Source organism: Pseudorca crassidens, chromosome 20 (genome assembly GCF_039906515.1).
Source record: "Pseudorca crassidens isolate mPseCra1 chromosome 20, mPseCra1.hap1, whole genome shotgun sequence".
Classification (NCBI taxonomy): Eukaryota; Metazoa; Chordata; class Mammalia; order Artiodactyla; family Delphinidae; genus Pseudorca; species Pseudorca crassidens.
In genome coordinates this window covers 33,522,517-33,593,458 of record NC_090315.1, presented here as the reverse complement: position 1 = coordinate 33,593,458, position 70,942 = coordinate 33,522,517, and the positions used below count along the sequence as shown (strand labels likewise).

Sequence of the window (70,942 nt, the reverse complement as noted above, 5' to 3'; positions counted from 1 at the left end):
TGGGCGCGGGGCTGCAGTCAGCCTGCAGGAGGGCCAGTCCCATCTGTGCCACGTACAGCCATGGGACATAACCTCTCTGTGGCTCCGTCTGCTCTGCTCTAAAGGGAAAATAATAGTGTCTGGCTCTCGGGATTAAAGAACTGAATACATGCCAAGAAGGTCAGAATATACTGGGCACTCAGTGAGCAATCGATCACATCACCCATTCATTTATTTATCTATTGATTTATTTGTTATCATCAGCCTAGGAGACACTGTTCTCCTTCCAGACACGCAAGCAAGGACGGTGTGTTTCGCTCTGTGCTCTGGGCCGTCCCCATCGACCCTGTGAGCGTGGGACCAGTACCCCCGAGAGGGTTATCCTGCCTTCACGCAAAGAGAGCCGTCGACACTACAGATAGAAAGCCGTGAGGAGCACAGTCGGTGTCCTCCTCACAGACACAGAAGGGTCCTGCCACTTCTGCTGTCACCTGCATCAGGATTTCCTTACCAGTTTCTTTTCAGTGATTTTCTGAAATACGTTATACCAAAAGAAACCTCTCGAACGCTACTGAAGGAGAGAGTCAGAAGGTAGCCACAAAATCATAAATACATTCCTACTGTGTCACCTTGGTCGCCCCCAGGATTGAGCTGGACATGGTAGAGACGGGCCGAGGACACAGCTCTGGGCCAAAGGGGAGCTTGCTCACTGACTCCCTCTTTCAGCTGCGAAGCGACAAAAACACAGAAGCAGGGCACCACTCCCCAGCCCTGTGTGCCTGCCTCAGTAGCCTCCCTGTACTGTAGGGACTTTGGACTTTGGGAAGCGGGCTCCTGACTGCTGTCTCCCTTCCCGGTTGGTGTGACAACTCAAAGAGCAAAAGTGACTAACAAGGCTTGGCATGGACTCCATGGTGAGTAACTGTCAGGACTACTCAAAGGGAACTCTATCCACTTGTCTCGCTTTGTTATTTACCGCCAGGTCTGCCTATCACCTACAATGATGCCGCCCCTGGGGAAGCATCCCATGATGAGGGAACCTCCACCCTGGCGTGGGGGTGGACCGGCTACAGTGAGGAGCGCCCCTGGAAAGTTCAGGCAAAGAAGCCCCCGGACAAATGAGCCAGGATCCCTCCAGGAAAGGAAAACACAAGTGACGCCTCGCGGCTGAAGGCAATGTTCACCGCGCTGCGGTTACAGGAGGCGGTACCGGAAAAACGCTTCCGAAGGACCGTGGTGGGGACCGGGGCTGGCAACGCCCGGGGACACATGGGGTCGGCGAAACGGTGGTGAGGGTCACATCCGCCTGCGCTCTCTGACACCGCTCCCCGGCTCCAGCCAAGCCAGGGACACGAGCGGGAGGCGGGGGCTGTTCTCAGGCTGCAGGAAACGGCGACCCGGAGGCCGGAGGCCGGCGGCGCGGGGCCTGGGGCCTGGGGCCTGGGGCGGGGAAGACCGGAGGACGCGGGAGCCGGATTCCTGCACAAGCCGCCAACACGGTGGCTGCTCCCGTCGGGCACATTGGGAAGGGGCGGCCAGGGGGCTGGGACACCGCTTACCGCACGGCACCCGGTTCCTCCGCTCCAGCCGGCACCGACGTGGAATCGTGCGCTCGGCCCCGCCTGTTGCTCACAGCCCGGCCCAGGGCGCTGCGGGCGGCACGGCCGGCGCGGGCGGCGCGGGCGGCGCGGGCGCGGAGCCGCGGGGCGGGTGCAAGGCGGGGGCGGGGCCTCTGCGCCCGGGCCGCCTCCTCGGCCTATAACTGAGCCCCCGGGCTCCTCGCTCCCACACGGCCCCCACCGGACCCGTGAAGCGGCTTCGCCCCTTGCTTTGGACCTCGGGCCTCACTCCTCCTCCAGATGGACCCCAAGTGCTCCTGCCCCACTGGTAAGGGAGCCCTGCCTTTGAGCCTTAGGATGCCCCCTTCCCAGGCACAGGACGAGAAGGGAGGGCTTTGAGTTTGAGCTCAGGAGGACTCCTGTCACGGGTCCAGGGCTTTCTTGGTAGCCAGGCTCCTGAGGGCACGTCAGTCTCCCTTTGCCTCTCCGTTGACACTGAGGGCACGGAGGCTCCAGGCTGTCCTTCTTGAGGTCACCCGGCAGGTCAGGGGATTGCTAGACCGGGACCCAGCGTTTGGAGGCGGTCTCGGACCTGCCACGATTTGATGGGAGGAGGGGACGCTGCCTCTTTAGGGTTCAGGCCATGGGCCCCGGCCCCCGGCCCCCGGCCCCAGTCGGCCTGGGCTGCGTCTGGAGCCCGGGACCTTCCCTGTGGAGTCCCATCCGGAGGGGACTTACTCTCCTTGGACCAGAAGAGAGGAGCTGGGGCTTCTCTATCCGCCCGAGTGGACACGAGCTCCCAGGGCTGGGTCCTGACAGAGGAGGAGGGCTCAGGGAGGCATTGCTGACCGTCTGCTGTGGCTCCTGCATCCCCGTCCCTGCTCACTGCTGGCCTCCTTTCCCTTCCCGGCAGGCGGCTCCTGCGGCTGCGCTGGATCCTGCACCTGCACCTGCAAAGCCTGCAGATGCGCCTCCTGCAAGAAGAGTGAGTGTGCGGGGCCTTCTCTGGGAATGCGGGGTCTGGGCTGAGTGCGAGGAGGGGGCCCAGAGCTCAGCAGGCAGGCAGGAGCAGGACAGTGACCAGACTTCCCGGCACCCCCCTCACCAGGAAGGGATTCACAGTCAGAGCTGGAATCACCTTCGGCATGACCGAGACCCAGGCGCGCACTAGAGAACAGGGAGACTGAGGCCCAGACGGGCCACCGACAAACAACCTCAGACCTGTCACTAGAACTAGTCCTCCTGCCTCCTGAGTCCCGCTTCCGAATCCTCTCAGGGACTGAAGCACTTTAGGGACAGGAACCAGTGGCCGTGCGTGGCTTCTCGGACCTGGTGCAGCCCCTCCCTGTCGAAGCAGCCCAGAGCTTCCCTATCCCGAGCGGGAGCTGCTCTGTGCGGGCTTTGCCTCCACTTTGATCCTGAGGACTTGGCTCACATCACTGGTGGTGCTGGGGGCTGGCTTTCTCCTGTCCCCAGAGGCCCTGCTCACTGTCTCTCCAAGGCGCTGTGCCCTGTCCTGGGCACAGATGGGCCGGGCAACCTGAACCTAGTGTCTGAGAGCAATTACCTCAGGACAGAGGACACCATCGTAAACTCAGGGTCTGGGCCCGAGGGCGGCTGGGGCCAGGCCTGCTGCTGGGAAGGGTGGTTCCGGACAACGCGTGGTCCGACCGCACGCTGCCCTTGCCTCCCCAGGCTGCTGCTCCTGCTGCCCCGTGGGCTGCGCCAAGTGTGCCCAGGGCTGCGCCAAGTGTGCCCAGGGCTGCGTCTGCAAAGGGGCCTCGGACAAGTGCAGCTGCTGTGCCTGATGTCGCGGAGAGCCTGCCCCGGGTGTCCACAGAGCAACCAGGACAAACCTGCATTTTACCGTTTTTCATACGACCGGACCTGACGCTACATTCCTTTTTCTATGAAATCTGTGACTTGTAATAAAAGCTCTTGACTTTATTCTGGCTCTGTCTTCCTTGGTGTGTCTTGGACAAAGAGACTCCGTGCCCATCAGGGCTGGCGTGGGGAACTGGACTGGACGTGCAGAGACCTCGGCTCTGGACCAAAGAGTACCCCCCCACACACACCCCACACCCCCAAAACACACACACTGAGCGTCTTAGCCGCTTAGGTTAATTTGAGCTTCCGTTTCTCAGCTCCAAAGGATACCCTCGCCAGATGACATAGGGCATTGGACACACAGAGGACACACTCCCTCTATTCCCCTTAGGAGGACGGATTGCAGAGAAAGTTGCCCATTTCTCATTTTCCTTCTCTGGGGGCCCCTGCCAAACTCAGCGCTCGGTGATGAGAGCCTAGAAAAGTACCCAGAGGGGATGGAATCCCACACCCCTCTCGTGTGACTTCTGCACGGGGCTTGCGTCTAAAACACCCTGGAAAGACCTCTTTGTATTTTCTGCCACAGTTTTCACCCTGGTCAGGAAAACGGATCGCGAAGAAAACACGTCAAAGGACACGATATGTGACACCCAGTTTTCCCTTCAACACGTAAAACCACCTTCACACGTGGAGGAGCAATTCTGGAAACTGGACGCTCTCATATGCTGCACGTACGTTGAAAGTGTGCCCGAGTCCTGGGAACACTTCACAGATGCCCCACTGTGTGGACCACACACGCCTGGAGCAGCTCTGCCCCCTGCCTCCCCACAGGGAACCTCAGTCTTGGCTTGCCCAGGGCTACGGACAGGACACTCGCCACCCGTGACAGCTCCCTGCAGGGGCTTGGCTCTGAATCTTCGCAAGTACCTCCCTAGGTCAGGCTGACATCTTCCCTTCCCTCAAAAACCAGCCCGTGGCTCCCTGACACCCCGAAAGAAAGTGATTTGGATTTGGTGGGAATTTCCCGGCTGTTTCCCTGAGACCTGGTTTCAGAAGAAGGACTTCACGTGTTCCTCTGCAGAGTGATGGTGGTGCTGCAGTGCGTGGCGGGGGGGGGGGGGGGGGGGGGTGGCCTGGTGGGGTTTATTAGCAACAAGTGTGTGCTGAGGGAACGGGTAGTCTATTTCAGGTGTTGGGCCCCCTGGCGGTCTGGGGAGGGAACTCCTATTTGATGGGCACTCCGAGAGAAAGAGGAGACACGTGGCTCAGAAGTCAGGACCAAGATGGGCCACAGGTGCCCCGAGTGCACAGGGCATTTCGGGAGCCGGCCCGTGCTGCGTGCGTGGGCGTCGGCGTCAGGCACTCAGGTTCACAGCCACCGTGCCACTTCCTGACCTGGCAAGTCACTGATAAACTCTCTGAGATTTCATTTCCTCCTTTCGATACAAAAGATTAATGTCAATGAGGGGGAATAAGCGAGATAGTGGCCTGGCTCCCAGCTCGGGCTTCCCCCACGGTGTCCCGTACGATCGCTCTCTCCACACTGACATCTGTGCACAGAGAATCCTTGAGCTCCCGACAAGCTCCTGGAGAAAGGCTCCCTGGTTTGCAAGTAAGCTCATGGTGAGGGCAGAGATGGATAGGAACCTTGCTTATCCAGTGCCAGAGGGCGTGGGGATGTCCTCCAACAAGCCCCGTGGAACGAGTCACCGCCACAGCGTTTGGACAGACTCGGTGAACCTGCACGGTCTGGAGTGATGGTGCCAGTTCCAGAGAGGTTAAGCAACCTACCCAAGGGCACACAGCCTATACTCAGAGGACTAAACCTACACTGCAGCTGTCTCACCTCCCGGCCACACGGTGCCGGTTATGACATCACTGGAGGCTGAGTCCGGCCTCTCCTTTTTCAGGGCTGCAGGGTCTTCGGAGACAGTCCAGCTGTGCTCCTGGCTGCAGAGGTGGGAGGCCGAAGCCCAGAGAGGTCACAGAGCTGTGCGGAGGGTTCTGGCTGCCGGCTCAGGGCTCTCCCACTGCTGCCTCTGTGCCAGGTGTTCAGTGTTCTCACCCTTCGTGGGATGACATGGTGTCCGGTTGGGCGCGGGGCTGCAGTCAGCCTGCAGGAGGGCCAGTCCCATCTGTGCCACGTACAGCCATGGGACATAACCTCTCTGTGGCTCCGTCTGCTCTGCTCTAAAGGGAAAATAATAGTGTCTGGCTCTCGGGATTAAAGAACTGAATACATGCCAAGAAGGTCAGAATATACTGGGCACTCAGTGAGCAATCGATCACATCACCCATTCATTTATTTATCTATTGATTTATTTGTTATCATCAGCCTAGGAGACACTGTTCTCCTTCCAGACACGCAAGCAAGGACGGTGTGTTTCGCTCTGTGCTCTGGGCCGTCCCCATCGACCCTGTGAGCGTGGGACCAGTACCCCCGAGAGGGTTATCCTGCCTTCACGCAAAGAGCCGTCGACACTACAGATAGAAAGCCGTGAGGAGCACAGTCGGTGTCCTCCTCACAGACACAGAAGGGTCCTGCCACTTCTGCTGTCACCTGCATCAGGATTTCCTTACCAGTTTCTTTTCAGTGATTTTCTGAAATACGTTATACCAAAAGAAACCTCTCGAACGCTACTGAAGGAGAGAGTCAGAAGGTAGCCACAAAATCATAAATACATTCCTACTGTGTCACCTTGGTCGCCCCCAGGATTGAGCTGGACATGGTAGAGACGGGCCGAGGACACAGCTCTGGGCCAAAGGGGAGCTTGCTCACTGACTCCCTCTTTCAGCTGCGAAGCGACAAAAACACAGAAGCAGGGCACCACTCCCCAGCCCTGTGTGCCTGCCTCAGTAGCCTCCCTGTACTGTAGGGACTTTGGACTTTGGGAAGCGGGCTCCTGACTGCTGTCTCCCTTCCCGGTTGGTGTGACAACTCAAAGAGCAAAAGTGACTAACAAGGCTTGGCATGGACTCCATGGTGAGTAACTGTCAGGACTACTCAAAGGGAACTCTATCCACTTGTCTCGCTTTGTTATTTACCGCCAGGTCTGCCTATCACCTACAATGATGCCGCCCCTGGGGAAGCATCCCATGATGAGGGAACCTCCACCCTGGCGTGGGGGTGGACCGGCTACAGTGAGGAGCGCCCCTGGAAAGTTCAGGCAAAGAAGCCCCCGGACAAATGAGCCAGGATCCCTCCAGGAAAGGAAAACACAAGTGACGCCTCGCGGCTGAAGGCAATGTTCACCGCGCTGCGGTTACAGGAGGCGGTACCGGAAAAACGCTTCCGAAGGACCGTGGTGGGGACCGGGGCTGGCAACGCCCGGGGACACATGGGGTCGGCGAAACGGTGGTGAGGGTCACATCCGCCTGCGCTCTCTGACACCGCTCCCCGGCTCCAGCCAAGCCAGGGACACGAGCGGGAGGCGGGGGCTGTTCTCAGGCTGCAGGAAACGGCGACCCGGAGGCCGGAGGCCGGCGGCGCGGGGCCTGGGGCCTGGGGCCTGGGGCGGGGAAGACCGGAGGACGCGGGAGCCGGATTCCTGCACAAGCCGCCAACACGGTGGCTGCTCCCGTCGGGCACATTGGGAAGGGGCGGCCAGGGGGCTGGGACACCGCTTACCGCACGGCACCCGGTTCCTCCGCTCCAGCCGGCACCGACGTGGAATCGTGCGCTCGGCCCCGCCTGTTGCTCACAGCCCGGCCCAGGGCGCTGCGGGCGGCACGGGCGGCGCGGGCGGCGCGGGCGGCGCGGGCGCGGAGCCGCGGGGCGGGTGCAAGGCGGGGGCGGGGCCTCTGCGCCCGGGCCGCCTCCTCGGCCTATAACTGAGCCCCCGGGCTCCTCGCTCCCACACGGCCCCCACCGGACCCGTGAAGCGGCTTCGCCCCTTGCTTTGGACCTCGGGCCTCACTCCTCCTCCAGATGGACCCCAAGTGCTCCTGCCCCACTGGTAAGGGAGCCCTGCCTTTGAGCCTTAGGATGCCCCCTTCCCAGGCACAGGACGAGAAGGGAGGGCTTTGAGTTTGAGCTCAGGAGGACTCCTGTCACGGGTCCAGGGCTTTCTTGGTAGCCAGGCTCCTGAGGGCACGTCAGTCTCCCTTTGCCTCTCCGTTGACACTGAGGGCACGGAGGCTCCAGGCTGTCCTTCTTGAGGTCACCCGGCAGGTCAGGGGATTGCTAGACCGGGACCCAGCGTTTGGAGGCGGTCTCGGACCTGCCACGATTTGATGGGAGGAGGGGACGCTGCCTCTTTAGGGTTCAGGCCATGGGCCCCGGCCCCCGGCCCCCGGCCCCAGTCGGCCTGGGCTGCGTCTGGAGCCCGGGACCTTCCCTGTGGAGTCCCATCCGGAGGGGACTTACTCTCCTTGGACCAGAAGAGAGGAGCTGGGGCTTCTCTATCCGCCCGAGTGGACACGAGCTCCCAGGGCTGGGTCCTGACAGAGGAGGAGGGCTCAGGGAGGCATTGCTGACCGTCTGCTGTGGCTCCTGCATCCCCGTCCCTGCTCACTGCTGGCCTCCTTTCCCTTCCCGGCAGGCGGCTCCTGCGGCTGCGCTGGATCCTGCACCTGCACCTGCAAAGCCTGCAGATGCGCCTCCTGCAAGAAGAGTGAGTGTGCGGGGCCTTCTCTGGGAATGCGGGGTCTGGGCTGAGTGCGAGGAGGGGGCCCAGAGCTCAGCAGGCAGGCAGGAGCAGGACAGTGACCAGACTTCCCGGCACCCCCCTCACCAGGAAGGGATTCACAGTCAGAGCTGGAATCACCTTCGGCATGACCGAGACCCAGGCGCGCACTAGAGAACAGGGAGACTGAGGCCCAGACGGGCCACCGACAAACAACCTCAGACCTGTCACTAGAACTAGTCCTCCTGCCTCCTGAGTCCCGCTTCCGAATCCTCTCAGGGACTGAAGCACTTTAGGGACAGGAACCAGTGGCCGTGCGTGGCTTCTCGGACCTGGTGCAGCCCCTCCCTGTCGAAGCAGCCCAGAGCTTCCCTATCCCGAGCGGGAGCTGCTCTGTGCGGGCTTTGCCTCCACTTTGATCCTGAGGACTTGGCTCACATCACTGGTGGTGCTGGGGGCTGGCTTTCTCCTGTCCCCAGAGGCCCTGCTCACTGTCTCTCCAAGGCGCTGTGCCCTGTCCTGGGCACAGATGGGCCGGGCAACCTGAACCTAGTGTCTGAGAGCAATTACCTCAGGACAGAGGACACCATCGTAAACTCAGGGTCTGGGCCCGAGGGCGGCTGGGGCCAGGCCTGCTGCTGGGAAGGGTGGTTCCGGACAACGCGTGGTCCGACCGCACGCTGCCCTTGCCTCCCCAGGCTGCTGCTCCTGCTGCCCCGTGGGCTGCGCCAAGTGTGCCCAGGGCTGCGCCAAGTGTGCCCAGGGCTGCGTCTGCAAAGGGGCCTCGGACAAGTGCAGCTGCTGTGCCTGATGTCGCGGAGAGCCTGCCCCGGGTGTCCACAGAGCAACCAGGACAAACCTGCATTTTACCGTTTTTCATACGACCGGACCTGACGCTACATTCCTTTTTCTATGAAATCTGTGACTTGTAATAAAAGCTCTTGACTTTATTCTGGCTCTGTCTTCCTTGGTGTGTCTTGGACAAAGAGACTCCGTGCCCATCAGGGCTGGCGTGGGGAACTGGACTGGACGTGCAGAGACCTCGGCTCTGGACCAAAGAGTACCCCCCCACACACACCCCACACCCCCAAAACACACACACTGAGCGTCTTAGCCGCTTAGGTTAATTTGAGCTTCCGTTTCTCAGCTCCAAAGGATACCCTCGCCAGATGACATAGGGCATTGGACACACAGAGGACACACTCCCTCTATTCCCCTTAGGAGGACGGATTGCAGAGAAAGTTGCCCATTTCTCATTTTCCTTCTCTGGGGGCCCCTGCCAAACTCAGCGCTCGGTGATGAGAGCCTAGAAAAGTACCCAGAGGGGATGGAATCCCACACCCCTCTCGTGTGACTTCTGCACGGGGCTTGCGTCTAAAACACCCTGGAAAGACCTCTTTGTATTTTCTGCCACAGTTTTCACCCTGGTCAGGAAAACGGATCGCGAAGAAAACACGTCAAAGGACACGATATGTGACACCCAGTTTTCCCTTCAACACGTAAAACCACCTTCACACGTGGAGGAGCAATTCTGGAAACTGGACGCTCTCATATGCTGCACGTACGTTGAAAGTGTGCCCGAGTCCTGGGAACACTTCACAGATGCCCCACTGTGTGGACCACACACGCCTGGAGCAGCTCTGCCCCCTGCCTCCCCACAGGGAACCTCAGTCTTGGCTTGCCCAGGGCTACGGACAGGACACTCGCCACCCGTGACAGCTCCCTGCAGGGGCTTGGCTCTGAATCTTCGCAAGTACCTCCCTAGGTCAGGCTGACATCTTCCCTTCCCTCAAAAACCAGCCCGTGGCTCCCTGACACCCCGAAAGAAAGTGATTTGGATTTGGTGGGAATTTCCCGGCTGTTTCCCTGAGACCTGGTTTCAGAAGAAGGACTTCACGTGTTCCTCTGCAGAGTGATGGTGGTGCTGCAGTGCGTGGCGGGGGGGGGGGGGGGGTGGTGGCCTGGTGGGGTTTATTAGCAACAAGTGTGTGCTGAGGGAACGGGTAGTCTATTTCAGGTGTTGGGCCCCCTGGCGGTCTGGGGAGGGAACTCCTATTTGATGGGCACTCCGAGAGAAAGAGGAGACACGTGGCTCAGAAGTCAGGACCAAGATGGGCCACAGGTGCCCCGAGTGCACAGGGCATTTCGGGAGCCGGCCCGTGCTGCGTGCGTGGGCGTCGGCGTCAGGCACTCAGGTTCACAGCCACCGTGCCACTTCCTGACCTGGCAAGTCACTGATAAACTCTCTGAGATTTCATTTCCTCCTTTCGATACAAAAGATTAATGTCAATGAGGGGGAATAAGCGAGATAGTGGCCTGGCTCCCAGCTCGGGCTTCCCCCACGGTGTCCCGTACGATCGCTCTCTCCACACTGACATCTGTGCACAGAGAATCCTTGAGCTCCCGACAAGCTCCTGGAGAAAGGCTCCCTGGTTTGCAAGCAAGCTCATGGTGAGGGCAGAGATGGATAGGAACCTTGCTTATCCAGTGCCAGAGGGCGTGGGGATGTCCTCCAACAAGCCCCGTGGAACGAGTCACCGCCACAGCGTTTGGACAGACTCGGTGAACCTGCACGGTCTGGAGTGATGGTGCCAGTTCCAGAGAGGTTAAGCAACCTACCCAAGGGCACACAGCCTATACTCAGAGGACTAAACCTACACTGCAGCTGTCTCACCTCCCGGCCACACGGTGCCGGTTATGACATCACTGGAGGCTGAGTCCGGCCTCTCCTTTTTCAGGGCTGCAGGGTCTTCGGAGACAGTCCAGCTGTGCTCCTGGCTGCAGAGGTGGGAGGCCGAAGCCCAGAGAGGTCACAGAGCTGTGCGGAGGGTTCTGGCTGCCGGCTCAGGGCTCTCCCACTGCTGCCTCTGTGCCAGGTGTTCAGTGTTCTCACCCTTCGTGGGATGACATGGTGTCCGGTTGGGCGCGGGGCTGCAGTCAGCCTGCAGGAGGGCCAGTCCCATCTGTGCCACGTACAGCCATGGGACATAACCTCTCTGTGGCTCCGTCTGCTCTGCTCTAAAGGGAAAATAATAGTGTCTGGCTCTCGGGATTAAAGAACTGAATACATGCCAAGAAGGTCAGAATATACTGGGCACTCAGTGAGCAATCGATCACATCACCCATTCATTTATTTATCTATTGATTTATTTGTTATCATCAGCCTAGGAGACACTGTTCTCCTTCCAGACACGCAAGCAAGGACGGTGTGTTTCGCTCTGTGCTCTGGGCCGTCCCCATCGACCCTGTGAGCGTGGGACCAGTACCCCCGAGAGGGTTATCCTGCCTTCACGCAAAGAGAGCCGTCGACACTACAGATAGAAAGCCGTGAGGAGCACAGTCGGTGTCCTCCTCACAGACACAGAAGGGTCCTGCCACTTCTGCTGTCACCTGCATCAGGATTTCCTTACCATTTTCTTTTCAGTGATTTTCTGAAATACGTTATACCAAAAGAAACCTCTCGAACGCTACTGAAGGAGAGAGTCAGAAGGTAGCCACAAAATCATAAATACATTCCTACTGTGTCACCTTGGTCGCCCCCAGGATTGAGCTGGACATGGTAGAGACGGGCCGAGGACACAGCTCTGGGCCAAAGGGGAGCTTGCTCACTGACTCCCTCTTTCAGCTGCGAAGCGACAAAAACACAGAAGCAGGGCACCACTCCCCAGCCCTGTGTGCCTGCCTCAGTAGCCTCCCTGTACTGTAGGGACTTTGGACTTTGGGAAGCGGGCTCCTGACTGCTGTCTCCCTTCCCGGTTGGTGTGACAACTCAAAGAGCAAAAGTGACTAACAAGGCTTGGCATGGACTCCATGGTGAGTAACTGTCAGGACTACTCAAAGGGAACTCTATCCACTTGTCTCGCTTTGTTATTTACCGCCAGGTCTGCCTATCACCTACAATGATGCCGCCCCTGGGGAAGCATCCCATGATGAGGGAACCTCCACCCTGGCGTGGGGGTGGACCGGCTACAGTGAGGAGCGCCCCTGGAAAGTTCAGGCAAAGAAGCCCCCGGACAAATGAGCCAGGATCCCTCCAGGAAAGGAAAACACAAGTGACGCCTCGCGGCTGAAGGCAATGTTCACCGCGCTGCGGTTACAGGAGGCGGTACCGGAAAAACGCTTCCGAAGGACCGTGGTGGGGACCGGGGCTGGCAACGCCCGGGGACACATGGGGTCGGCGAAACGGTGGTGAGGGTCACATCCGCCTGCGCTCTCTGACACCGCTCCCCGGCTCCAGCCAAGCCAGGGACACGAGCGGGAGGCGGGGGCTGTTCTCAGGCTGCAGGAAACGGCGACCCGGAGGCCGGAGGCCGGCGGCGCGGGGCCTGGGGCCTGGGGCCTGGGGCGGGGAAGACCGGAGGACGCGGGAGCCGGATTCCTGCACAAGCCGCCAACACGGTGGCTGCTCCCGTCGGGCACATTGGGAAGGGGCGGCCAGGGGGCTGGGACACCGCTTACCGCACGGCACCCGGTTCCTCCGCTCCAGCCGGCACCGACGTGGAATCGTGCGCTCGGCCCCGCCTGTTGCTCACAGCCCGGCCCAGGGCGCTGCGGGCGGCACGGGCGGCGCGGGCGGCGCGGGCGCGGAGCCGCGGGGCGGGTGCAAGGCGGGGGCGGGGCCTCTGCGCCCGGGCCGCCTCCTCGGCCTATAACTGAGCCCCCGGGCTCCTCGCTCCCACACGGCCCCCACCGGACCCGTGAAGCGGCTTCGCCCCTTGCTTTGGACCTCGGGCCTCACTCCTCCTCCAGATGGACCCCAAGTGCTCCTGCCCCACTGGTAAGGGAGCCCTGCCTTTGAGCCTTAGGATGCCCCCTTCCCAGGCACAGGACGAGAAGGGAGGGCTTTGAGTTTGAGCTCAGGAGGACTCCTGTCACGGGTCCAGGGCTTTCTTGGTAGCCAGGCTCCTGAGGGCACGTCAGTCTCCCTTTGCCTCTCCGTTGACACTGAGGGCACGGAGGCTCCAGGCTGTCCTTCTTGAGGTCACCCGGCAGGTCAGGGGATTGCTAGACCGGGACCCAGCGTTTGGAGGCGGTCTCGGACCTGCCACGATTTGATGGGAGGAGGGGACGCTGCCTCTTTAGGGTTCAGGCCATGGGCCCCGGCCCCCGGCCCCCGGCCCCAGTCGGCCTGGGCTGCGTCTGGAGCCCGGGACCTTCCCTGTGGAGTCCCATCCGGAGGGGACTTACTCTCCTTGGACCAGAAGAGAGGAGCTGGGGCTTCTCTATCCGCCCGAGTGGACACGAGCTCCCAGGGCTGGGTCCTGACAGAGGAGGAGGGCTCAGGGAGGCATTGCTGACCGTCTGCTGTGGCTCCTGCATCCCCGTCCCTGCTCACTGCTGGCCTCCTTTCCCTTCCCGGCAGGCGGCTCCTGCGGCTGCGCTGGATCCTGCACCTGCACCTGCAAAGCCTGCAGATGCGCCTCCTGCAAGAAGAGTGAGTGTGCGGGGCCTTCTCTGGGAATGCGGGGTCTGGGCTGAGTGCGAGGAGGGGGCCCAGAGCTCAGCAGGCAGGCAGGAGCAGGACAGTGACCAGACTTCCCGGCACCCCCCTCACCAGGAAGGGATTCACAGTCAGAGCTGGAATCACCTTCGGCATGACCGAGACCCAGGCGCGCACTAGAGAACAGGGAGACTGAGGCCCAGACGGGCCACCGACAAACAACCTCAGACCTGTCACTAGAACTAGTCCTCCTGCCTCCTGAGTCCCGCTTCCGAATCCTCTCAGGGACTGAAGCACTTTAGGGACAGGAACCAGTGGCCGTGCGTGGCTTCTCGGACCTGGTGCAGCCCCTCCCTGTCGAAGCAGCCCAGAGCTTCCCTATCCCGAGCGGGAGCTGCTCTGTGCGGGCTTTGCCTCCACTTTGATCCTGAGGACTTGGATCACATCACTGGTGGTGCTGGGGGCTGGCTTTCTCCTGTCCCCAGAGGCCCTGCTCACTGTCTCTCCAAGGCGCTGTGCCCTGTCCTGGGCACAGATGGGCCGGGCAACCTGAACCTAGTGTCTGAGAGCAATTACCTCAGGACAGAGGACACCATCGTAAACTCAGGGTCTGGGCCCGAGGGCGGCTGGGGCCAGGCCTGCTGCTGGGAAGGGTGGTTCCGGACAACGCGTGGTCCGACCGCACGCTGCCCTTGCCTCCCCAGGCTGCTGCTCCTGCTGCCCCGTGGGCTGCGCCAAGTGTGCCCAGGGCTGCGCCAAGTGTGCCCAGGGCTGCGTCTGCAAAGGGGCCTCGGACAAGTGCAGCTGCTGTGCCTGATGTCGCGGAGAGCCTGCCCCGGGTGTCCACAGAGCAACCAGGACAAACCTGCATTTTACCGTTTTTCATACGACCGGACCTGACGCTACATTCCTTTTTCTATGAAATCTGTGACTTGTAATAAAAGCTCTTGACTTTATTCTGGCTCTGTCTTCCTTGGTGTGTCTTGGACAAAGAGACTCCGTGCCCATCAGGGCTGGCGTGGGGAACTGGACTGGACGTGCAGAGACCTCGGCTCTGGACCAAAGAGTACCCCCCCACACACACCCCACACCCCCAAAACACACACACTGAGCGTCTTAGCCGCTTAGGTTAATTTGAGCTTCCGTTTCTCAGCTCCAAAGGATACCCTCGCCAGATGACATAGGGCATTGGACACACAGAGGACACACTCCCTCTATTCCCCTTAGGAGGACGGATTGCAGAGAAAGTTGCCCATTTCTCATTTTCCTTCTCTGGGGGCCCCTGCCAAACTCAGCGCTCGGTGATGAGAGCCTAGAAAAGTACCCAGAGGGGATGGAATCCCACACCCCTCTCGTGTGACTTCTGCACGGGGCTTGCGTCTAAAACACCCTGGAAAGACCTCTTTGTATTTTCTGCCACAGTTTTCACCCTGGTCAGGAAAACGGATCGCGAAGAAAACACGTCAAAGGACACGATATGTGACACCCAGTTTTCCCTTCAACACGTAAAACCACCTTCACACGTGGAGGAGCAATTCTGGAAACTGGACGCTCTCATATGCTGCACGTACGTTGAAAGTGTGCCCGAGTCCTGGGAACACTTCACAGATGCCCCACTGTGTGGACCACACACGCCTGGAGCAGCTCTGCCCCCTGCCTCCCCACAGGGAACCTCAGTCTTGGCTTGCCCAGGGCTACGGACAGGACACTCGCCACCCGTGACAGCTCCCTGCAGGGGCTTGGCTCTGAATCTTCGCAAGTACCTCCCTAGGTCAGGCTGACATCTTCCCTTCCCTCAAAAACCAGCCCGTGGCTCCCTGACACCCCGAAAGAAAGTGATTTGGATTTGGTGGGAATTTCCCGGCTGTTTCCCTGAGACCTGGTTTCAGAAGAAGGACTTCACGTGTTCCTCTGCAGAGTGATGGTGGTGCTGCAGTGCGTGGCGGGGGGGGGGGGGGGGGCCTGGTGGGGTTTATTAGCAACAAGTGTGTGCTGAGGGAACGGGTAGTCTATTTCAGGTGTTGGGCCCCCTGGCGGTCTGGGGAGGGAACTCCTATTTGATGGGCACTCCGAGAGAAAGAGGAGACACGTGGCTCAGAAGTCAGGACCAAGATGGGCCACAGGTGCCCCGAGTGCACAGGGCATTTCGGGAGCCGGCCCGTGCTGCGTGCGTGGGCGTCGGCGTCAGGCACTCAGGTTCACAGCCACCGTGCCACTTCCTGACCTGGCAAGTCACTGATAAACTCTCTGAGATTTCATTTCCTCCTTTCGATACAAAAGATTAATGTCAATGAGGGGGAATAAGCGAGATAGTGGCCTGGCTCCCAGCTCGGGCTTCCCCCACGGTGTCCCGTACGATCGCTCTCTCCACACTGACATCTGTGCACAGAGAATCCTTGAGCTCCCGACAAGCTCCTGGAGAAAGGCTCCCTGGTTTGCAAGCAAGCTCATGGTGAGGGCAGAGATGGATAGGAACCTTGCTTATCCAGTGCCAGAGGGCGTGGGGATGTCCTCCAACAAGCCCCATGGAACGAGTCACCGCCACAGCATTTGGACAGACTCCATCCTTCTCAATAGCAGGCCTGTCCCCAGCTGACCTCAGGCCGAGACCCTGAGTTTACGATGGTGTCCTGTGTCCTGAGATAATTGCTCTCAGACACTAGGTTTAGGTTGCCCGGCCCATCTGTGCCCAGGATAGGGCACAGAGCCTTGGAGAGACAGTTAGCAGGGCCTCTAGGGACAAGAGAAAGCCAACCCTCAGCACCATGTCGTGAGCCTGCAAGGTCTCGAGCGATTGTGCCAATTCCAGAGGGGTTAAGCAACTCACCCAAGGGCACACAGCCTATACTCAGAGCAGTAAACCTACCCTACAGCTGTTTCACCTCCCGCCCACATGGTGCCGGTTTTGACATCACTGGAGGCTGAATCCAACGGCTCCTTTTTCAAGGCTGCAAAGGTCTTCGGAGAGAGTCCAGCTGTGCTCCTGGCTGCAGAGATGGGAAGCTGAAGCCCAGAGACGTCACAGAGCTGTGCAGAGGTTTGTGACTGCCAGCTCAGGGCTTTCCCACTGCTGCCTCTTGCCAGGTGTTCAGGTTTCTCACCTTTCACGGGATGACATGGTGTCCGTTTGGGTTGGCGGCTGCAGTCAGCCTGCAGGAGGGCCAGTCCCACATGTGTTCATTACTGCCAGCTGATATAACCTCTCTGGTCATTCTCCTCTGCTGCAAAAGTGTAAAATAATAGTGCCTGATTATTTAAAAATTTATCTATGCAACAAATTAGCATGTCAGAATTCAATAGGATTTAAGAATGTAATAGATACAACAATATTAGGTTTAAGCCTGGCACACAGTAAGAAACCAAAGTATTAGCTATTACTTTATTATTATTAGTCATATTTCAGGTGATATTTTCCTACTTACAAACCAATAAGACAGGGGTGCTGTGCACAGCTGTGTGTCCTGTTTCGTCCTCATCAATCGTGTGAGCATGTGCCAATTCGCAGAAAGGATTATCATCTTTCCCAGAAAAGAGGAGTTGGCACTTGAGATATAAAGCCAGGAGCAAGCCTGTCCCTGTCCTTCAAAAAGTTGAAGGAGGATGCCTACCATCTGCTGTCACCTGCACTAGGATTTTACTTAAAATTTTTTCTTTTTAAAATAAATTTATTTATTTTTATTTATTTTTGACTGCAGTGGGTCTTCCTTGCTGCACGCGGGCTTTCTTTAGTTGCGGCGAGCGGGGGCTACTCTTCGGTGTGGTGCACGGGCTTCTCACTGTGGTGGCTTCCCTAGTTGCGGAGCGTGGCCTCTAGGCACTTGGCCTTCCGTACTTGCGGTGTGTGGGCTCAGTTGTGGTGCACGGGCTTAGTTGCTCCACAGCATGTGGGATCTTCCTGGACCAGGGCTCGAACCAATTTCGCCTGCATTGGCAGGCGAATTCTTAACCACTGCGCCACCAGAGAAGCCCAGGATTTCCTATATGTATATAAAGTTCTAAAATTTTCCTTTTCCTCAGCCACAATAGGTCTTTCCCAGGGCCCCAAGGGAAGTGGGTTTGCTGACCTTTCTTCAGTGGTTTGGGGATTTTATTTTTTCATGGAGAAGTGTCTGAGCAGAGCTTGAAGCCTGCACCCTTGAGGCAGGTTTTCTCTCGTCTTACTACCTGTTCCCAGTATTTCTCACAGGTCCCTGATAGAGGTCCATGGAGAAGGGCCTGTAACAAGTGTAAATTCCCTGTGGGTGTGTGGTTTTTAGGATTTCATACTCTCATACTCACCTATGTTTTGTCTTTAGCCCTCGATTCGAATTTTAAGAGTAATTGTACTCACACATATGGTGACTCCATCTTCCATCTGTCTCCAGACGGTAAGCCAGTGTTCACTTCCCATCTCTCCTTCAAAATGCCTGTCTTCCCCGAGATTTCAGGGTAATTGTTTGCCTTGCAACCTCTTTGAATGAGTCAGAGAAAGTCATGATTTTGAGGATAATCCACTTTTTTCTTTCTGTTAAGGTGGGAGTGGCATTCCTTAGAGCTTTCTATATCCCGGGAGCCAGAAGTCACCCCAGGGATTCTGAAAGAGTCAGTTTTCACGTGACACTTCAGGGACTCACTTCAAGGTGGTCACTGCTTGGACCTGATGTGGTCCAGGCTGCAGAAAGGGTTCAGAGGAATTGCTGGAAGAGACGGCCTCAGGGAGGGGCCTGGGAGGATACTGTGTAAATTGAAGAAAGAATTGTAGACCTGTGGGAGGGTCAGTAAGGGCCACACAACAGTGCCACAGTGTCACCATGGCAAGTCCCCCTCCTTCCCACTCCAGGTACATCCTCGGTCTGTGCCCCCTCCATGTCTACAGGCGGCTCCACATGGAGGAGAGGGACACTGCACTTTGGTTCCCTCACATCCACTTACTGGAGTTGTTGACGGCCCAGAGACATGGAGCAGATGCAGTGTCCCCCTCAGCCCCTCCCAGGGCCCAGCCTACTGGACTCTTCGTGTCCAGAGGCCAAGCCAGAGCTGCCCGAGTCACCTTCCTGCCAGTGGTGCCCTCTCTCATCCTTCTCTCGCTAATGAGGATGACTTAATTCCAGCCCACGACAAAGACACTGACTTGGTCTCCAAAAGAACATTTATTTCCAAAATTGAGGCCACAGAAACAGAAATTCCCCCTCCCTGACCTCTGCTACTCCCATCAGATAATTCCCCAGCCTCCACAATAAGATGCCTCTTAGGCCCACAAACACCTTATATAGAATACCCTTGTCTGGGGTCCCACAAGCCCCCAAGGCCAGCTGAACCTCCCGTTCACAGCTCAGCATGTTTTAACTGGGGTGGCTTCTTTGCCGCCTCCTTGGACAGGAGCTCGTTCCAGAAAGCCACTTCCTTGTCTTTCAGCTTCTCGGCTGCCTGGGTGGTGACGCCAATCTGAAGGTACCCTTCTTTCTGGTCATATATTGGCCAAGGGGGAAGCCCCTCCCCGTTGGGATTCCTGGGAACAGAATCACATAGAAATTCCCCAAAGCTACTGTGTGGCCCCAACAACCCTCAGAGATTGTCAGGGACCCCTTGGCTTCATCTCTGCCAAAGGCTCATACGCCTCCAGAGACAGGAGGCTGACCATCTCCTGGGCAGCCTGTCCACTGAGGGAGCTCTCACGTCAGGGGCCACAGGGCGGGGAGTTTACCCAGCACACGTTGAAGCTCCTCCCACCCAGCAGACACGCCCTGCCCCTTCCCAACCCTGCTCCGTCTGTGCCACCAGCTCACCCGTTCCGAGCAAAGTTGGCCCAAAATTTCATCACCATCTTGCTGAGATTGGTCTCCTCTTCTGAGGCACCATCTGTGGGGAGGAGACAAAGCCATTGCTACTCAAAGTGTGGTTCAGGGGCAGCAGCAGCCCTTGAGAACTTGTTAGAAATTCAGAAACGGGGCCCTTACTCCAGACCTACTGAGTAAAACCACATTTTAAGAAGATCTTGGGTAATTCAAGTGCACTTTAAGCTTGACAGTTACTGACCTAGGTCAGGCTCAGTGAAGGGCTGGGTCACAGGGCCACACCCCAGGGTTTCTGCTACAGTAACCCCACCTCCCAGGATACTCTCCTCTGGGTCTTTTTTCAATCTCCTACACCCACACACATTTTCATAGAATCTGAAAAATAACCAAGCTGCAAGGCCCCCAAAGAGTCACCCAACCAGAAAGTGCCCAGAGGCACTGCCATGTACAGCCCTGGGTTGTGTCACACACAAGTTGTCGGTAACTGCTGAGGGTTAAGACATTAAAGACATCTGTGAGAGGTATTCTTTAAAATATAATCCTAAACATATTTAATTTTTAAAGATATGAGTTTTAGATAGATAGATGATTGGATAGACAGACACATATTAGTCCTGATTCAAGGTTAAGAGCAATTCTAACCTTACTCTCACGTACCTTCTGATATGCTCTTGTGAGTGCGAAGTGAGTGGTGGCATTCTAGCCCTGAGCAGGGCCCTGCAGGTGACCCACCTCCTGTCTTACTGATGCCCAGGTCTGGATTCTTAGAGTGACCATGGAGGAGGGCGCAAGGATACACATTCTCCACCATGCACATTAGAGCAAGAGAAAGGTTAGGACCCTTTGTCCTTCAACCCTGTTATGGTGAATTCAGGAAACAAAGACCTGGAGAGAAGGAGGAACTTGCCCAAGGCCACCAAACCAAGACTTGAACCCAGATCCCCTAACTCCAAGTCTGTAGTCACCAAAGGGCCATCACCTTTCAAAAATGGAGCCCCGAAGACTGAGAAGAGCTCATCCCCATGGTCCCCCATCACCGTCTTGGGTTTCATGGCTGATGAGAAGCTTGGGCGATACTGGAACTCATACATGTAAGTGGGGGCTCCGGCATCTGGAAGACATGGATTCGTGCACAGTTCACTTCAGCAGACGCACACCTGGATGGTATCAAGGGCTCCAGAGGTGGGTGGGAGGGGCGCTGTGAGCAATCAGGAAATTGGGGGCATGCCTGGTCCTGAGTGAACAACAATATTAACAGCAGCTGCCCGTTGTGAGAAGCAACTGTGTGCCAGACCCTGTGTGTCCCTGCAGGAAGCCCCTGGTTATCAGCATAACAGAAAAACAGTTTGGGAAAAGTTCTATGACTTGCTTAAGGGTGTACTGGTGGTGGAGGTGGAACTGGATTTGAGCCAGCTATTGAATGAATGAATGTTGAAACTTTGGGGAAATTGATTCAAAATAACTATCATTATAGAGGCATTGGGTCAATACATATAAACCTCTTTGCCTATTGATGCATTCACAGAGCAGAACATCTAGATACATAGTTTATGTACACAGAAATACCACGACATTTCATTGCTAACAGGTTAGTCTTCATTCCCTTGGAGAATACCTGCAGCCTGACAGTGTCTTCTATTATGCCCATTTTTGAGCATTTCTGGTGTTTTTCACACGTATTCCAAGAAGAGTGAAGTAAATCCAAGTTGCTGGCCTGAAAGTGCAGATATTTAAATACAAGCCTATGCAGAAAGGGGAGAGTCTATTCCTTGTGTCTCGGGAAACCACAATTCAGCATTTCCTTTTTCTCTGTCATCTCACAGGTCTTGCTTCCTGCTTGGCCCGGGGAGTGGTGGCGGAAGTAAGAAGCGGCCGAGGAGGGTACAGTTCCTCCCTCCTCCTCTCCCCTGCCCCTATGCTCACCACCCCCCCTCTAAGCCCCAGGAAGATGTCAGTTTTCCTGCTGACGCTTCAGCAGCGTCGCCCATCTTGCTCCTTCAGGGCTAACTCACGGGCCACCCGCCCGGGGAGCTCTGTGCTCTGCATTGATCATTATGCCCAGAGCGAGTGACTCTACCCGGGAAGGGTCAGGTCCCAAGTCAGGCTGGCGGGGAAATATCACACGTTTTCCCTTCCTGGGGACAGAATCACATTTGGAAAATGCAGAAAAAAGGAATAAGAACAAAATGATCACATCTAATCCCACTGCTCAGAGAAACCTCTGTTAATATTTTAGCACTTATCTCACTTATGTATATAAAATAAGGATACTATTGGATGTGTAGTTTTGTAATGACTATAATAATTTCTTCATATCATTAAATGTTTGTCAACTACATAGTGTAACAATATATGCCATCCTGACAGGAGGATGTACAATAATTTATTTAATTGCCTCCCTTCCCCCCTCTCACTGCACTCTTGGTTTAGCAAGAGGCATTGTTTGGAAGAAGCAATCCGTCTGTGGTTCCATAATCCAATTGCTAAACAGCTGCTTCAGGGTCAAGCAGAACTCACTGAAAGGAGGGTGTTTACCCTTGCCTCTGCTACTCAGAAGTGTTAGAACGGAACTGAGAACCCAACCATACAAAGAAAGACCTAGTGTGAATGAGAGAACTTAATTATGGCAGCATGCTGCCCAAAAGATATTCTTTTCATTCCTCTTCTTCTTCTGTTTTTTTTTTTCAGTGTTTTGCCTTAAACCACTGAGATTTATAAAAAAAATTCCTACGGGGGTACTTTTCCGGTGGTCCGGTGGTTAAGACTCCATGCTCCCAGTGCAGGCGGCCCGGGTTCAATCCCTGATCGGGGAACTAGATCCCGCATGCCGCAACTAAAGATCCCGCATGCCGCAACTAAAGATCCCGCATGCCATAACTGAAGATCCTGTGCGCCACAACTAAGACCCGGCTTAGCCAAATAAATAAATATTTTAAAAAAATTCCTGCAATCACAACACACGTCTTCAAAGGAAAGTAGGGCAGAGATTTCAATAATAACAATTAGGAGCAACAACAAAAGCAGGGGGAAGGAGAGAGCTAGTAACAAAAATATGCAAATTAAAACAGTGTGATGTTCTTTTTTTGTGAGGTAAGACTTATATAAAATTGGCAGCATTATTTTTATTCTTTTAATCTGACTATCCCAAGTGAGAGAGCTAAGAAATCCACACTCTCATACACTAGAAAGCAATTTCACAAAATGTATCAAGAACTTTAAAATTCTACTACAGCCCAGCTTAATAATTTCACTTCTAGAAACCAACTCTAAGAAAATTATTTGAGACTTGGTTAAAGATTTATGCACATAAGGCTGAGTATGATGTTTTCTGTAGCATCAAAATGAGCAGCCAGGCTAAATACCCAATAGGACAGGAATACTAAAGTAAATTTTAATCCATCATACCATGAAATAATTGCTATTTTCCATGAATTTATATTGACATTGAGGAAATGCCTACAATATAGTTGTCTATGAACATAAAATTAATTTTAAAATTATGTGTAAGACATGGAAAGGCTAATAGAAAAAAAAATGTCAAAACTTTATAGATGGGGCTTCCCTGGTGGCGCAGTGGTTGAGAGTCCGCCTGCCGATGCAGGGGACACAGGTTTGTGCCCCGGTCCAGGAAGATCCCACATGCCAAGGAGCGGCTGGGCCTGTGGCTGCTAAGCCTGCGCGTCCGGAGCCTGTGCTCCATAAGGGGAGAGGCCACAAGAGTGAGAGGCCCGCATACCGCAAAAAAAAACAAAAAACCAAAACTTTATAGCTGATACTTCTAGGTGAAGGAATTATGAGTAATATATAGTTGCTTCTTTAATATGTTCCCATATTTTCAAAACTTTCTACAATGGTAAGATTAATTTTATACTCAGAAAACTACTTTATCAAAAAGAGATTGAGAGAAATACGACAATGAAAAAATAACATTGATAAACTCTGGGAAGTGCTGGCAATAAGACCCTGAATTCAAAGTCACGGGATGTCAGATAAAAAACTCAAGTCCAGTATGGCTGGGAGCAGCATGGATGCTGAAGGGGATACTACAAATCAAGACACGTAGCAAGAGGCAAGACCAAATTTATGAAAGAACAGATTTGACCCCAGGCAGTCCCTGGCTGGTCATCAGGACCCTAGGGAGGAAGAAATGGTAACTAGAACCTCCAAAGTACTGTATTGAGTGCTCGGGGATAGAGTAAGTCAGCCACAGCTACGTTTTATCATGCTTATAAAGTCTCAAAGTTTAAAACCCTTCTAGCACCGTTAGGCAGGGAGGTCTGGACCCCAGAACCATCTCCTGGCTTGCAGACTAGGTGAGTGAGGTCTCCAAGAAATGAAGGGTACTGTGAGTAACTCAAAAGGTACCCAAAAGGGACACCTCCTCTCCAGGTGAGCTCATCCATCCCTGACCTCACACCCTACACACAGTCTTGGGTCAATGTTGGAAGGTCCTGTGGTGGACACAGCACACACTGGGAGAAACAACAGCCAGCCACAGACATTGACATTCTCTAGACCGCGTGGCCCCACTCTTCCAATAATCACTCCTTTCAGCTTTCTTGGTCCCAGACAACACTCCTGATCCTATGCTTGGCCTCCCTCTACCCCCAGCTCCACTGGTTAACAAACTAGTTTGCAGCTAGCTCTGACCTTGGAAACCTTCCAAGACCTATCTTCCAAGATTTCCCCTCTAGCCCCACAGACCACCGCAATTCAGGTGAGGAGCCCTGTGGCAGATGCTGTCGGTGCCTCCCCATATCCCCTGCTTCCGGGCACGCCAGCCTGATTTCCACCTCCTGCATCCACAGCTCTTTGCCTGAGGTCTTTGGCAGCCAGAGACCACTCTGCCCACGTGTGCAACAGGTCAAAGCACCAGGGAATTAACTGCCCTTGGGAACAGCCTTCAACCAATGACTCGTCAAAGTTGGAGGATAAATACCCCAGCTCTCTTGCCACTCACTAGGGATAACCCTGAGACATGTGTTCTGCTGGTTTCCCAGAGTTCCCCAGGTCCGGGTGTCCACAGTGGATGCTTTCTTGACAGTGCAGGGTGGACTGGCTTCCTCTCCATTCATGTCACTTCTCCACTCTTCTACTGGTGTTTTCTGGGATCACCCCCCAAATAAACTCTTTGCATTTGGATCCTTTTCTCGGAGTCTGCTTCTGGTGGAAACCAAAACAGGACAGTGCCCCACCCCAGGCCAAACGCAATCAGCCTTGGATGTACGACCCTCAGCAATGTCCACATGTGTTTGTGCTGAGGGCTGGGCAGGACAGTCAGTGAAGCTGGAGAGGTCAGTGTCCCTCTCCCGTCCAGTGTTTGGGACTCACCTCTGTGGCGACGGGCCACATTCACAGATGGGACACCGAACATCCCATCTGCAATCAGGTCCAGGAACAGGTCTTTCTTTATGGCAGGGTCGTCCGTCCCTCCTAAATACTTGTCAGCAGCCACCGTGGCCAGTTCCTCAGGGATGCTCTGAAATAGATCCAGTGAAAGTGACCACTGTTAAAGTTAAATATAAAATGGAGACCAGACTTACGCATTATCTGTGCAGACAAAACCATTTAAGCCATGTAAGCAAAACTAACTCTAGCTTATTTCATGCACATAAGCAAAACCTAACTTAGGTTATTTTTTGTAAATCCCTCTGACAATCAAAAAATAAACTAAGTCATCTCCCTAAAATAGTATGAGATAATCACTTTTAACCAATCCCTGGCCACCTGAAAACCTCTATTGTAATAAGCAAACACTGAAAATGTTAACAACTTCCTCATTTTCACTTTATAAGCCATCCTGTAACTTCACACCCCGCCCCCAGCTTCCTACCAGCCTTTGAAGTTGGAAGCCCCCAGGGCGTGAACTATTTTTTATGTACCATAAACTCTTACTAAATACTCTTCATTCATTTGGTGGTTTAAATTTTGCTACTTCTGGATTTTTTTTTTTTTTTTTTTTTTTGCGGTACGCGGGCCTCCCACTGCTGTGGCCTCTCCCGTTGCGGAGCACAGGCTCTGGACGCGCAGGCTCAGCGGCCATGGCTCACGGGCCCAGCCGCTCCATGGCATGTGGGATCTTCCCGGACCGGGGCACGAACCCGTGTCCCCTGCATCGGCAGGCGGACTCTCAACCACTGCGCCACCAGGGAAGCCCCTATTTCTGGATTTTTGACTTCACCACCCCTGGTGAGTGACACAGTTTCTCTTCTTGTGTTAATGGTGAACTTTTTGAGCTCAGTGCAAACTTTCCCCCTCCCCCAACCCTGGGTAGTGATAAGAAAAGCAGAAAAAGTGGGGCAGAACCCCCCCAGCCCCAGTCTTCATTCTGCCATTAGTTGCTCTGCAATTGGGAACAAGCCTCTTCCCCTCTTTAGGGCTCAGCCAGTTCCTGTGATTCCTAGACTCTTACAAGGATGGGGTAGGACTTCCACACGAGTGACGTGGCCGTCTTCTGGTCCAGCTTGCCTTCAGAGAATGAGTAGCCCATGAACTGTTAAAACAAAGGTTAAGCAATTGTGAATCATCAGGTAATGACAGGAAAAACCAAAGTTACCAACAAACCAAACCAATGCAGGCTGAAGGTCACTGTCATATCTTGATGGGCATGGGTCTATTTTTTTTTCTTTTTGAGTCTTTTATTGTTTATTTATTTAACATCTTTATTGGAGTATAATTGCTTTACAATGGTGTGTTAGTTTCTGCTTTATAACAAAGTGAATCAGTTATACATATACATATGTTCCCATATCTCTTCCCTCTTGCATCTCCCTCCCGCCCACCCTCCCTATCCCACCCCTCTAGGTGGTCACAAAGCACCGAGCTGATCTCCCTGTGCTACGTGGCTGCTTCCCACTAGCTATCTACCTTACGTTTGGTAGTGTATATATGTCCATGCCACTCTCTCGCTTTGTCACAGCTTACCCTTCCCCCTCCCCATCTCCTCAAGTCCATTCTCTACGTCTGCGTCTTTATTCCCATCTTGCCCCTAGGTTCTTCATGACCATTTTTCTGTTTGTTTTTTAGATTCCATATATATGTGTTAGCATACGGTATTTGTTATTCTCTTTCTGACTTACTTTACTCTGTAGGGCATGGGTCTTTGATAAGTTGGGCAAAATCAATGAATCAAATGGAATTTTATATCTAGAAATCAAGGAATGCAAAGAAGATAAAGTAATTGATAAGGGAAGCTGTCCCAGTCTTTGTGTGTGTGTATGTGTATATATATGTATATATGTGTGTGTGTGTGTATATATATATATATGTGTGTGTGTGTATATGCGTGCATATATATGTGTGCATATATATATATATATATATATATATATATATATATATATATTTAGGCTAGAGTCTCCACAGTGGTCATCAAGACAGAGAGGGAAGGTTTCAGCCAGCCAAGTGTTGAAGTAGAGGGCTCTGGGGCAGATGACACAGACCTCACAAATACCCCGCCTGTGTTAGATTGCAGAGAAAGCCCCAAATTCTGCCATTATGGTTTTGGTCCTTTGGTATAACCTCTGAAATCATTCTGAAGAACTGCAGAACTCTGCACATAACAACTGCATCAAAACTCTGCACTAAGTGACTTCACCAAACTCTAGCACAGCCACAAGCAGCTTAAGGCCATGTCCCCAGGATGACCCCAGGCCCCCTTAAAAAGCTCTGTGCTGCCAGGAAAATTTACCGTCTGCTCTAGCCAAAACCTGGTGATAGGCAGGTATGTCCCTGAACCCTTTCTTAGTGCAGTTACTTTAGAAACCTTGTAATTATAAATCCTTTTTCTGCCCTTTGGGATGTAAAACCACTGCTCCAACCTGTTTTCTCAAGGACCTGAGAGCCAACTTTTATGAAAAGCAAACATTCAGGGGATAATTCTTGCTCTCTCCCCCAGTCCCTGTGGAAAGATAATGCCTAACTTCAGTGGGAGCCTTGCTTTTACTTACACCACGGCCTCCTGTCATAAATACAGAAGTTTGTTTCTTCTCCAGATAAATGCCAGCTAACAAATCCAGGTGGCCCAGTTTCATGGACAAATCCCCCCTCCCCGCACCCGCAGCCTTAAATAGGCTCCAGCCTTTTGTTTCAGCGATTTGGGTTCAGTTTACAATTGATCTTTTCCCTATAGCAAGAGTGTCCCTGAATCAAACTCATTACCAATTCAACTGGTGTCCGTCTTTGTTTATCTTTGGCAGAAGGGAAAGTACTTCCTAACTTTTAGAAGTCAATTTTAACTCAGGCGGAAGCAGGCTCCTTTGAATGTTTCCAGTTAGATGAATGAGAGTGTGAGGTGTGGGTGGGTGGAATTTATGGGGAAACTATGAAAGCACCAAGCCCAGGGGAGAGGCTGCAGGTCCCAGGCCTCACTCTCCTTAACTCCCAAACTCCTTCCCCTTTCCAGGCCTTGGGTTTCTCATCTGCCCAATGATTATCTCTCCCAGCCCTCCTGGCACTGACATTTCAGGATTCTTGGATGGGAGGACAAGCAGAGAGTGTGTGGGGATGTGGGTCCCCAGGGCCGCACCACCCAGGTGACAGCTGGGCCATCGTGGAGAAGGTTTCCACGGAAACGTCAAGGTGTATGAAGGTCCCAGAGGTGCGTGCGTAGAAGGAGGGATCCTGTGACCAGAGATGGGAGGGGTGATGCGACGGGCAGGGGAGGCGAGTCTAAGAGGCCTGCACTTTCTCACCGTCGGCAGAATCCAGCCACACTCCTGCTTGTTGATTCCCACGACGTAGGGAACGGGGTGGAAGTTCTTTTCAGCCAGAATCTCTTCGGGCATCTTTGGCAGCAGCACTCCGTCAAGCACGGTGGGCAGGAAAGGAAAGCTCTGGGGAAGAGGGCAGCGTCACGTCTGTGCTTCCCCTTCGAGGTCACACCCGCGTCCCCCTCTCCACCTGCCTGAGCTCACAGCCGGCATCGCAGACCTGCGTGCCCATGGGCGGTGGCCACACACTCAGGGTCCTAACAAAGGGGGCTAAGTCTGTGGACCCCAGGGGGCAGAACTCTGACCAGGGCCAGCAGTGGTTAGGTGATGCGGGCAGATCTTCACTCAAGTTGGTATAAACTATATAACGTAATGTGTATTTAATTTGAAGGGTGTGTGTATCTATATGCATCTCTCCATCTATAGTCAGTTCTTGTAAGCATCTTACCTCTCTGGGGTCTCCGTGTAAATCAAGAGCGAAAAATTTCTGTGAAGACAAAGGCAGAGGCTGTGGGTGAAAAGTCTTCCTGAGAGCAAAGCTGATCCGGTGAGCTGTGCGTCAAAGGTATCAAGTCCTCCCTCCTGGTGCCACCCTGGCTGGGCTGAAAGGAAGTGGGCAGGGCACCAGCTCCCCTGGGCATGAGTACAGGGTGCAGGTATGGGACGGGGGAGGGGAGCTCTGGAGAGGACTGCTGCTTGTGCCTGCCCTGCCCTGCACCCATTTCCTCTTCTTGTTCCTCCAGGCGAAAACACCCCAATTTTCCTTTGGGGGACTCCCTCTTCCCCAGTCTCACTCCACGATTCCAGGCATCTATATGTGAACTGAGGTGCACCATCTCCCTGAAGACAGGGATTACTTCAGGGATGGACATGTGCCCATGTCAGTTCAATAGAGTTTACCCAAAACTGTTGCTGGAATTATTGGGAAAGAGGGCTTCTAAGCAGATAGGATGTAAGTCTAGGATACTGCTGTTGTCTAACATCCCCAGGGGACAAATCCGCCTGAGAGTGAAGCCAACACAGAGAGGTAAAAAGCTGAGGGATAGAGACAGAGTCTTGATGATATCATATGTGCATCTGGATCCGGACATGCCTGAAGCCATCAACTCCTGGACTTTTCAGTTAGTTACCTGAAGATTCTGTTACAACATATCCCTTTCTCTTCTCAAGTCACTTCGAGATGAGTTTTCTCCTCCTGCATTAGAAAATCCTGACTCATACAAGCTCACCGAAATTCACCCCACTCCACGCTTCTCTTTGTTGTGAGTTCACCAGGATTGTGCTGATTTTATTGTGACACTGCAGCTAACAGTCCTGACCAGTATGCAGGAAGTCCCAGTAAGGGTCCCTCCGTTATGGGTTGTAGCCCCGCAATCCAGGTGTGTGTGTGTGCACGTGCACACCCACGTGTGTTATTGGGGAGAGAGGATAATCATGGAAACACTTCCACATGATCTCAGAAGATCTCAGAAGGATAACATGGGCTCTTAGGTTCTCTGGATTCTCCCAAAGTCACCGACTCTCCCCTTATAAGCGGATCTCTTGTGCCACACGGAGAATTGCTGAAATAAATTTACCTCTTTCCAGGCATCAGAAAACAGTTGTGTTTTTATCTTTGAGCACATTGGTCACCTTATTTGAGCCTGAGAAACCAGGATCCAAGGCTACATTGGACTTAACCCATGGAAACAGAGCAGAGTCCAGTGCTGGAGGCTGGCCGCTGGGGGTCCAGGAGCATCCTCAGGGGTCCAGGGTCCAGACTCTCCCCTTACAAGCGGATCTTATAAGTGGTGATCTCTGGGTATCTGTTGTGCTGTAGCTTCCTGTGATGACCCACTACCATAGCCATCCACCAATCCTGAAATGTCACCTTCTCTGTGAAGCATCCCTGCTTACTATAATGAATGCATCCCCTCTCTGTATTCCCACCACACTTAATCCACTAAGTATATGGGCGTGTTTCTCCTTGAATAGTTCCTTATGAGCAGGGACTATATCCAGTTACGTCTGCATCACCCACGCTGTTACCTCCCCCCATACACTTAGCAAAGACAGATGGATGGGTGGATGGAATTAGTCAATACTTGGAGTATTGAATTGGGGGGATAAGTGGATAGATGGATGATAGCTAGCAGATTAGGTGATGGATGGATCACTGATTTTAGAGAGATGGATGATGAAATACAGATATATGAATGATTGATAACAGATGAATGAATGTTATAGATGAGTTGATATTAGATTGATGAAAAGATACTGATGAATTGGATTCACTGGTGGATGGACAGATGTATAATAAGATGATGAATGAATGGATGGATGAATAGGTGGATGGATGGTTGGATGGATGAATGGGTAGATATACGATTATGTGAGAATCACTACTGAGGCAGACGTGCAGAAAATCTAGAAAATTGGGCCACCACTGGATGATAATTGAGGTGGTTTCTAAATTAACCAAGACAATTGTGACAACCTTTCTGAAGAGCTTTGTTCTGAATAACCCCATTCCCAAAATTCAGGATGGTAATCACCTCTGAGAATGTGTAATGTTTAATTTCTTAAAAATCTATCAGATTCCACTTACATGACTGAATTTAGGATGGGCAAATTCATAGACAGAAAGTAGATTAGAGGTTTCCAGAGACTGGGGGGAAGGGGAGAAGGCAGAGTAACTGTTTAAAGAGGTAGGGATTTTTTGTTTGGGATGATGAAAAGTTTTGGAAATAGCGGTGATGGTTGCACAATACTATGAGTGTAATTAATGCCATTGAATTGTACACTTAAAATGATTAAAATGGTAAATTGTATGTGACATATATATATTTACAATAAAGAAAATAGTCACATATAAAAAAATCTATCAGAAAAACAAGATTGGAAAAAGTAAGTTTTGATAGATATGAGGAGTTATTACACAGTTGTTCATTATGTTATTTTTTGTCTTTGCTAACATCTGAGTTATTCCATAATAAAAAAGAAAGAAGGAAATTCCCCATTCAGATCCAGTCTGACACTGCTCTTGAGAGGTGAGATACTGTCCCAGGTAGTTTTTCCAGGGCAAGGGGACAGCTGAAATGATGAAGCCTGGGGCCATGTTTATAGGACGGGGAGCTTGTGTGGCTATGAGACAGGATGTACTCACCATCTTCAGCGTTATCTCCAAGAGCTCGTCCTCTGTCTTCTGGCGCAGGCAGTGAACAAGGACAGCTGAGGTGGTGCTTTTGCACCCAGCAAAGACAGCAATTTTCTGCAGAGATCACAGATGACAGCAGAATTCAAGAGCCCTGTCTCTTCCCTCCATCAATAAAGAGGTGTTCTGTTCCAACCTCAATTTCTAAAGTCAACACATGGTAGCGAAGATACTCTAGACCAGTATGTCCTGGATCCCAGACGAGCCAATTATACTCCTCAGCCTCTGCTGCCTTATCTCTGTTCAAGTGGACATAATGATCTCAAAGCTGAACATCTAAAGAGAGGCAGCATGGAGTGGGGCTTGAGAGCATGGAATACAGAATCCCACTAATTTCAAATCTCGGCTCACCCAATTAATAGCCTTTTGGCCTCAGGCTAGACACTTGCAAAGTGCAGCCAGAGGGGAAGATGCAGAAGGAGAGAAATCAGGCTCCATGATGGCGGGACCATGAAGAGTGTACATGGGCTGCCCAGAGCCTGGTCCGGTGTCTGACATACAATCAATGCTCAGTATGTATTTGGTGAAAAATTAAATAAAAAGGCACATGAAGAAGTAGAGCGGGGAGAGAGAGAGAGAGAGAGAGAGAGAGAGAGAGAGAGAGAGAGCGCGCACAAGAATATGAGTCTTGGATTCTTCATTCTGCCAATTTCTGGTCCTGTGTGACAGCAAAATCCAGCACCATTTCTGCCACCTTTGTTTCCTTTAAATAAACTCCCCCTTCTTGACTTAAGCCTGACCAATGGGCTTCTGCTGTTAATAGCCAAAGAATTCTGAAAAACAGTCTCAACAATTTTTTAAGTTCTTGGTGTCTTATCTCCTCCCCTCCTGCTTACCAGTCAGTCCCTTTAAGTCTGGCTGCTGCCCCCACCCGTCCACCAGCTCTCACAGCCCGACGAAATCGCTCCACATCAGTGACTCCAGCGCACACTCCTCAGCAGAGCCTCCCTGTTGCTCACCCTTCCTTGGCTTCCTGACACTCTCCAAATAAAGACAAAGTCCTCACCAGGTCCTCTGCAGCATGGCCCTGCCGATGGCTCCATCCTCACTTCACTCCAGGTTCCGTCTGCTCTTTCTGCTCTGGCCACAGCAGCCTTTCTCACTCTCTCTCAGTTGAGATACCTGCTCCTGCCACAGGACATTTGCACAGGCTGTTCCCTCTTCCTGGATATTCTTTTCTTACCAAGTAATTTACTGCTCATCCTTCTCATCTCAACTCGTTGATCACTTTTTTTCATGAAGCCTTTCCTGATAACCTCCCCCTATCCACTGGACTAAGCGCTCCTTTTGGATTCTGTTATGACATCAGGTATCTCTCCTCTATTGCTCTAGTCACAGTTGACATTTTGTAAGTTGTGCAATTATATAATTATTAATCTGTCTCCTCAATTATAACAGAAGCTTCATGAGGTTGCGATATGTCAGATTATATCAAAACTATTTGTTGAGTGAATGAATGAATCAATGAATGAATTCTTCAGGAACCCACCCCAGTCACAAGCCCCCAAGGAGAATCCACTCCAGGCGCACATGGTGCCAATGAGTTCATCAGATTTCAGACCCTGAGCGAGGCAAGATAGGATGACAGTTCACTGACCACTGTCCAGGCCAGCACCCCACCTGGAACACTTTGGGAAGCGTGTTCAGTGGAAAATGCATGGGGCTGGCAGTCCAGAGTCATGAGTCTGAGTCCGGCTCTGCTCTGATCACTTGCTGACCCTGGCAAGTGCTTCTGCTCTCTGCCCCAGTTTGCTCAGCAGTAGAAGGTGGAGGTGGGATGAGGTGTGTCCTTGCCCTCCCTGATCAGCCACCCTCACTTCTGTGATTCTCTGAGGATGTCAACTGGCTCCCACAGCAAGAAAGACCCCTGACAACTCCAGGAGAGCAGAGCAAAGGGTGTGGGGACAGTCCAGTGTGAGACCTACCTTAGCTGCAGCCTTCATGTCCTTCTTGACCAGGACAGAAGTGAGGGCCACACCACTCTCAGAGATGGCCCGGTGGAAGAGATTCTTGGCCAGGGGAGATAACACCTGGGAGGAGGGTGGCGAGAAAGGGAGTTTATGCTCACGGGGAGGGGTCTTCAACAGCTACCCCCATCCACAGCCCTGTCCTGGGCTGTTCCCCTGGAGACCATGGGGCCTGGCTTCTGCAAGAAAACCTCAGCTGGAAGGAGCCAGGAGCAGAGTGAAGGACAAAACAGGAAGTGTGTGGCACAGACTGATTATAACAATCAAAGTATCTGAAAGGCAGCTCAGCAATTCCTAGCAGCACTTTAAAGCACAGTTCTGATTCCCCATTTGCATTACTTAGGATTTATTTTAAGGAAAATGATCATGGAGGCACACAAAAATCTCTAAAATGTTCATGTTATTTATAACAGTAAAAATTGGAAATAACACAAGGTTCTAATATATGACATTGGGTAAATAAGGTATTTTTCATTCTTACAATGAAATACTATACTCGACTATACACACAAAAAATATGAAAGAATAACTAATGGTGAGGGAAATATCTGAGTTATAATATTAAGGAAGTTTTTTTGTTTAAAAATTCATAGAGACAGATAGATAGGTAGATAAATGATAGATGATAGATAGATAGATAGATAGATTCATGGAAAAAAGACTAGAAAAATAAAACTGTCCATGGTGACAATCCCTGGCTAATGGGACTGTGGATGAATTTTTATTTTGGGAGAGTTATCTATGCTTTTCTTTTTTCTCCATTTTATAAAATAAAAACATTTTCCTCTGAAGATTCAACTATGAATCCAACATATGTTTTAAAAATACAGTAATAGTGTTAACCTTCTGCTCAACTGTGAGGCAGCTGGAGGGTTTCTAACAGCTCCCAGCGCCTTCTAATCTGGTTTTCCACCTTTGCTTCCCTTGGTGTCTCCCAACTGCCATTCCCACATCAGGCTCCCAGGTCGTGTCTGTGTTCCATTTCCCGGGTCCCATCCCCCCTTCCATCCTCCTTCCTCTCTCTACCTCTCCTCCCCCAGCCCAGCTCCATCCTCAGCCCCAGAGGCTGCTGCCCTCCTTCCTGAGATGAACAAGCCATCAGACCTCCCCAGAGGAGGCCTCTGACCTGTTCTTAGTGTTCGTGTCCCCTTGAATTGTAGATCTGGCTTCAAGCCAAATAATGACATTGCACCCAACTTCATGGTTGCCTCCTCTTATCCAGAATTTACACCCACCCCTACTTCCCAAGAGGAGTGAGGTGAGTACTAATAGTAAAATGATTAGGAAGGAGAGTAAGAGCTCAACCAACACAGGACAGGAGGAATGTCTCCGTTGCAGCCGTGGCTGGAGATATGGCCCCAGGATGCTAAGCTGAGCTCTGAGCTTCCTGTGGTCCAAGGAGAGTTTGGCCGTAACTTTCCACCATCTGATGCTGCACAGAGTAGGGTCAGCCTTGAACCAGGTCCCATGACTAGACTGGCTGGTCTGCAAGGGGTCCCATCAGTAGCCACATCAGGGCCAGGAACACTTACAAGAATAGAGACACTTTCCCCTCCTGCTGACTCTCCAAAGATGGTCACAGAGCCTGGATCCCCTCCGAAGTTGGCAATGTTCTCCTGGACCCAGTGCAGTGCGGCCAACTGGTCCAAGTGACCCCAGTTCCCCCGGCTGTGTTCATCCCCTGTGCTGTAAGAGAACAGGGTGGGGTTGAGAGCAGACATGTCACAGCAGGGCTCTCAGGACCACAGATGGGGCTGGGGGTCTGGGTAAGCCTTCTTCAAGAGACTGGGCTTCCAGAGCCCTGACACTGGGGTCTTCACCTGCCTCCCATCCTGCAGCATTGTTCCGCTGTAGCGCTCTATACATCCATCCCACATCTATTTATTGAGCATCTACTATTCTACAATTCCAAAGGGAATTCCAGGCAGAAGAAACAGCACATGCAAAGGCCCCGGCATCCAGTGAACGAAAGTGTGAATCTAGGACCTACAGCTACAGAGGGCCCTGAGGGCCTCGGTAAGGATGTCAATGTCATCTTGAGTAAGTTAGGAAGCCATTGCAGGGATGACATGATTCCATTTATGTCTTAAATGATCACTTTGGCTACTGTGTGGATCAGACACGGTGTAAAATAGCAGGGTTATAAAAGTAGGTGTTATTACAACAATCCAGGGGAGAGACACAGAGTGCTTTGAACAGGGTGACTACAAGGGAGGAGGTGAGAAGTGGCTGGATTCTGAACATATTGTAAAAGTGGAGCCAAGAGGATTTGCTGGTGACTGGATGTGGGGTGTGAGAAAAAGAAAAGAATCCAAGTGCCCCCAGGCTTTTATCCTGAGTAACTGGAAGGGTGGAGCTGCCTGCAGCTGAGCAGGAGGCCCTGTGGAGAAAGGAGGAGGGTTTGGGGCAGGGGCATCGGGAGTCAAGGGTTAAGTTTGTTCGAGGAAGGGAGAGGTGCCCTCAGGTGTCCCGTGGGGATGGCAGGAGGTAGTTAATGATGTACCTGTGGGTTTCAAAGGAGAAATGGGCTAAAAATAGGGAGCCTGGAAGTGCCCCCTGAGGTCACTCAGGGAACCAGTGGGACAGAGAAGAAGATGCACACAGAGGCTGAGACGGGGAGGGGAGGGTCCGGGAGGGGCCGAGAAGGAGCTGCCATGAGGGAGGAGGTGGCCAGGAGCCAAGAGCAGGAAATTTTTCAAAAAGGTTTGAGGGGTGACGTGTGGTTGCTGCCAAGGCTGGGCCGCTGGTGACCTGGACCAGAGCAGTGTGGTGTCTGGTCGGGGTGAAACCCTGACTGACGTGGTAGAGGAGAGCCTGGGGGAGAGGGAGGGGGGAGTGTACGCAGTTATACTGTAACTGGGAGCAGCCGTGGGCTGCGGGGGAAGGACATGAGGAGTCTCAGTGAAGGTGACACATCCCGGGACGCGACTCGCCTGGGACAGCCCTCCTCCAGCCCATAGGTCTTTCCAGTGAGATGATCACCCCTCGTCCAGCCCACCCACCAGCCATCTGAGGGTAAGAGGTCCTGGGGCTGGTGCATTCAGAAAAGGCTCAGTAACTGTGCCTGCAGCAAGTCCGGTTCCTGTCCACACGGACACTCCATGGAGGAGACTCGAGCCTTCGCTCACGCATGTGCCAAACTCCATGAAGGAAATGGGGTGAGTGGGCCCTACACTCCTCTCAGTAGACGTGTCCACTGGAGTCAGGTGCTCGTTACAGCCTCCAAGTTCCAGCCACCCGTTCCTCCACCTACAAGACTTTACGGAGCTCCCACGTGAGTCTGCTCCTTCTTTCCTTCCCCATGAGGTAAGATGTATAAGCCTCTAACTGCTGCGCTGCATGTTAACTGTCACCTTACAGGTATGCAACATGCTGGGCAGCACAGGTGAAAAAGAGATGAGCATTTCAGACGAGGTAACATTTGGGTTGGGTTTTGTAGGAATGATAGGAGTTTGTCAGGCAGATTAGGCATTTTACATGCAAGTAAGTGGACCAGGGTGGCTGGGGAAGGAGAAGGTAGGTAGAGCCCAATTATGAGGGGACTTGCATGTCTTAGTAGGGAACCTAGCAAAGATCCCTTTGAGGGCTTGCATGACCAGAGTGGGGTCCTAGCACTCCCACACTGAGGGTCAATGTGCCGTGAGGAGAGTCCAGTGTCTTACCTGAAGAATCCCCAGATGCCCAGGCGGTACTGAACGGCCACCACCACCACGTTTTCATGGGCAGAGAGGGCCAGCCCATCATAGGTTGATGCCCCGCCCAACATCAGACCTCCTCCGTGGATCCACACCATCACCTGGATGGGGAGGAAGCAACCATACAGGGCATAGGAAGCAGAGCTGGGAAAGACCTCAAGAGGCTGTCTGGTTTGGTCATCTATCCGTTCTCCCAGCTGTGGCCCAACTCAGTGCACCCTGGCTGCCCCTGCCTGTCTCCCCTGCCTCAGTGCCACCTCCTGCCAGTGCTCTTCATGCTGAGAACATCATCATGGGAAGAGCCAAGGCTAAGAGCGCCATCTTCTCCCCAACACTCCCACAGTCCTCACTCCCGGACCCCTCACGCAGCTCAGCACACTCCGCATGCAACAGCCCTTGGTTAGCAGCTTATTTCAGCTTCACCTTAGTTACCTTTTGTGTGGTGAAATAAACTTCTCACATGAATGATGACCATGTCAAGAAGCACACGCCCTGGGTGGTACCTCTTCTTAATAGGCCTTTCCACTGCCTCCTCTGCTCCCCAAATCTCACCCATCCTCCAAAGCCCAGCCTAAAAGCCACCTCCTCTAAGAAGTCTTCAATCATCTGATGAATATGATTTGAAAACCTACTAGGTGCCAGGGACTGTGGTAAGAATTAAGGATGAGAGTGGACATGACAATTCATAATTCATGGCCCTGAATTTAAAAAGTTCACATAGCAAGAAAGTGAGAATGGCTAAAATAATAGTATAATGATTTTGTTAATAAAAAAATCAAAGAACTCATACATGAACTATGTGTCAAGTACTGCTCTAAGCATTTAAAAATAAACCATCCATAAGATAGGGACTACTATCGTCCCATTTCACAGACAGGAAAACTGAGGCACTTAACCACCCTGAGGTCACGCAGCTAATAGGTGGTGGAGGCAGCACTTGAACCCAGGCAGTCTGGCTCCAGAGTCCACACGTCGAGCTGCCCAGCACACGGCAGCCAATGGCCACGGTGCAGTAGGCTGGCTCTTGGGGCAGGAGGAATTTCTTCCCTTCAACTCTAACTAATGCATCAACAAGACTTGCCTCGTATGCTGTGTCAGACACTGACATAAATCTTGATATTCATCATTGAACACTTGTGTGTGATTATCCCTGATTTGAGGAAACAGAGCCAGGTCTCTCAGCTAGTAAAAGGCAGAACCAGGATTTACACCCAGACCCTGCAGTTCCAGAGCCTGTGTCCATAGTAGAGGTTCTTCAGCTTCAGGTTCCTGGAGCCCCTGTTCCTCCTACATCTCTGATCCCTGCCTACCTCCGGGCAGAGGGACTGAGTGTGCAGTCACCTCTGAGTCCAGGCTGAGCCAAGGGCTGGCCAGCAGTGATTTGCTGAAGAAGCTAGTCCAGCTCTGCGCAACCCAGATGCTAAGATCCTCGAAGGCAGGGGCTGTGTGGTCATGGTTTTATGTTCCTCCTTTCTCTTAACCCCCAATTCTAGCTATGCATATGGGGGCGCTGAGTATGTACTAGGGGAATGAATGAATGCATGAATGAATGAACAATTGTCCCCACCTCTTTGAGCCCAGCATATGCAGGGCCACCTTCTAGTCACAAGTTCACAGATGCCCTCCTCCACATCTGGGCACCATGCCAGGGGTGTTCCTGGGAGATGGCTGGGTGCTCACACCCCGCCTGTCTCTACCCCACTGACCCCTCCTTTCCCAGCAGACCAGCCCCACCCTCCAGCCTGAGTCTGGAAAGCTGCCCCATCTCTGGGCTTCCATTTATTCTGCAAATGCTGACTCACTGGGTCATCAGCTTGTGTCAAAGTAAATTAGGAAGTAAAATTATCTACAATAAAATCTTGATAGTTGGCAAAGGCAAAGGAAAGTGCTTCTCTGTTGCTCCAGGCTCTGCACCCTCCACCTGTGACACTGAGACACTGAGTGTTTGTCAGAGAAGGTCTCTGTGTGCTGAGGAAAGGCCACCCACAGGCTCCACTTGCTAGTGTGTGTGTGTGTGTGTGTGTGTGTGTGTGTGTCAAAGAGCGTGACTTGAGATCAGGAGACCCGTGCTCTAGTCCTGCAACCCTACTCTGCGACCTCGCCTTCCCCTCACTGGGCTTCAGTTTCTCTATCTGTAACAGAACGGTTGGGTTGTTGGCTTATCTCCAAGATTCCTTCCAGCTCTGACTTTATTGGAAATTATGTCTTAGCCACCCTGGGTATCAGATTCCTAATCTAACAATTAAGAGTAATCCTTCTTGTCCATCTATTAGCATGAGAGACCTTAGAAAAATTAAAATGTTCATTACAGATGTAGAGCAAACTCCCCCAGAGGCCCTATGTCTGTCACTAAGGGAAACTGAGGTGTGGGAAACCTGTGTTCCTCGATGTCAGGTTTGGCTGTGGTGGTAAAGAAAGCCCTGGGGCCCCTGGGGAACAGCCTGGGGCCCCTGGAACAGCCTTGGTCCAAGACGCCCCAACCCAACACTGCCTTCATCCCCTCCAGTCTACACCAGCCTTGACCATTTGTTCCCACTGCTTACCGGCAGCCTGCTTCTCTTCCTCAAGTCAGCAGGAGTGTAAATATTTAGGTAAAGACAGTCTTCGGAAAACCTGAGATTAATGTTCTCCTTTCTGTTGGTAAAGAGCTCTGAGACCGCTTGCCCCGCCACTTGGTCTTGGGAGCACCTGGGAGAGGCAAGGAGAGAAATGAATTCTTGAAGTTCAATCAGAGCTGACCAAGGAGATGTCTCCTGCGGTCAGGCCAGGTCTTGGACTGGCAGGTTTAGGGCAGTAAATAGAGTTGTTCTCACCAGACTCAAGACACTGGGTTAGGTAGGAGGCATCTGATGGGGGCTTCTCAGGCTCACCAAGGTCTCCTAGGACCAGGTATGGTAAGGCCTGACCCTCTTCCCTTCCTGGGGCCTTTGGGATGCCCTGAGTCAAGGAAGGAGGCTGCCTATACGCTGCTGGGCCTGGGAAAGGACCATTTCCTGCTTGCCCTGGGTCCAGACCAGCTCTCCGCTGGGCGCTGTATGATGCCCGCTATAGGGTGACCATATTCTGCCAACAGGGAAACATGTTCTAGTCCACGGGAGACTTCCATAAACCAGGAGAAATCACCCAAACGGCAGTTATTTACGGCCTACAACAGGTCAGAGGTCAAATATTTGTGGGGCAGCTTTAGGGGAACTACGCTCTAATCCTGCCTCAGCCTAAATTTTTTTTTTTTTTTTTCGGTACGCAGGCCTCTCACTGTTGTGGCCTCTCCCGTTGCGGAGCACAGGCTCCGGATGCGCAGGCTCAGCGGCCATGGCTCACGGGCCCAGCCACTCCGCGGCATGTGGGATCTTCCCGGACCAGGGCACGAACCCGTGTCCCCTGCGTTGACAGGCGGACTCTCAAACACTGTGCCACCAGGGAAGCCCATGACTCAGCCTAATTTGCTGGGTTTCCTTAGGTGAATTCTTTGCCTGCTCTGGGCCCTAGTCTGCTCCTCTATGTAAATGAGGGGAGTGATTTCCATAAGGGTCCTGCAGCACTGACATACTAAAATTCTATCATCAACCCATCACAGGCAAGAACTATTGGTTGCCCTAATAGGAGATTTTTTTTTTATCATTTAAATTTTATTTTATTTATATTTTTATAGAGCAGGTTCTAATTAGTTATCTATTTTATACATATTAGTGTATATATGTCAATCCCAATCTCCCAATTCATCACACCACCACCACCACTCCCCACTTGGTGTCCATACGTTTGTTCTCCATATCTTTGTCTCTATTTCTGCCCTGCAAACCGGTTCATCTGTACCATTTTTCTAGATTCCACATATATGTGTTAATATACGATATTTGTTTTTCTCTTTCTGACTTACTTCACTCTGTATGACAGTCTCTAGATTCATCCACGTCTCTACAAATGACCCAATTTCATTCCTTTTTATGGCTGAGTAATATTCCATTGTATACATGTACCACATCTTCTTTATCCATTTGTCTGTTGATGGGCATTTAGGTTGCTTCCATGAGCTGGCTATTGTAAATAGTGCTGCAATGAACATTGGGGTGCATATGTCTTATTGAATTATGGTTTTCTCAAGGTATATGCCCAGTAGTGGGATTGCTGGGTCATATAGTAATTCTATTCTTAGTTTTATAAGGAACCTCCATACTGTTCTCCATAGTGGCTGAATCAATTTACATTCCCACCAACAGAGCAAGAGGGTTCCCTTTTTTCCACATCCTCTCCAGCATTTGTTGTTTGTAGATTCCTTGATGATGGCCATTCTGACTGGTGTAGGGTGATACCTCAATGTAGTTTTGATTTGCATTTCTCTAATAATTAGTGATGTTGAGCATCATTTCATGTGCCTCTTGGCCATCTGTATTCTTCTTTGGAGAAATGTCTGCTTAGGTATTCTGCCCATTTTTTGATTTGGTTGTTTGTTTTCTTATTAATTTAATTTAATTTAATTTTTTAACATCTTTATTGGAGTATAATTGCTTTACAATGGTGTGTTAGTTTCTGCTTTATAACAAAGTGAATCAGCCATACATATACATATATCCTCATATCTCTTCCCTCTTGCGTCTCCCTCCCACCCTCCCTATCCCACCCCTCTAGGTGGTCACAAAGCACCGAGCTGATCTCCCTGTGCAACGTGGCTGCTTCCCACTAGCTACATGTTTTACCTTTGGTAGTGTATATATGTCCATGCCACTCTCTCACTTTCTCCCAGCTTACTCTTCACCTTCCCTGTGTCCTCAAGTCTGTTCTCTAGTAGGTCTGTATCTTTATTCCCATCCTGTCCCTAGGTTCTTCATGACCATTTTTTTTCTTAGATTCCGTATATATGTGTTAGCATATGGTATCTGTTTTTCTCTTTCTGACTTACTTCACTCTGTATGACAGACTCTGGGTCCATCCACCTCACTACAAATAACTCAATTTCGTTTCCTTTTATGGCTGAATAATATTCCATTGTATATATGTGCCACATCTTCTTTATCCATTCATCTGTCGATGGACAGTTAGGTTGCTTCCATGTCCAGGCTATTGTAAATAGTGCTGCAATGAGCATTGTGGTATACGACTCTTTTTGAATTATGGTTTTCTCATGGTATATGCCCAGTAGTGGGATTGCTGGGTCGTATGGCAGTTCTATTTTTAGTTTTTTTTTTCAGGGAGCTCATCTCCTTTATTTATTTATTTATTTTTATTTATTTATTTTTTTGGTACGCGGGCCTCTCAATGTTGTGGCCTCTCCCGTTGCGGAGCACAGGCTCCGGACACGCAGTCTCAGCGGCCATGGCTCACGGGCCCAGCCACTCCGCAGCATGTGGGATCTTCCCGGACCGGGTTACAAACCCGCGTCCCCTGCATTGGCAGGCGGACTCTCAACCACTGTGCCACCAGGGAAGCCCCTTTATTTTTAATTTTTTAAGGGATCTCCATACTGTTCTCTATAGTGGCTGTATCAATTTACTTTCCCACCAACAGTGTAAGAGGGTTCCCTTTTCTCCACACCCTCTCCAGCATTTATTGTTTGTAGATTTTTTGATGATGGCCATTCTGGCTGGTGTGAGATGATCTCACTGTAGTTTTGATTTGCATTTCTCTAATGATTAGTGACGTTGAGCATCCTTTCATGTGTTCGTTGGCAATCTGTATACCTTCTTTGGAGAAATGTCTATTTAGGTCTTCTGCCCATTTTTGGATTGGGTTGTTTGTTTTTTGATATTGAGCTGCATGAGCTGCTTGTAAATTTTGGAGATTAATCCTTTGTCAGTTGCTTCATTTGCAAATATTTTCTCCCATTATGAGGTTTGTCTTTTCGTCTTGCTTATGGCTTCCTTTGCTGTGCAAAAGCTTTTAAGTTTAATTAGGTCCCATTTGTTTATTTTCGTTTTTATTTCCATTACTCTAGGAGGTGGGTCAAAAAAGATCTTGCTGTGATTTTTGTCAAAGACTGTTCTTCCTATGTTTTCCTCTAAGAATTTTATAGTGTCCGCTCTTACATTTAGGTCTTTAATCCATTTTGAGTTTATTTTTGTGTATGGTGTTAGGGAGTGTTCTAATTTCATTCTTTTACATGTAGCTGCCCAGTTTTCCCAGCACCACTTATTGAAGAGATTGTCTTTTCTCCATTGTATATCCTTGCCTCCTTTGTCAGAGATTAGTTGACCATAACTGCGTGGGTTTATCTCTGGGCTTTCTATCCTGTTCCATTGATCTATATTTCTGTTTTTGTGCCAGTACCATATTGTCTTGATTACTGTAGCTTTGTAGTATAGTCTGAAGTCAGGGAGTCTGATTCCTCCAGTTCCGTTTTTTACCCCTCAAGATTGCTTTGGCTATTCGGGGTCTTTTGTGCCTCCATACACATTTTAAGATTTTTTTGTTCTAGTTCTATAAAAAATGCCATTGGTAATTTGATAGGGATTGCGTTGAATCTGTAGGTTGCTTTGGGTAGTAGAGTCATTTTCACAATATCGATTCTTCCAATCCAAAAACATGGTATATCTCTCCATCTGATTGTGTCATCCTTGAGTTCTTTCATCAGTGTCTTATAGTTTTCTGAGTACAGGGCTTTTACCTCCTTAGGTGGTTTATTTCTAGGTATTTTATTCTTTTTGTTGCAATGGTGAATGGGAGTGTTTCCTTAATTTCTCTTTCTGATCTTTCACTGTTAGTGTATAGGAATGCAAGAGATTTCTGTGCATTAATTTTGGATCCTGCAACTTTACCAAATTCATTGATTAGCTCCAGTAGTTTTCTGGTGGCATCTTTAGGATTATCTCTGTATAGTATCACGTCATCTGCAAACAGTGACAGTTTTACTTCTTCTTTTCCAATTTGTATTCCTTTCATTTCTTTTTCTTCTCTGATTTCTGTGGCTAGGACTTCCAAAACTTTGTGGAATAATAGTGGTGAGAGTGGACATCCTTGTCTTGTTCCTGTTCTTAGAGGAAATCCTTTCAGTTTTTCACCATTGAGAATGATGTTTGCTGTGGGTTTGTTGTATATGGCCTTTATTATGTTGAGGTAGGTTCCCTCTATGCCCACTTTCTGGAGAGTTTTTTTATCATAAATCAGTGTTGAATTTTGCCAAAAGCTTTTTCTACATCTATTGAGATGATCATATAGTTTTTATCCTTCAGTTTGTTAATATGGTGTATCACATTGATTGATTTGCATATACTGAAGAATCCTTGTGTCCCTGGGATACATCCCAGTTGGTCATGCTGTATGACCCTTTTAATGTGTTGTTGGATTCTGATTGCTAGTATTTTGTTGAGGATTTTTGCGGTTATATTCATCAGTGATATTGATCTGTAATTTTCTTTTTTTGTAGTATCTTTATTTGGTTTTGGTATCAGGGTGATGGTGGCCTCGTAGAATGAGTTTGGGAGTGTTTCTTCCTTTGCAATTTTTTGGAAGAGTTTGAGAAGGATGGGTGTTAGCTATTCTGTACATGGTTCATAGGATTCACCTGTGAAGCCATCTGGTCCTGGGCTTTTGTTTGTTGGAAGATTTTTAATTACAGTTTCAATTTCATTACTTGTGATTGGTCTATTCATATTTTCTGTTTCTTCCTGGTTCAGTCTTGGAACGTTATACCTTTCTAAGAATTTGTCCCTTTCTTCCAGGTTGTCCATTTTATTGGCATAGAGTTGCTTGTAGTAGTCTCTTATGATGGTTTGCATTTCTGCGGTTTCTGTTGTAACTTCTCCTTTTTAATCTAATTTTATTGATTTAAGTCCTTTCCCTCTTTTTCTTGGTGAGTCTGGCTAAAGGTTTATCAATTTTGTTTATCTTCTCAAAGAAGCATCTTTTAGTTTTATTGATCTTTGCTACTGTTTTGTTTCTATTTCATTTACTTCTGCTCTGGTCTTTATGAATTCTTTACTTCTATTAACTCTGGGTTTTGTTTGTTCTTCTTTCTCTAGTTCCTTTAGGTGAAAGTTTAGATTGTTTATTTGAGATTTTTCTTGTTACTTGAGGTAGCATTGTATTGCTACAAGCTTCCCTCTTAGAACTCCTTTTGTAGCATCCCATGTGTTTTGGATCGTCATGTTTTCATTGTCATTTGTGTCTAGGTATTTTTTGATTTCCTCTTTGATTTCTTCAGTGATCTCTTGGTTATTTAGTAATGTATTGTTTATCCTCCTTGTGTTTTTTACGTTTTTTTCCCTGTAATTGATTTCTAATCTCATAGTGTTGTGGTCAGAAAAGATGCTTGATATGATTTCAATTTTCTTAAATTTACTGAGGCTTGATTTGTGACACAAGATGTGATCTATCCTGGAGAATGTTCCATGTGCACTTGAGAAGAAAGTGTAAGTCTGCCATTTTTGGATGGAATATCCTATAAATATCAATTAAATCTATCTGGTCTATTGTGTCATTTAAAGCTTCTGTTTCCTTATTAATTTTCTGTTTGGATGATCTGTCCATTGGTGTAAGTGAGGTGTTAAAGTCCCCCACTATTATTGTGTTACTGTCGATTTCCTCTTTTATAGCTGTTAGCATTTGCCTTACGTATTGAGGTCCTCCTATGTTGGGTGCATATATATTTATAATTGTTATATCTTCTTCTTAGATTGATCCCTTGATCATTATGTAGTGTCCTTCCTTCTCTCTTGTAACATTCTTTATTTTAAAGTCTATTTTATCTGATATGAGTATTGCTACTCCAGCTTTCTTTTGCTTTCCATTTGCATGGAATATCTTTTTCCATCCCTTCACTTTCAGTCTGTATGTGTCCGTAGGTCTGAAGTGGGTCTCCTGTAGACAGCAATATATACAGGTCTTGTTTTTGTATCCATTCAGTGAGCCTGTGTCTTTTGGCTGGAGCATTTAATCCATTCACATTTAAGGTAATTATCAATATGTATGTTCCTATTACCATTTTCTTAATTGTTATGGGTTTGTTTTTGTAGGTCCTTTTCTTCTCTTGTGTTTCCCACTTAGAGAAGTTCCTTTAGCACTTGTTGCAGAGCTGGTTTGGTGGTGCTGAATTCTCTTAGCTTTTGCTTGTCTGTAAAGCTTTTGATTTCTCCATCGAATCTGAATGAGATCCTTGCCGGGTAGAGTAACCTTGGTTGGAGGTTCTTCCCTTTCATCACTTTAAAAATATTGTGTCACTCCCTTCTGGCTTGTAGAGTTTCTGCTGAGAAATCAGCTCTTAACCTTATGGGAGTTCCATTGTATGTTATTTGTCATTTTTCCCTTGTTGCTTTTAATAGTTTTTCTTTGTCTTTAATATTTGTCCATTTGATTACTATGTGTCTCAGCGTGTTTCTCCTTGGGTTTATCCTGTCTGGGACTCTCTGCGTTTCCTGGACTTGGGTGGCTATTTCCTCTCCCATGTTAGAGAAGTTTTCAACTATAATCTCTTCAAATATTTTCTGGCGTCCTTTTTCTCTCTCTTCTCCTTCTGGGACTCCTATAATGCGAATGTTGGTGCATTTAATGTTGTCCCAGAGATCTCTTAGGCTGTCTTCATTTCTTTTCATTCTATTTTCTTTATTCTGTTCCGTGGCAGTGAATTCCACCATTCTGTCTTCCAGGTCACTTATCTGTTCTTCTGCCTCAGTTATTCTGCTATTGATTCCTTCCAGTGTATTTTTCATTTCAGTCATTGTATTGTTCATCTCTGTTTTTTTCTTTAATTCTTCTAGGTCTTTGTTAAACATTTCTTGCATCTTCTCCATCTTTGCCTCCATTCTTTTTCTTAGGTCCTGGATCATCTTCACTATCATTATTCTGAATTCTTTTTCTGGAAGATTGCCTATCTGCACTTCATTTAGTTGTTTTTCTGGTGTTTTATCTTGTTCCTTCATCTGGAACATATTCCCCTGCCTTTTCATTTTGTCTCTCTTTCTGTGAATGTGGTTTTCGATCCATAGGCTGCAGGACTGTCGTTCTTTTTGTTTCTGCTGTCTGCCCTCTGTTGGATGAGGCTATCTGAGAGTCTTGTACAAGCTTCCTGATGGGAGGGACTGGTGGTGGTAGAGCTGGGTGTTGCTCTGGTGGACAGACCTCAGTAAAACTTTAATCTGCTTGTCTGCTGATGGGTGGGGTTGAGTTCCCTCCCTGTTGGTTGTTTGGCCTGAGGCAACCCAGCACTGGACCCTGCAGGCTATTTGGTGAGGCTAATGGTGGACTCTGGGAGGGCTCACACCAAAGAGTCCTTCCCAGAACTTCTGCTGCCAGTGTCCTTGTCCCTGCAGTGTGCCACAGCCGCCCCCCACCTCTGCAGGAGACCCTCCAACACTAGCAGGTAGGTCTGGTTCAGTTTCCTATGGGGTCACTGTTCCTTCCCCCTGGGTTCTCATACGCACACTACTTTGTGTGTGCCCTCCAAGAGTGGAGTCTCTGTTTCCCCCAGTCCTGTCAAAGTCCTGAAATCAAATCCCGCTAGCCTTCAAAGTCTAATTCTCTGGGAATTCCTCCTCCTATTGCCAGGCCCCCAGGTTGGGAAGCCTGACGTGGGCTCAGAACCTTCCCTCCAGTGAGTGGACTTCTGTGGTATAAGTGTTCTCCAGTTTGTGAGTCACCCACCCAACGGTTATGGGATTTGATTTTATTGTGATTGTGCTCCTCCTACAGTCTCATTGTGGCTTCTCCTTTGTCTTTGGATGTGGGGTATCTTTTTGGTGAGTTCCAGTGTCTTCCTGTCAATGATTGTTCAGCAGTTAGTTGTGATTCCAGTGCTCTCTCACCAACTGTTGTTTTAAATACTCCTTATGTATTAACTCATTTAATCTTCACATCAGCCCCATGATTTAGGTTCTATTATTATCCACATTTTACAGTTGAGAAACTGAGAGATGTTAGAGAATTTGCCCAAGGTCACACAGCCAGAAAGAACCATACTATGTAGTGCTTATGTTTCCAAGGACCTTATAAGCCACATTTCCAGATCTCAGTGTCCCCACAAAACAGCATGACTGCCTCCAGTATTTCGACGAGGTAACTGAAGCACTGAGGTGCTTGGATGACACAGCTGTCAATTGGCAGAGTCAGAGCTCCAAAGATAAACTCTTGATTTCCATCCCGGGGGAACTTTCCCCAGATCACCAAAGCAAGGGGCGTAATATTCATAAAAGAAGACAATCAAAAGTTTAAAAAGAGAAAAATAAGTCAATGTCACTAGTATTCAGATAAATGTAGAATAAAGAGAATAATCATACATATAATGACGAAGATAATAAAAATTATCGTTATTTTGCCTATTCAATAGCCCCAAATCATTTTTGATAACCCAAAACATTGTTTAAAATTCAGTTAATGGAGGTTTTCATATATTAAATAAAGGGGTGCAGTTGGAGTATTTCTGAAGGGAAATTTTAAAAATACTCTTACTCGGAAATGTTATTTCTTAGAACTTATCCAAAAATATTTATGAACATGCATGAAGATTTAGCTACAGGATATTCATCATAGTGCTACTTATATTATCAAAATCATCAAGAACAATTAATAATCCCAAATAAAAGGTGCAGTAAATAAATTATGATTCAATATGCAACGTAATGCAGCTATTATATGTCGGGGTGTGATATTTAATGACATAGAATGATGTTCATGATATACGTTCATGAGCAAAACAGGCATCTAAAGTATCTGTCTTGGGGTTTCCCTGGTGGCGCAGTGGTGAAGAATCCACCTGCCAGTGCAGGGGACATGGGTTCCAGTCCTGGTCCGGGAAGATCCCACATGTCGTGGAGCACCTAAGCCTGTGAGCCACAACTACTGAGCCCATGCGCCACAACTACTGAAGCCCACGTGCCTAGAGCCTGTGCTCCATAACAGGAGAAGCCACCGCAATGAGAAGCCCGCGCACCACAACGAAGAGTAGCCCCCGCTGGCCGCAACTACAGAAAGCACGCATGCAGCAATGAAGACCCAGCGCAGCCAAAAATAAATTAAAATAAATAAATAAAGTAAAATAAAGTATCTGTATCGTGTAATATGATATTGTGATATAAGAAGAAATATGTATTTGATCTTTGTCCAGTTTCTGCTGAAGAGCTCTTTTTTTTTTTTTTTTTTTATTGCCATAGGCAGGCTTCTCACTGTTGTGGCCTCTCCCGTTGCAGAGCACAGGCTCCGGACGCGCAGGCTCAGCGGCCATGGCTCACAGGCCCAGCCGCTCCGTGGCATGTGGGATCTTCCCGGACCGGGGCACGAACCCACGTCCCCTGCATCGGCAGGCGGACTCGCAACCACTGCGCCACCAGGGAAGCCCTGAAGAGCTCTTAAAACCCTTGAAATCTCCTGAGTGGTGTATACTGTTGGGTTAATGAGGTCACTTTTGGACCTCATCTAAGAGCAGGAACTGGTTGCCAGAGGAACAATCATGTGATTAGAGGGTTGGAACTCTGCGCCACAGCCCCCTGACCTCTGGAAAGGGGAGATGGGCTGGAGAGGAATCAATCACCAGTGACCAATGCTTTCAATCATCCTGCCCATGTAATGAGGGCTCCATAAAACCCAAAAGGACAGGGTTCAGAGGGCGTCCTGGTTGGTGAACCAGAACTCTTCTAAGTGCCACCGTGCTGGGTCCCAAACTCCAGAAGGATGGATGGATGCTCCTTTGTTAGGGACCTCACCTTATGGATATCTTCATCTGGCTAGTGGCTTGTATCCTTTAATATCCTTCATAATAAACTGGTAATCTAGTGAGAAAACTAATTTCCTGAGTTCTGTGAGCTGCTACGGCAAATTAATAGAACTTAAGGACGGGGTCACAGGAACCTCTAATTTATAGCCAGTTGGTCAGAAGCATAGGTGACGACTTGGACTTGGAACTGGCATCGAAGCAGAGGGAGTTATTGTGGAGCTGAGCCCTTAATCTGTGGAATCTGATGCTATCTCTAGGAAGAGAGTGTTAGAATTAGCTAAATTGTTGGACACACATATGGTGTGTGAGAATTGCTTTTTGGTGCGGGGGAAAAAAAAACACACACATTAGAATTGGGTACAGAAAATTATGTGATTACATTTTAAGGGAGAAATTATGCAACAGATAAAAGACTAGAAAAATAGAATCTAAAATATGAACAACAGTTCTTGCTCTGTGGTGTATGCTTTTCATTTTCTTACCTTTACTTACCTATATTTTCTCACTTTTATGTAATAAGTATGTATTACTTATTACTTGCAATCAGGAAATTAAATGTATACTTGCAATAAAAATAAATAAAACATATTAATTGCAATCAGGAAATAAAAAGAATGAATATTATTTTAAAAGAATGGAAGAAGTAAGGAAGGAAGGGAGTAAGGAGAGAAGAGAAGAAAAGAAAATTCAGCAAGAGGCAGGACCCTGGAAATTATTAGAAATCTCTTGCTGAGATAAATATGGTCTGAATCAGTGCTTGTAGACATCTAAGGTGCCTTGGGGGACAGTTGTGAGTCTTCTTGCCCAACTTGACCAGCTAACTAGAACACATCAACCATCGTTCTGCTTGTGACTAGGTAGCCAGACACATTTGGGAGTTGAGAACTTGCCCAGTCCAACACCCCAAAGCACTACCCATCCACACATCTCCTGGCCCACCTCACTTCCCACTATGGTAAAGTTCAAGAAGGAAAATGAATAGAACTGTGAAAATTAATAAAGAGAACCCGCACTAAAATGGAATCTGGAGGTGAGGAGGGGGAGATCTCAGGAAGATATCACTCCACCTCAATACAGATCCCCCTAGGAAGAGACATACTGTGCACGTCTGACCAGAAATGACACGACTTTACCACAAGAAAGATTTCCTCCTTGCCTGGCAACAGCTCAGCCAATCAGAGACTATCATTACTCAGCCAATTAAAAGCCACTACATAACAAACTCCCAGTTTCCTCCAATGGACTTTTGTTTATAACAGTGCCTTCTAACTTCCCCTTTGCCTCTATAAAAGAGTTTCCTTTCCTTTTACCAGACTTGCATGTGGTTTGCCATAGTTGCATGTCCCCAATTGTGATTCTTTGCTGCTCCCAAATAAATCTCTGGTTTTGCTGGTAAAATATCTGGTTGTTTTATTGTTTTAGGTTAACAGAATCATTACTTTTGAAACCCCTCACCTGCTCAACTTTCTATTTTTTTCCACAGCACTTATCATATTCTAACATACTGTATAGTCTATTTACTAATTTGCATATTGTTTACTATCTATCTGCCCCTGCTAGAATGCAAGCTGCATGAGGGTGGGATCTTTGTTCTGTTCACTAATGGATCCCAGGAAACTAGAAAATGCCTGGCAAAGTTGCTCAATAAATATTAGTTGAATAAAGGGCTCTAGAATGCTGTGAGAGTTCTGAAATGTTTGTAAGGATCTACAATATCTTAGGATTCCAGAACAAAGTATGAGCCACTCAGAGGATCGCCTTGGCTCCTTCCTGTGTCCCTTTGAGGCTAACATCCCCACTGGAAGATGCCAAAGTCACACCTTGACTTACATGGGAGGGTAAGAGGTGGTATTCTTCACGAAGATCCATGGTTCTGCAGGCTGCGGCGGAGCAAACCTCAAGGATCCAAGAGGGGGCCTGGCAAAAGGGACTCCCAGGAAAACAGCCACAGGCTGTGCAAAACCTTCTAAGCTGACGTATTTCCCCAGGACTCTGCCCTGCGCGGTGTCCACAACAGGCGGTGAGGGTGGTTGCCCTGCTGGACATTGAGAGGAAATGAGAACATGTCAGTGGTGAAGGTGTGAACTGGATTCTGGGTGAATTTTGTTACTTTTGCCACGTGATCTTGAATGTCCCCTCAACTCTCTAAGCCTCAGTTTCTTCTTATGTAAGAGAGAGTGAAGCTAACTGTCCTTCCTAACTCACAGCGCTATCTGAAGGAGCGAATTGGAATTGGAGGTATAACAGCATCAAATAAGACATAAATGCAAAAAGAAGAGCCACTGGGAATGAAGAGGGCATTCAGTTTCCACACTTAGGAGCATCTAGAAACAATCACTGGATGCTGGTGCCGAGCTGCACGCTGGATGAGAGGATGAACAAGAGCAGGTTGCTCTTCTCAGAAATCTGGCCTTATGTGGAGGATGAGCCACATACATACCTGACCCTACTGCTGGGAAGAAAGTGGTCCGTGTCCTGAGAGACGTACCAAGTAAGGTGCCATAGGAGACAGAAGAGGGAGCGAGGCCTTCTGACTGGTGGCTTCATGGAGGCAGTGACCTTGGAGCTGGGACTTGCAGTAGTGGAAGGAGTGACAAGGGGAGGTGGAAGAGGGTGCTTAAAGGTATAAACAGAGATGAGATTGTGCAGAGGTGAGGCTCTGTGACAGCAAAGTGCAAGACCTGCTTGAGGAAGAGCGATTGGCCCATTTGGGTCAGGAAGAGTAATGGGGGAGGAACATAATCCTGGATGAGACAGGTTCATGTCTGGGAGGGTCTCAAACGCCAGGCCAGTGATTCGGCCTTTATTTAGTGGGTAAATGAGCAGCAGTGAACCATACTGGAGTAAAAGAGAGTGACACAATCAGCTTGAAGAGGCCCCTTCTGCTGGCTCTGAGCACGGTCATCCAGAGGGAGCGAGATGGGCCCAGATTCCATCTGTCCCCTTCTCGTGGAGCAGACAGTTCTTTCTCACTGAGCTGAAATGCGTCTCCCTGAAGCTGCCACATCAGTCCTGGTCCTACCTGCTCTGGGACATCCTGCACCTTCATGTGACAGGCAGCCTTAGTGACCCATGTTCATACCCATCCCTCAAGTCTTCTCTTGTCCGTCCTCAACAGCTTCAGTTTGTTTAAGCATCCTAACAGGAAACGATTTCCAGCCTCTCATCCTCCCAATTGTTCCCCTTTAGATATAGACCCAAGGTTAACCTCTCTCTCAAAGTATGTGGCCAGAATAGAAAAGAATAACCCAGATTTGGTCTTCCGGACAAATCCGATGATAACCTTCAAGAGAGATGAAGTGGACAGATGTCCAAATGGCAAGGGTGAAAAAGTGGGCGATTGGCTGAGAGGTATAGGCAATACTGGTAACAGCAGCAGTTACCACTTGTGTTATATGTAATGTTTGTATACTGAGCACTTACTATGTGCTACATGGGCATTCCAGTTCCTTTAAACTAATCTTCACAAAAGCCTTGCTAGGTAGACATCAATATGCCCATTTTTCAGATGAAGTAACTGAGGAAATGGAGGCAGCCAGTATGGACTTTCTTTTTTAAAAATTTTTATTTATTTTTGGCTGTGTTGGGTCTTAGTTTCTGTGTGTGGGTTTTCTCTAGTTGTGGTGAGTGGGGGCTAATCTTCATTGCAGTGCATGGGCTTCTCATTGGGTGACTTCTCTTGTTGCAGAGCATGGGCTCAAGGCACGTGGCTTCAGTAGTTGCAGCGTATGGGCTCAGTAGTTGTGGCATGCGGGCTCTAGAGTGCAGGCTCAGCAGTTGGGGCGCACGCGCTTATTTTCACAGCATGTGGGATCTTCCCAGACCAGGGCTCAAACCCGTGTCCCCTGCATTGGCAGGCGTATTCTTAACCACTGTGCCACCAGGGAAGTTCCCAGTATGGACTTTCTAAAGATGGAAGTGGCATGGCCCTGCCAGGGGGTAAACAGCAGTTTACCCCTAATTTGGTTCTTACTCTGCTCTTACCCTCAGTTCCAGGCCTCTCACAGTGTCATAGGCCCAGGAAGAAGAGAAAACCCAGTGGAGCCTGGGCTGTCAGTGCACTGACAGCCAGAGCACTGGCTCTGGACTCAGGAGTTAGAGATAGAATTCAGAGCATGATTTTCCGGTTGACCTTGGGCATGTACATTTCCCTCTCTGAGTCTCAGTTTCCCCATCTATAAAATGGCACAGATGCATTCTGAGGTCCCTTGCCGCACCCTTGTATTAACCAGGTCTTTTATGTTCTGTATTCTGATGCCTTGACATCTGGGGCCTTGCTGATTCTGGAGGGACTGCCCCTCCCAGAGTTCGCCAATCCCTAATGATACGAATGAACTTCCCCTTCAAGCGTGCCAGAGCCTGTACCCCAACTACCTTCTCTATCAGGCCCTCCACATCTGGCCACTATCATCCTGCCCTAATCACTCCAGGCCAAGTACCTGACAACTGTGCAGTCCCTAAGCCCCAGAACCTGTTGAAATTGGCTACTTTGCCAATCCCAAACCTGCATACCCTGCCTCACCTCTTCCTTCCTCCCAGCAACCAAGATAAAGCCCCTCACCCCCAGTTCCTCCTTCTTCCCTGTGTCTCATGACCCACCCAGGGCTTCACCTCCAGGCCCCCCATGGTAGTTCCGTACTCCTTCCTCTGGGGAAATTGAGTCATAAACCATCTTTTCAATGACAGTTGGTTCCTGATCTGTGGGCCTTAGAATACCCCTAATTGTCTATTAATACACTGTCTTTTTTTTTCTGGCTGCCCTGCGAGGCACGCGGGATCTTAGTTCCCCGACCAGGGATCAAACCTGCGCCCCCTGCAGTAGAAGTGCAGAGTCTTTAACCACTGGACCACCAGGGAAGTTCCAATATACTTTTTTTTTTTTTCAATACACTGTCTTTTAAAACAACTTCTTTATCCCTTTTTTGCACTCTCTCCATTCCAGGCACTCTCTCAGAAACAACAGCCCATTTCAACCTCACAAGAGCCTAATGATGTGGATACAGCTTTCACCCCCATTTTATAGAGGGGGAAACTGAGGCACAGAAAAAGGAAGTCCTTTGCCTAAGCTCACAGGGCTAGTAAGTGCTAAGCTGGGATGCAAACCCACACACTCTGCCTCCAGAGGCGGTATTAATATTCTGGTAAGCTAAGCTCCAGGATTTGGCCACGTCCGTATTAGTAATCAAGAGGAAAAGCTATGGAACTCTCCCAAGTCCTCAGCTGGAGGTTGAGGTTAGCTGGTTGTCCAACCGGGAGGTTAGCTGGTTGTCCTCCTCTGGTGTGGCGGCGTGCAGCCGAGTCTAGGGTGTTTATCGTCCACTGTGTCTCCTGCTGCGGGGGACCAGCTGGGCTAGACGGTCCAAGTCCACAGAGCGTGCGCTGCTGCAGAACCACCCCTGTCACTCCTTCCCCTTGTCCCACACAAGGATTTCCAAAGGTCCCCCGCTATTTGAATTTAGGAGGACTCACCCAAAGCCGTGAAAGTGGTGAGGGAGGACAAGACCAGAGCGAAGACCCACATCGTGGAAGGACAGCAGCTCCTGTGCCCGCAGGTCTCGGCCCTGCTCAGAGGGGCTGTTCCAGTCCCCGCCCCCAGTCCCCGCCCCCAGCTCTCTGCACAGGCTCCCGCCCCAGTTGCTCAGTAGCCTAATCTGGAAATAACAGAAAAGCTCTCCCACCCTTCCCCGTGGGCTGCTGTTTAGGGCTGTAAGCCACGCCCACCCAGAATTTACCTTCTTTTAAATCAAGAGCCCGGACTTTACTCTCCAATTACAGGTAGCCACCTACAGGTTCAACGATTTGTTTCATAAGTGTTTCTCCCTTCCTGGACTCTAACCTTAGTGTACTGTGGGCTACCAAGGCAGACACAAGCACACAGAGGTCTTTGGACAAGGGGAGGCTGTGGTCGGGTCCTCAGAACAACTTGAAAACTTTCAGAGCAACTCCCAGACCCACAGCTGCCCAGCTGGGGAATTAAGGGCAAATCTTTTCATTTCCCTGGGCTTCTATTTCACAGAGTTCCATGCTCTTATTTTAGAAACATCTTAAATTTCATTCAGTCTCCCTTCTGATGCCTAAATTAACTTCACAGTATTCCTGCCAAGTGACTCAGCCTCCTGTTGCACACCTGCAGGGTCAGGGAACTATTACCTCTCCAGGCAGGGATCTTTGGACAGAATGTTCTTACAATAAAGGGACTCCATCTCTCTATAGTCTTTGGTTCTAATTATTCATTCATCCGTCCCTCCGTCTTTCCTTCCATTTATTCATTATTTCATTTATTCATTCATTCTCCTAACATTTACCAAATACCTGGCACTCTGCTAAGTGCAGTGGATACAAAGATAAATCCAAGACGTGTTCCATCTCCTGGAGGAACTCTCTATGTAATAAATAAGACAGATGCAGGGAGAGGTGATAGGTAGATTGCAGTGCAATCTGAAAGCACCAAAGTAGAGGGATACAAAGTGCTCTGAGTACACCTGTGAAAGTGCCACTTACTCACTAGGGACACAAGGAAAATGCTCAAAGCCTGTTTTATAGAATTACTAAATGTTGAACAGTAGGACATTCTCTAAATACATTCTGATACAGCTGGCTAAGGAAATACTATGCTTTCACTCAAACTAGTGAAGCACACCTCTATTTATTTAGTTAGTTATTTTTGGCTGCGTTGGGTCTTTGTTGCTGTGCGTGGGCTTTCTCTAGTTGAGGCGAGCGGGGGCTGCTCTTTTTTGCAGTGCACGAGCTTCTCACTGGGGTGGCTTCTCTTGTTGCAGAGCACGGGCTCTAGGTGCGGGGGCTTCAGTAGTGGTGGCTCGCGGGCTCAGTAGTTGTAGCACATGTGCTTAGTTGCTCTGTGGCATGTGGGATCTTCTCTGACCAAGGCTCGAATCCGTGTCCCCTGCATTGGCAGGCGGATTCTTAACCACTGAGCCACCAGGGAAGTCATACACACCTCTATTAATTGACAAGGAAAGGCAGTCATGATCTATTGTGAAGGGGAAAAAAACAGATTATAATATAATTATGACTGCTTTAGGAAACAGTTTGGCAATTCCTCAAAAATCAAACACAGGGATTTCCCTGGTGGTCCAGCGATTAAGACTCCATGCTTCCGCTGCAGGGGGTGCGGGTTCGATCCCTGAGGATCCTGCATGCCACGTGATGAGGCCAAAAAAATTTAAAAATTAAAAAAAATCAAACACAAAGTTACCAGATTTCCCAGCAATTCCACTCCTAGGTATATACCCACAACAGCTGAAAACATATCTATACAAAAACTTGTACACAAATAGCTGCATTAGTCACAACGGCCCGAAGTGGAAAGAACCCAAATATCCAGGAACTGATGAATGGACAAATAAAATAATATCTATCTATACAATGGAATATTATTCAGCCATAAAAAGAAATGAAGTACTGGTACATGCTAAACATGGATGAACCTTGAAAATATTACGCTAATGTAAGAAGCCAGACATGAAAGGACATATATTGTATGATTCTATTTGTATGAAATGTCCAGATTAAGCAAATCCATAGAGGCGGAAAGTAGTTTAGTGGCTGCTGCAGGCCTGGGGTGGGGGAATGATGTGCGGCTGTTAATGCATGGAGGCTTCTCTTTGAGGTGATGAAAATGTTCTGGGATTACATAGTGGTGATGGTTGCACAACCCTGTGAATATACTGAAAACCACTGAAGTGTACGCCTCAGAAAGGTGAATTTTATGGTGTGTGGATAATCTTTCAATAAATAAATATTTTTAAAAATCTAGGGCTTCCCTGGTGGCACAGCGGCTGGGAGTCCACCTGCCAATGCAGGGGACACGGGTTCGAGCCCTGGTCTGGGAAGATCCCACATGCCGCAGAGCAACTGGGCCCGTGTGCCACAACCACTGAGGCTGCACGCCACAACTACTGAAGCCTGCGAGCCTAGAGCCCATGCTCCGCAACAAGAGAAGCCACCGCAATGAGAAGCCCACGCACCACAATGAAGAGTAGGCCCCGCTCACCTCAACTAGAGAAAGCCCAGTGCAGCAACAAAGACCCAACGCAGCCAAAAATAAATAAATAAATTTATAAAAAAAATTTTTAAAAATAAATAAAAAATCTAGTCATGTACAATATCCCATTATAATATAAAAAATATCTTTCTTTGGGGAGGAAAAATTTTGGAAGGTTATACCTCTAACTTGTGTTGCAACAGCCATTTCCTGGCTATAATATTGCGTGTGTTTTTATTAGTATTTTCCACTTTTATTCACTCAGACATTCATTTGACAAATATTTACGGAGCGCTCACAGTGTGAGAATGACCGTGCTGAGGGCTTTGTATGCAGGATCTCACTTAGTTCTCAAAATAAACCTGTGAATTGATACTATGATCTCCCAGTGCTCAGTGAGGACAAGGAAATGGCCCACAGTCACAAAGCAAGTAAGAGGAAGAGCTGAGAATTGAACAAAAGCTGCACAGTGTTATAGACCTTACTCTAAACATTGTGTTAACCGGAGTCGTGAGATGTGAACTTTGTTCTTGTCCGTGGAGAGGGAGCAGATGTGAAGGGGTTGTCTCTAGGGCAGAAGACTGAAAAGGTAGCTGTGCCTTCTCCATGCTTGCACTGTTTCCCAACTGTCATTTGTCAAAACTGACCTTGTCCAGGCCAGACCAATATTAACATTAGGAAGAATTGGGCAACCATAAAGCACATGACACTCTTAGAAAAGCTCATGGGTTCTTGGCCAACGTCATAGGTTGTAGCTGAAATGAAGCTTTTGGAGATCCAAGTTCTAAGAGTGATGCTCATCTGCACCCATTCTAGCCACTGTGGCAGGCCGGCGAGGGGTGAGTTTGGGACAGCAGTAGAGTCAGGCCCCAGAGGTGACTGCTTCTACAAAGATTGACCTGGGCTGGGCTCCTCCCTTTTACCAGGAAAGAAACATGGGTCCTAAAGAACACCCTAATAAAGAACACCCCTATCTCTATCCACACTGAACAACCCAGGCTGTCTTCCTAAGCAGAAAACAAAGCTGTTTCTAATCACTTTGCACTCATACACTCACACACGTGCGTGCACGCATGCGTGCACGCGCGCGCGCACACACACACACGTGCACGCATGCGTGCACGCGCGCGCGCGCACACACACACACACACACACACACACACACACACACACACACACACAGAGCTGTTAAGGCAAAATCATCCTGCCTTTTGCCCTGGCCAGCTGGCCTTTGCAACTTGAGACAGACCTGGCTCTTAGACTATGAAGACTGCCGGATGCTGTCTTAGCAAAATATAAAAGGTAAGGATGAATTATTCTCCCAGCCCCACTGTTCCATCACATGCCCTCTTGTGACACCCACAGTTCCGCAAACATGCGCAGCTATGCCCAGACCTTGAAGTGTCTGCAGCCTGCATGCCCACTCCTGGCTCACGATGACTCTGCAGAAATGGGTAAGGCATCAAGCCAGACCTCAGTTTGCTTAACCTGTGCCCGCTCCCTGGGTCGCACCAGCTGTAAGTGATACAGCTCTTGTTTCAGTGGCATTTGATAGAGATTACAGCTTTTAACTTGGGAAACTCCCATATGGAACTAGTCTGAAGAGGAAAATCCTATACTGGCCTTAATGCCTAAGTAGCTGGGCAGGTCTTAGGAAAGAAGACACCCCTAAGCTCCAAATCAGACCCCTGCCATCTCCATCAATTCACTCAACAGATACATGGAAAGCACATACTAGAACAAGCACTAGACAAGTCTGAGCCCATGTCCTACTGGACCATTCAACTGGACTCTGTCCATTAATCATGGGATTAATCAGGCAGAGTCTTCATGGTGGCGAACGCTGCACTGGCGGACCAGAGGTCTGGAAACCCACAGGGTGACTTCGGAACGTCCCTTTTGGAAAGGGAGTGGTGAGAGGCAGGGGTGGCGATGGCTGAGGTGATCCCTCATGCGCCATCCACCTTGGATCAACATTCTATGAACCTGGAATTCTATGAAATTTTTCAATGCAGCCTAGACATATACAGTGTTTCTGGAATCTGTTATTCTCATGCTAACATCACATTTTTAGCCATATCAGCATACCGTCTGTACTATTATGAGCAGTTTTCTTTTTTTTTTTAATTTATTTTTGGCTGTGCTGGGTCTTTGTTGCTGCACGCAGGCTTTCTCTAGTTGTGGCGAGCGGGGGCTACTCTTCGTTGCGGTGTGCGGGCTCCTCATTGCGGTGGCTTCTCTTGTTGCGGAACACGGGCTCTAGGCATGCGGGCTTCAGTAGTTGTGGCCCATGGGCTCAGTAGTTGTGGCTCATGAGCTCTAGAGTGCAGGTTCAGTAGTTGTGGCGCATGGGCTTAGTTGCTCCGCAGCATATGGGATCTTCCCGGACCAGGGCTCGAACCCATGTGCCCTGCATTGGCAGGCGGATTCTTAACCACTGCGCCACCAGGGAAGTTCCTATGAGCAGTTTTCTTAAATGAATTAATTCTGTTTGTTTTAATGCAATTGTTCAAAAAAATTTTACCCATTTCCATAAATGGAAGATTATAAATTGTCATGAATTAAAGGTGTTAAAAAGGTAAAAATTCAACTGAGTAAAATTTAAAGATCTTATTGGCTCTATTCAATAATTAATGAATCCGGCAGTATCCCATATAGCAGAAAGAAAGATGCTCAGAGAGCTATACAAAATGAAAGACTCTTACAGGCAGAAGCAGGTGGGACAAGGAAGTTACTAAATAAGAGTGCATTTTTTGTGGCATGCTCACCTTACACTAAGGGGTGGCAGGGGTCTATCAGGCCAATGACCTCACTGGTTCTGACCAGGCAATTCCGGATTGACATAAATCACAGCAAGATCTTTTTTGACCCATCTCCTAGAGTAATGAAATAAAAACAAAAATAAACAAATGGGACCTAATTAAACTTAAAAGCTTTTGCACAGCAAAGGAAACCATAAACAAGACAAAAAGACAACCCTCAGAATGGGAGAAAATATCTGCAAATGAAGCAACTGACAAGGGATTAATCTCCAAAATATAACAACAGCTCATGAAGCTCAATACCAAAAAGACAAACGACCCAATCAAAAAAAGGGCAGAAGACCTAAACAGACATTTCTCCAAAGAAGACATACAGATGGCCAAGAGGCACATGAAAAGATGCTCAACATCACTAATTATTAGAGAAATGCAAATCAAAACTACAATGAGGTATCACCTCACACCAGTTAGAATGGGCATCATCAGAAAATCTACAAAGAGCAAATGCTGGAGAGGGGGTGGAGAAAAGGGAACCCTCTTGCACTGTTGGTGGGAATGTAAATTGATGCAGCCACTATGGAGAACAGTATGGCGGTTCCTTAAAAAACTAAAATAGAATTACCATATGACCCAGCAATCCCACTCCTGGGCATATACTTGGAGAAAACCATAATTTGAAAAGATACATGCACCCCAAGGTTCATTGCAGCACTATTTACAATAGCCAGTTCATGGAATGGTCATCAATAGACGAATGGATAAAGATGTGGTACATATATACAATGGAACATTACTCAGCCATAAAAAGGAACGAAATTGTGCTATTTGCAGAGACATGCATGGACCTAGAGACTGTCATACAGAGTGAAGTAAGTCAGAAAGAGAAAAACAAATATCCTATATTAACGCATATATGTGCAATCTAGAAAAATAATACAGATGAACCTATTTGCAAAGCAGAAATAGAGACACAGATATAGAGAACAAAGGACACCAAGGGTGAAAAGGGGGTGGGATAAATTGGGAGATTGGGATTGGCATGTATACCCTACCATGTATAAAATAGATAACTAATGAGAACCTATTGTTTAGCACAGGGGAAAAAAAAAGAAGGTACAATCTGTTTGTTAACCTTAAAAATGCATTCCAATATACAGTAGGTGCAGGCAAATACTGTTTGGTTCCACTTATACAAGGTACCTTGAATAGTCAAATTCATGGAGTACGAAAGTACATTTGTAGATGCCAGGGGCTAGGGGGCTGGGGGCATGGGGAGGGGGAATGGGGAGTTAATGTTGAATGGGGACAGAGTTTCAGTTTAGGAAGGTGCAAAATACAGTAGATGGATGACGGTGAGAGTTGCACGGCAATGTGAATGTACTTAGTGCCACTGAACTGCACAGTTAAATATGGTTAAAACAGTATGTTTTATATTGTGTGACTTTTACCACAATAAAAACAAATTTTTAAAGGGGGGGATGGCAGGGGTCTATCAGGCCAGTGACCTCACTGGTGCTGACCAGGCAATTCCAGATTGACCGGTTTAACATTTTACTCCTGGGAGAAGTTGAACTATAATTAAGTCAGATATTAAACCTGTTTGGTGACGTGTGCTTAGTGCAAGTGATTCCATTTGGGGACTGTTGTCTCTTTTGACAATTTTCTGCTTTTGGTCAGAGTCTCAGCTTAACTGAGAGACGTGATAAAAATTTAAGGCATCGGTGCCACTCCCAGCTGCCACTCTGAAGTTTTTGCTGATCCTCTGTGTGTATTCACAGGTCATGATGTTCTTTGCTGAATCTCTGTTGTATTCAGAGGTCATGATTTTCGATTCACATTTTTTTAGTTGGTTATTCTCTTTGTTCCTTTTCTGATGTTCCAGTCTTAGGGAGATTAGCTACGAATATATATCTAAGATTTTGAGGGGCTACAACACACCAGGGAGATTACTATGATTATTAGAAGCAGGATAATTCCCAATGTCTAGAGTGTACTTTAAAGCCGTGGTCCCCAAGAACCTAAATCAATCAAAATCAAATGAGTCAAGGAAAGACCCCATTGAAAGGGTCACTTTCTTAAGGCATGTGGCTTGCTCAGTGATCTCATGCTCAACTGATGTTCAGCTTCCCCAGAAGTGTTAATCTAGGTGCCTCAAGTGTCGTGGTCCACAGCACAGACACCTACTTGTTCAGCTAAAAGATAATCACTGGCAGTTTTATTATCAGAAACAACCTGTCCAATACATACACTACCAAATGTAAAACAGTTAGCTAGTGGGAAGCTGCTGCACAGCACAGGGAGATCAGCTCGGTGCTTTGTGACTGCCTGGAGGGGTGGGATAGGGAGGGTGGGAGGGAGACGCAAGAGGGAGGGGATATGGGGATATACGTATACGTATAGCTGATTCACTTTGTTATACAGCAGAAACTAACACACCATTGTAAAGCAATTATACTCCAATAAAGATGTTAAAAAAACAAAACAAACAAACAAAAAACAACCTGTGCAGAGAGTCTAAGGATTTTTGTTGGGCAACCATTATGTTAGCAGAAGATCCTGCAATACTTTGAACAGTTGAGGAGAGGTTTCAGATCATAGCCTCATTTGCACTTACTCCTCCCCGGGAGAGTAGTAATCTGCCACAGGAAGCTAATCTTGAATGATGAATGCCTTCTGATAATTCCCAGTTGAGTCTGTGTCTCAGGGCTGGAAAGGCATCAGCCATGGAGGTCAATAAAATTTGAGGGTGGATAGACCACACAGGCATATTTATTCCAGTTATCCTTGCCTTGTGCCCGTCTTTTTGTACACAGTTTGGGATCACAGGCAGGGAATCAGAGACAGGGAAATGGACCCCCAGGGTCACGTTGTCCGACACAGTACAGAGGGGACTGAGTTTGTTCCAGGGAAACTGAGGCACTGGAAATCAGGGTAAGTTTGTGACAGGAAAAACTACAGAATCACCACCATCATGGCAAATCTAACTGTCATTTGGTGGTTGGATTACCATTATTTGCAATGTCCTGAGGCATTTGAGCAATGGCATTATCTTTCCAGGCCAGAGCAAGACAAAAGGTGGACAAAAGAATCATAAAATATTTTCATGGTGTAAGAATTAGGAAAAGAATGGTCAAGTAGCAAAGGAGAAATGGAATGAAACTTTCTGGATCCAATGCCTTGGTAGGAAGTAGTCTACCTCAATGTTGGCTACTTCTTTTCCTAGTCAATTTGATTTTGAGGTCTCCAGCAGGTGTGCAGTTCCTAGCGTCTAGAGGAATCCTTTTAAGTTGACAAATGAGGACCCAAAGGACTTCCCTCGTGGCACAGTGGTTAAGAATCCACCTGCCAGACTTCCCTGGTGGCACAGTGCTTAAGAATCCGCCTGCCAATGCAGGGCACATGGGTTCGAGCCCTGGTCCAGGAAGATCCCACATGTCATGGAGCAAATAAGCCCATGCACCACAACTACTGAGCCTGCACTCTACAGCCCACGAGCCACAACTACTGAGCCCGTGTGCCACAACTACTGAAGCTCGCGTGCCTAGAGGCCATGCTCCACAAGAGAAGCCCCTGCAATGAGAAGGCTGCACACCGCAACGAAGAGGTGCCCCTGCTCTCTGCAACTAGAGAGAAGCCCATGCGTAGCAACGAAGACCCAATGCAGCCAAAAATAAATAAATGAAACAAATTTATATATTAAAAAAAAGAATCTGCCTGCCAATGCAGGGGACACGGGTTTGAGCCCTGGTCCAGGAAGATCCCACATGCCGTGGAGCAACTAAGCCCATGTACCACAACTACTGAGCCCATGTGTCACAACTACTGAATCCTGTGTGCGTAGACCCCGTGCTCCACAACAAGAGAAGCCATTGCAATGAGAAGCCTGTGCACTGCAACGGAGGGTAGCCCCCGCTCGCCGCAACTAGAGAAAGCCTGCGTGCAACAACAAAGACCCAACGCAGCCAAAACTAAGTAAATAAATTAATTAATTAAAAAAAAAAGGAAATGAGGACCCAAGGTTTAAGTCCCTGATACTTGGCTGTCATCTGGGTAGTCAGGAGGACCTGTTATAATGGGTTCCCTTCCAAGGAGATTAAAGGACAGTCTTTGTGCTTAGTGATTCCAAATCAGAAAGGTGGGAAAAAACTTGAAACTTTAGTTTGGAGAGTCGTAGCCAGATATTTGAGGAAACTAGAAAAATTCAGGATCCAGTCCAGTTTACAGCAACACGTCTTGGATTTATCTTTGTATCCACTGCACTTAGCAGAGTGCCAGGTATTTGGTAAATGTTAGGAGAATGAATGAATAAATGAAATAATGAATAAATGGAAGGAAAGACGGAGGGACGGATGAATGAATAATCAGAACCAAAGACTATGGAGAGATGGAGTCCCTTTATTGTAAGAACATTCTGTCCAAAGATCCCTGCCTGGAGAGGTAATGAGTTCCCTGACCCTGCAGGTGTGCAACAGGAGGCTGAGTCACTTAGCAGGAATACTGTGAAGTCAATTTAGGCATCAGAAGGGAGACTGAATGAGATTTAAGATGTTTCCAAAATAAGAGCATGGAACTCTGTGAAATAGAAGCCCAGGGAAATGAAAAGATTTGCCCTTAATTCCCCAGCTGGGCAGCTGTGGGTCTGGGAGTTGCTCTGAAAGTTTTCAAGTTGTTCTGAGGACCCCAGACCACAGCCTCCCCTTGTCCAAAGGCCTCTGTGTGCTTGTGTCTGCCTTGGTAGCCCACAGCACCCTAAGGTTAGAGTCCAGGAAGGGAAAAACACTTATGAAACAAATTGTTTGAAGAGTCTCCGGCCACCTGTAATTGGAGGGTTTAGTCCTGGCTGTCAGTATAAAAGAGGGGAAACTCTGGGGCGGGGAGGGTGTGTCTTAGAGGTGGCCGGGGGTTCGGGGGAGTAGGAGCTTGCAGCCAGAGCTAGAGAGGGCGGGACTGGAGGGGGGCAGAGCTGAGGGGTGGGACCGTACTGCCTCTCCAAACTCCTAGAGACCTGTAGGCATGCGAGCTGCTCTTCTGTACTGTGGCTCTTTGCTCTGGTCCTGACCTCCCTCTCCACTTCCACAGCTTGGCATGAGTCCTGCTGAAATGCAAATAGCAGGGTGACATTTTGAAATCTTTGTCTGGGACGAGGTGCCAGAGATGCATACAGGGCCAAAGTTCCCTAGCAGTGGCTCACCCTCTGGGCTTGGAGCTTTGAGTCCAGCCAATCTGGTGGCAGGAGACAGAGGGGAAGGTAAACACCATGAGACACAGCTGCACGGGCCATGTGCAGGAGGGACATCAGCTGACCTCCCGCCTTGCTGTTGAGAACTTTGGAGAGTGCCTACTATTTTCCTCTTGATTATCAGTATGCATGAGGCCAAATCATGGAGAGTGGCATACCAGAATATTAATACCGACTCTGGAGCCATAGTGCGTGTGTTTGCATTCCAGCTCAGCACTTACTAGCTGTGTGTCCTGAGGCAAGAACCTTCCCTTTTCTGTGCCTCGGTTTTGTATTTCTAAAATGGGGGTGACAAGTGTATCTACCTCATTGGGCTACTGCGAGGTTGAAATGGGTTGCTGTTTCTAAAGAGTGCCTGGAATGGAGAAAGAAAAATAAAGTAATTCATAAATAAAGGGGTTGTTTTAAGATATAGTGTATTAATAGACAGTCTGAGGTGTGGTAAGGCCACGGATCAGGAGCCAACTGCCACTGAAAAGATAGTTTGTTACTCACAGCTCCCCAGAGGAGGGGGCGTGACACCACCATGGTGGGCCACAGCTGAGGCACCGGGTGCATCAGGAGGCAGAGGAAGGAACGAGGAATTGGGCGCAAGAACCTTTATCTTGGTTGCTGGGGGCAAGGTCGAGGTGAAGCAGAATAAGCAGGTTTGGGATTGGCAAACTAGCCAATTGCAATGGGCTCTGGGGCTTAGGGAGTTCCCACAGTTGTCAGGTACTTGGCCTGGAGTGATTAGGGCAGGATGATAGTGGCCAGATGTGGAGGGCCTGGTAGAGAAGGTAGTTGGGGTACAGGCTCTGGCACGCTTGATGGGGAAGTTCATTCCTATCATTAGGGATTGGCGAACTCTGGGAGGGGCAGTCCCTCCAGAATCAGCAAGGCCCCAGATGTCAAGGCATCAGAATACAGAACATAAAAGACCTGGTTAATACAAGGGTGCGGCAAGGGACCTCAGAATGCATCTGTGCCATTTTATAGGTGGGGAAACTGAGATTCAGAGAGGGAAATGTACATGCCCAAGGTCAACCGGAAAATCATGCTCTGAATTCTATCTCTAACTCCTGAGTCCAGAGCCAGTGCTCTGGCTGTCAGTGCACTGACAGCCCAGGCTCCCCTAGGTTTTCTCTTCTTCCTGGGCCTATGACACTGTGAGAGGCCTGGAACTGAGGGTAAGAGCAGAGTAAGAACCAAATTAGGGGCAGATTATTCCCTTACTGCTGTTTACCCCCTGGCAGGGCCACGCCACTTCCACCTTTAGAAAGCCCATACTGGCTGCCTCCATTTCCTCAGTTACCTCATCTGTAAAATGGGCATATTAATGTCTACCTAGCAAGGCTTTTGTGAAGATTAGTTTAAAGGAACTGGACTGCACATGCAATAATTTAAAAGTTATTAAGAATTTCAAGATGGCAACAGCAGAGTACTAAAGCTACCACGGAGCCTGGAGGCTTCTGAGTGGGTACTGTGTGACAGCACAGGTCTCACACCCATGACAGAGCTGGTGACAGAGCTGGGATAGGACCCTTGCCAGTTTGGCTCTAGAATCTAAGTCCTTAAGTGCAAAGTAATCCTTCCTTCCTACACAGACCATGGTTTAAAAATCTTTACCTGGGCTTCTCATCTTCCTTCAGGGATGGAGCTGGACGACAACCCCAGGGCCAGACTCCCAGCACTTTTCCCAAATAATGGTGACTGTGCCTGAGCTGACACTTCCAGGGACAGCATTCGGACTGATCCCTTGGCTCTTGCAGCCTCTAGAGCCCCAACCATGCAGCGGCTGCTTGGGTGGGAGCTTCCCAAATCTTATTCCTCCTCTTCAAACTGAGATTTAACGCCTTCTTGTCAGGTGGACTCCCCAGCCTCCAAGATGGAACTAATCCAGGACCTGGCACCTTGGAAGTGCTAAGGAGACTTCACTCACAGAGCATTTCTCTGAAGAGTATCTATCTTTTGCCTCTTACCTGGGCTAATCAAAGACTCTAACCAGTTCTCCCTGCTGCTGTTCTCCACCCTGCAGAGCCAGAGAGATTCATCTCAGTGGCCACAGTTGTTTTCACATCTCTCTGTGCGTGTCCTTTGCCATGTGATTTTGCAGCTGCACTCATGAAGAGTCTGGGCCGGCCGCTTGACTCGCTTTGATAATAAAACACAGCAGACGTGATGGTGTGCCAGCTCTCAGCTCTGGATATAAGAGGCCTTGCATACAAATACTTACTCTCTTGCGCCCCTGTGACCGCCATGTGAACAAGTCCAGCTGAGACTGCTGGAGAATGAGACAGCACCTGGAGGCAACAAAGACCAGCCAGCCTCTGGCTGACCCACAGATGCAGACACTTGCGTGAGCCCAATCAAGATCAGCAGAGGCTGGTCCAGATCAGCAGTACTTGCTTGGTAGCCCACAGACTCGGGAGCCAAATATATGGTTGTTGTTTTCAGTTTGGGGGTGGTTTGTTACACAGCAATTGCTCACTGATACACTATATAACACCCAAGTCTGATCACATTACTCCACCAATCTAGAGCTTTTCAGCGACTCCCCACCACCCTCTGGAAAAAGTTCCATCACCTTATCCAGAATAGGAGGGCCCTTGTCTTCTGGATTTTATGTCCCTCTGCAGCCCTTTCACTTAGACCCTTCAAATCTGCAAATCCTTGTATTCCCTGTACTGCTTCATACTTCTGTGCTGTCACTTTTGTAACTCTCATGACCTGGAATTTCCCTCATGACTCAGCTCAAGTGTCATCGGTAATGGGGAGCCCTGTCTCCCTAGGTGGGATTCTGTGTGTGATTTCACTGCCAGGTCATGAAATGGCCTCGTCTCATTCATCTGTAAACCCAACCACCCACTGAGGGCTGACCATGTTCCAGATACTTGTCTAGGCACTGGATATACAAATAAAAGTAAGTGGTTGTGACCTCCTGGCCCCAAAGTTGTTGGTCCCCTGAAAGATCAGTTTGACAAATTGTGGTGAGTGCAGTGACACGGATAGGTTCAGAAAGGCTTTTTTTAGAGGTGACATCTTGAGGGACAAATAGGAATTAGTCAGTTTCAGAGAAATGCACAGGTATGAGGCCCAGGGGGCTGGGTGTGCTTGGGGACACACCTGCAGGTAGTACAGGATGACTGGAGCAGAGAGGCAGGGTGGGCTGAGGAGGGGGAGTTTGGATTTACCTTGAAGGCAATGGGAGCCACTAGAGGGCTTTAAAGAAGCATGCAATAGGTGCTCAATAAATGTTTCCTTATTAGCACACCGTCTGTCTTCTCCATTAGACTGAGAGTTCCCGAGGACAGGGTTATTCCTTCTTTGTATTCTCCACTTCCTTCCTGGAATGGCTGGGTATGATTTTGATCAATGAATGAATGAGTGAATAATGCCACCCAAGATATAACAATACAAAACCCAATGGGTCGGGCTTCCCTGGTGGCGCAGTGGTTGAGAATCTGCCTGCCAATGCAGGTGACGCGGGTTCGAGCCCTGGTCTGGGAGGATCCCACATGCTGCGGAGCAACTACGCCCATGAGCCACAACTACTGAGCCTGCGCGTCTGGAGCCTGTGCTCCGCAACGAGAGGCCGCGATAGTGAGAGGCCCGTGCACCACAATGAAGAGTAGCTGCCTCTCACCACAACTAGAGAAAGCCCTCACACAGAAACGAAGGCCCAACACACCCAAAAATAAATAAATAAATTAAAAAAAAAAAAAAAACCCAATGGGTCTTTTCATCCAAACAAGAACCGCTTTTCACTCCCCTGGTCAGGGAGGTGTTGAGGGTTCAGATAGGCTCTGAGACGGGTCCAGAGAACAAAGACCCCTAGTCCTCTGGGCTTCCCTGAGCCTTTGCTTGGCAGCAGGAGTGTGTGCTGGTGCTACCTGGTGGCCACAGTGCTCATGTTCTATTTTGATTGTCCTCCTCCATTGCCAAGGGGCCCTGTCAGGCCAGAGAAGGGGAGCAGGAGCCTGGAGTGGGCAGAAATGCTCTGCTCAGCATGTAACCAAAATTTTGGTCCCTGTTCCCAATGCCAAATGATAATGAGGACAAGGTTTTGAGAATAAAGGAAAGAAAGAAAAGATTTTAATATAACAACACTTCTTTTAATGTACACACATCATGCTCCTATCATTTCACTAGCAAAACCAGGGCCTTCAGAACTCAGTATTAACTACAATACCATCCCACAGGGCTATCTATAGCCTTAGAAACACTTTGTGCTCTTTAGATGTGGGGGCAGCAGGAGAAAATGGAAAAGAATAGTGGCTTCTCAGGATAGCTTCACCAAAGTGCCAGTTGATCCAACCCAATTGTTTGGAGTGAGAAAAATTTCTTGTCAACTAGTCCATCATCCTTTCCAAAGTTTCACAGAAAACCCTGTACTCTTCTGCTCTTGGTACTTAGAAACATTCCAGTCTTTTAGCTCTTTGATTATTCCTTCATTCAACAAGCATATGTTTTTCACTCACATCACAGTCCAAATGAGTTTTGCCAACTGCAGCTGGCCTTCCCTCATGATTTGATATCTGGCTTCTCCATCTTGTGAGGCTGAGATCTTCCAGGGCCTCCTGAGTCACCTCTGCTGTTCTAGAAGAGTCTCCTGGAGAGGCGGGAAGCAATTGGAGCTCACCCTGGGGACACAGTTGCTGGCAGGAGCCATTTTTGGTAGCTCATTCTACCACAAGCACACTGGTGCTGGCCAGTGTCATTTTGGAGTCCTTGAGATATTTACTTATTTATTTATTTATATTTATTTTTTGGTTGCCCCACATGGCTTGTGAGATCTTAGTTCCCTGACCAGGGATTGAACCTGCACTCTCTGCAGTAAAAGTGCAGGGTCCTAACCACTGGACTGCCAGGGAATTCCCTTGAGAAATATTATTTTGCCAGCAAATGAGGAGGGTAGGAGACTAACTTCTTGAAAACTACTGTCCTACTCTCTGAAAGAGGGCAGGTCTATTTAAGGAGAATTTTGAGGGTAGGGGTAACAGGACTACGTGACTGAGACCTCACTGGGCTGGTGCTGTTTCTTTCGATATATCTGTGATTCATGGCCATTGCAGTGGTCTGCCTCTGGTCAAGATGTTCTGTTTTTCTTCTGCTTGATCCTACACACCTGTGACTCAAATTAAGAAGAACTAGCCAAACAGGCTAGAACTTATCAGCATAGTTAGCAGACAGAAACAGCATGTGTACATTATTTGATTTAATGCATGAGTTAAAGGAGGTGGTCAGTTGTTAAATTTTTAACTCTATATTCAGCTACATATTCCCCACTGTCAGTTATAACCCTCCATATCTATGGCAGTGAGGACTAAAAAGTCATCTGGCTACTTCCTGCTGAACAGGGGCAATGTTAAAATTGGGGAGGATTAGAAGAGAGAAAGTTCTGGACTTTCATTTTAAAGGATTCGCTTGTCCCAAAAGGTGCTCTAGAATCCTGCAAGATAAGCAGAGAGGCTTTTTCTTTCTTTCTGGCCTGATGTCACCTTTTGTTATATTAACACCTTGGAGGGCATAAGGTTGCAGTCGGCTGCC

General features: G+C 49.1%; 1 protein-coding gene and 1 non-coding gene across 4 annotated transcripts; both read right to left on the bottom strand.

Moving 5' to 3' along the window:
- Positions 1–18,512: 18,512 nt before the first annotated feature.
- Positions 18,513–55,027, bottom strand: LOC137214455 (liver carboxylesterase-like). 3 transcript variants are annotated; one of them, XM_067718292.1, is made up of 14 exons: positions 54,877–55,027; positions 51,238–51,442; positions 39,314–39,458; positions 36,738–36,871; positions 34,608–34,761; positions 33,034–33,138; positions 31,061–31,165; positions 28,364–28,402; positions 27,898–28,038; positions 25,617–25,697; positions 24,536–24,683; positions 20,184–20,315; positions 19,196–19,268; positions 18,517–18,918 (listed from the first exon to the last, which is right to left on the bottom strand). In XM_067718292.1, the coding sequence occupies exons 1-14, from the start codon at positions 54,926–54,928 to the stop codon at positions 18,735–18,737; spliced, it is 1,698 nt and encodes a 565-aa protein (XP_067574393.1). In that variant the 5' UTR covers positions 54,929–55,027; the 3' UTR covers positions 18,517–18,734. The 3 variants fall into 3 exon arrangements, with proteins under 3 accessions (XP_067574394.1, XP_067574393.1, XP_067574392.1); XM_067718291.1 differs by having other exon boundaries at positions 51,238–51,445; positions 54,877–55,012; XM_067718293.1 differs by lacking the exons at positions 27,898–28,038; positions 28,364–28,402 and having other exon boundaries at positions 18,513–18,918; positions 51,238–51,445; positions 54,877–55,012.
- TRNAR-UCU (transfer RNA arginine (anticodon UCU)) lies at positions 54,191–54,264 on the bottom strand. Its single transcript has one exon. It is a non-coding gene; the product is annotated as a tRNA-Arg (tRNA).
- Positions 55,028–70,942: the final 15,915 nt, after the last annotated feature.

Bases quoted from the DNA above. Each gene is read 5' to 3' on its own strand.
- LOC137214455 (XM_067718291.1), bottom strand. From the start codon at position 54,928: ATGTGGGTCTTCGCTCTGGTCTTGTCCTCCCTCACCACTTTCACGGCT. The intron at 34,762-36,737 runs GTAAGACACTGG...GTTCTCTTACAG, and splicing joins GGCATCTGGGGATTCTTCAG to CACAGGGGATGAACACAGCC. The intron at 28,403-31,060 runs GTGAGTACATCC...TTGTCTTCACAG, and splicing joins TGGAGATAACGCTGAAGATG to AAATTTTTCGCTCTTGATTT.